This window comes from Ylistrum balloti, unplaced genomic scaffold, assembly GCF_031769215.1.
Source record: "Ylistrum balloti isolate Yb309-2 unplaced genomic scaffold, AGI_CSIRO_Ybal_v1 Utg370264, whole genome shotgun sequence".
NCBI classification, from domain to species: Eukaryota; Metazoa; Mollusca; class Bivalvia; order Pectinida; family Pectinidae; genus Ylistrum; species Ylistrum balloti.
In genome coordinates, this window is record NW_026782207.1 from 444,316 (window position 1) to 505,000 (window position 60,685).

General features: G+C 34.7%; 5 protein-coding genes across 5 annotated transcripts in view; 4 read left to right on the top strand and 1 right to left on the bottom strand.

The window, feature by feature from the left end:
* LOC132552655 (O-methyltransferase MdmC-like) overlaps positions 1-2,865 on the bottom strand; it is a 3,835-nt gene extending 970 nt beyond the window's left edge. Inside the window, exons 1-4 of the mRNA XM_060216843.1 lie at positions 2,728-2,865; positions 2,269-2,425; positions 1,697-1,906; positions 1,318-1,418 (exon numbers count right to left, since the gene is read on the bottom strand). Coding sequence (XP_060072826.1) covers positions 1,318-1,418; positions 1,697-1,906; positions 2,269-2,425; positions 2,728-2,865 — 606 coding nt within the window. The remainder of the gene's footprint in view (positions 1-1,317; positions 1,419-1,696; positions 1,907-2,268; positions 2,426-2,727) is intronic.
* Positions 2,866-15,971: 13,106 nt separating this feature from the next.
* Positions 15,972-20,399, top strand: LOC132552656 (uncharacterized). The gene is made up of 2 exons (XM_060216844.1): positions 15,972-16,474; positions 19,976-20,399. Exons 1-2 carry the CDS (start codon positions 15,972-15,974, stop codon positions 20,397-20,399), a joined length of 927 nt encoding a protein of 308 aa, XP_060072827.1.
* Positions 20,400-25,974: 5,575 nt separating this feature from the next.
* On the top strand, positions 25,975-28,805 carry LOC132552657 (uncharacterized). The gene is made up of 2 exons (XM_060216845.1): positions 25,975-26,471; positions 28,364-28,805. Exons 1-2 carry the CDS (start codon positions 25,975-25,977, stop codon positions 28,803-28,805), a joined length of 939 nt encoding a protein of 312 aa, XP_060072828.1.
* A 3,887-nt stretch (positions 28,806-32,692) lies between these two features.
* On the top strand, positions 32,693-39,637 carry LOC132552658 (uncharacterized). The gene is made up of 3 exons (XM_060216846.1): positions 32,693-33,189; positions 37,214-37,583; positions 39,602-39,637. Exons 1-3 carry the CDS (start codon positions 32,693-32,695, stop codon positions 39,635-39,637), a joined length of 903 nt encoding a protein of 300 aa, XP_060072829.1.
* A 19,552-nt stretch (positions 39,638-59,189) lies between these two features.
* The window catches only part of LOC132552622 (actin, cytoplasmic), a 2,928-nt gene continuing 1,432 nt past the window's right edge, over positions 59,190-60,685 (top strand). Inside the window, exon 1 of the mRNA XM_060216811.1 lies at positions 59,190-59,396. Coding sequence (XP_060072794.1) covers positions 59,271-59,396 — 126 coding nt within the window. The 5' untranslated portion in view covers positions 59,190-59,270. The remainder of the gene's footprint in view (positions 59,397-60,685) is intronic.

Consider the following 60,685-nt stretch of genomic DNA (forward strand, 5'->3'; position numbering starts at 1 on the left):
TAATAAATGCAATCTTACACCACAGGACATTCAGAAATACAGACGTGTATCAGCTCAATGAGCTTATTGTGTTCGCTCCGTATGATGTTTTGCCATTTCCCCATGTGCCACTTAGAGGACGTTTCATTACTTTGATCTGTGTCTGATCGACACTGATCAAGGAAAAAACATTGACTTTTTCCACGGCTTCCCGTGTAAACCTTTTTTGTTCATTTTTATCAAAGTTTTTTCAAACGTGAGTTTTGGTTTTTAACTTCAACATCGATTCTTTTATCAAAATTGTCACGTACTCATTTTTCATTTTAGTCATAAAATTATTTTCAAAAAGCACGACACACTTCGGAAGAATTACTACTAGAGACAAGAGACTGTTTAAAATAATGTTATGTTCTACATCCCGACCACAGATTATCATTACTACTTACGACACATCAATTAACTTACTGCTGGAACATGAAATTAACTTCAGAGATAATCTCACTGGTGATCTGAACAGGAGATTAAAATAGGGTGAAACTTCAGGTCGCTCTAATTAACTTCACTACTGTCGACAACATTCATAATCACTAAATAACATGATATTCATTTCTAAATTAAGTTATTCTTCCTGTGAGTTAAAACGAAATGCAGAAAAAATGTGAATAGGGATAACATGACTGAGGATTCCCATGTTAACTTCTGTCCAAGTGTATGATGTCCAAATTCATTCTCTTTTCACTATAATAGCTTATTTTATGCCCCAGATCAGTTTTTATTGACAGTTACAGAAGAAAAATATTTCTTTTTTAAATTTTATTATTTAGATTTATTCAGGAACCATTAGCATTCCGACAGTGGCTAATGGTTTCTAATGTAAGATACCAGCAATGACAAATTAAGAAAGGAAAGAACAAGTAGGCAAAGAATAAAATCCTTGGCATTACTGGTAATTTTACCACAAATATTTCTCTAGTTAGTCCAATATGTAGGGGGTAAATGTATGAATCATTATCTATATATATATATATTATAACTAGTTTAATTTGCTGCTAATGTCGTACATTCTGGCAGTACCCATCTTATATAAAGGCTCTTGCATGGGTTCCAATTTGCTATTTGACCGCTCCATTGTCCCCATGTTTACGTCACTATGTTACAGTATTTGTGAATGCGTGGCGTAATTTCATCACCTAAAGTGCAAGTTATATTGCACATGTGTAACACGTAAATGTATGACTTTGGAATATTCAATGAATAATGAGGAAATTAATATGATAAAAGTCAATGGGTACAGTCCGTCATGATATCAGCAAAGACACTATCTCGTGATGTACATACCTTATAGTAGTCGGTATAACCTTCCTTGTTTGCGTCAATGAAAATAATGTCAAACTGATGTCGTTCTTTAGCCAGTTGTTGAAGACTCTCTGTAGCAGGACCTGTATAGTTAGAGAAAATGACGAAACAAATTTAGATTGATTGAAGTATCAAAATTATTCATTATGCTATATACTATGAATTAACGTTCTTCCGAGATTTCATAACTCAGATTCAATGTTACAAATGCTGTTGATTATCCTATGCAAATATATAGTAAAACCCTTGCCAAAGAAAGCTGATTTACAGCCATCACCTTTTCAGCCATATTTCTTGACACCCTTGCATTTTTTTATATAAACAAAACTCTGTCGCGTGTATTGCGATCCGAAGAACTCACCTATCATTATATCGATCTTCTTTCCGTGTTGTGATTGGTCAATCAATTTCCTGGCAACGTCTGCAACATACTCCTCTATCTCACATGTGATAACTTTTCCATCAGCCGGAAGTGCCTCTGCCATGGCAAGTGCGCCACATCCGGTAAAGAGACCGACTTCGAGGACTCGTTTGGCATTTGACATGCCTGTTAGCATCTTTAGGAAGGAACCTGAAATTCAGTTAAGAACAGGAAAATATGTAATTTAAATAAAAGTAACATAATTAAATTTGTTTCCATTCAACTTTTGGCGTGCGATGGGGCTATTCAGGCGAATTAGATGGCTTGAATGCGTAAGCATATAAGTGTAATAACGCAAATTTTAGATTCATGTGGAGTATTGCAGAACAATGATGGTAATAAATGGTATTGTAAACTTAAATGTATCAAAAATAGCATGCGTTTCGTAAAACGATAGAAGGACGTTACAAGCAGCCATTTAAAGATAAAATCGGGAATTTTTGCGTTAGTATGTTGTTCTTTGGAACATTTACCATGAACAAGACTCGAATCGATACTATTGCATCATTTACCTTCCAGTGCTCCGGAAAGCATCATAGGCGATACTTGGTACTGTATCTTGCCGCCGTTGTATGCCTGCTGCCAGGGATGGTTTTTAGTCTCTTCGATGAGGATACCCATAGCCTCACTTGCGGGACTAGATATATCTTCACAATAGTCATCTCGTGCCTGTTAACATAACATAGGAAAAACAATCTTTTCAGAACCATATATTTAAATATTGTCAAAGTTTCAATAAGGAGCTTATTTCATAACAGTAACTAAGTTTTTGGAAGTTTTCAAATTATCATGACGCTGAGTTCAGGCGGGTTTTTTTCAAATGACTTAATTGCTTGTCATTATCCTTAACACTAGTAGTTGATTGGTTCATTCTTTAGATATGAAGTAACTATCGTAGATGAAAATAAAAAAGAAATCAATGGCATGCAAACCAGTTTATCATTACACTGAGTACACGTATTAATACTTACAATAATACAGTCGATACAAGTTTGTATTTGTGTCTGAATGTCCTCCGGAACCCCTTTGACCTTCGCCGACTCTTGTAAGTTTAGAAGGTAACGCAGAACAGGATGGCTCAAACTATAGTTTGTAACGGAAGATGTCATCTTTAGTTTGTATCACTTCACCTGAAACATGTTTCAAAACAACATTATCCACGGAAGATACATCGACTAAAATATATAATAGTTGTGCATGCTTATTCATCGTAAATTATTCCAGATGGCTACCAGTAGCTGAAATATTCATTTAAGTACGTTGTTTGCTTATTACAGTCAATCAATTCTGACATTTAAAGCTGCCAATATCAAGATTATGGTGATCAGACCAAGTGTCTCAAACAAAGATGTATATTTACGAAAAGGATTTTTTTCGACACAAAACAAATAATATCAAAACTTAAAATTTGATATTTCAATGAGGCATTACATCTTTAATAGTAGTACAATATTGGACACTGTGTAGATATCAAAACTGTTATTGTATTATTTGTCTGTTAGTCTTGGTAAACTATAAGGGACTGTCTTGCAACATTTCACTCAACATCTCGCGAATATACACCTTCAAAAGACTGTACACATGAAATGTACACATGACCTTGGATTTTTCGTAATACAAAATTAAAACAAAATGAAATAATTGAATCACTGATGGACAATATCTCAAATAGATGATCAATTTAAAAAAAAATGCATGCCAAGCTCTAATTTAGCCGATTTGTTATTAATCATGTCCATCGAATATATCCTCCAGATTTTCAAATCTAGGATACAACATACCCTTCTGCATGGTTTTTTTTAAATAAATCCTTCTTGTGCGATATGAAGTTATAAATGTTCTATAGCCGTTAGCATGACATCCGGTTGTGTCGTTTTAACTTAGCTCTGACACTGTGACTTTGTTTGGATTGGCACGCATTCATTTGGCGAGTTTCAGCGATGAAGCAGAATTCACTTACTTTTCCGGAAAACCTGGCCTTATCCCCTTGTGCTATTAAGTGTCTTCCACGTGTTCAACCAATTTTACGGTCGTGTTGGGATTTCGATTTCGTTCTGTTTCTTCTGTAACAGCAATCGTGATTCGTCACCAGAATAAACAGAAGATAAAAGAATACCAAATGGGGAATTTAGGAAGCAATGGAAAAACACCCAAAGGATTTAGAAACTTTTTAAAACTGTTACTTTGGCACGCACCTGAGCAAATTCAATGCAAGGATATCAAAGAATGATTGCAGACCTTTGAGAAGATCTTTGTTCAGCTAATTGAGAAATGCATAAACATTATTGTGGATAGCCGCGAGGAGATCTGCCTTTGTTTCAATTTTCATTGTGAAGTTGTAGCTTATTTACAGCGAAAATGATTAAGCATGATAAAGACTCCAGTCCAATAACTTTTAATCAGAAACGAGAAACATAGTGTGTGATACTGTGTGATTAAACATGACAGAACTCGCCTGTGTAGTATGGATTTTTATTTATCACATAAAAGTTGAGACACATCAGAGAAACAAACCTTTACACCAGCTTTGTATCCATGAAGACCTGGCGCCATCTTGTGAAATCATTAAAAAATCTAATTTTAGGTAGAACAGCCTTTGAAAAGATGGATATATTAACTTGCTGAATACTTATATCAGGTATACACAGCGCAGAATAATTGCAATACTATGTTAAGATGAAGACTTTTAAAGGCTTGTTTCGATTTTCCTAACAGGCCATCATACTTTTGTATGGCAACTAAATCCTTGCTCATACTACATCCATATTCAATGACACAGATAGTTTCAATAGGAGTGAAATGATAGCCGTGAATTTTTTTCCCAATAGCGAGATTTAATGCCTGCCTTTGAAGACCATGCAATGTTTGTTTTATCAAATCGATTTTGTTGGCTTCCATTATATGCTCATCTTATGTCATCACATGTCCATATAAAATAAGGATTTACGATAACAATACTATTTTAACAAAGTCCTAATATAACCGCTGATTAAATGATAGATAAAAGCTCTAAACTGGTTTCCCATCCATAACGTATGTGTTAGAACATTGAATAAAATATTGTTTAAACTAAATCCTAGTATAAATGTAGCAAGATCGATTATGCTTGATACTTAAACGTGGATGTTGAATTGGTAAACATTAACAAATGCATTGAACAATGAATATTTACTTAAGAAAAACAATAGTTTCAAGTATGTAAGCCTCCATGCTGGTTAATAAATCCGTGCCTGTTCAATAGAAGCAACATTTCGCTGGTTTCCCTATTATGACATTTCTGATAAAAATCGCATTTAGTGATTTTCGTGAATAAAGAATGTACTTTTCCAGATATGCATTTGTAAAATGTAATCTGTTGATTGTTGACGGGGGCCGTATTTCAAAACAATTAGAATGAACTTCATCCATGTTAACATTACTCTCTAGCACATAATAGAGTGTTTTAATTTTGATTAATTAATCGCATCTCGTGTACTTATTGAATAAATTTAAGTCTAATTAAACTTCATTATATAGGGACCACATCTGACATTGAATTACGCCAATTAATCGGTTGACTTTGGTTTTTTTTTTAAATATCGTATGGTGTTATATACAATTGTACTCTGATAATGTTATTTACATTGATCACGAGTGTCTCTTATGTGGCGGTTAACTTACATGCTCGTTTGATCTGTTTAGACTGCACTTTTGTAATATTACATCCTTATTTCTTAATTACACGTACTAGGTAATACTTTGTGTTTACCTTAGTTCTTTCGTAACTATAAACATCAAACAAAAATGCTGTTTTATGGAAGGTGACAACTTATCGCTCCAGTGGATGTGTCGTATGTGGTATTAATAACGAAAATTAAATCTAATACCTTACACATTGGCGGTAACATGGATCAGAAATGAATTTTTACCAGTGAACATATAAGCAATGCCATCATACATTAATAAGGGATAAAAAATACTAGCCCCATTATAAAACATAATCATAGAACAAAATTCAACACAATGTCACTCAGCAATTTAAGCAATTCATCCTTTAATCTTAAGGAGACTACATGACACTGAATTAAGGTACATATAAAATACAAATCGATATTTCGATCACATCAAACTAGGATATACTAGTGATACAGCACGAACAGCAGGATGCAGCCGGTGAAGATTGTGATGAAAGTTAGGATAGAGAAAATAGATTAAAAAAACTTTAACGACAGAAAAGCAAAATATTTCAAGCAGAGAAAAATCAACAAAATGAAAAATACCGATCACACAACTACAGTTTCGTTACATAACTTGATCATTCGAACCAAACTAACATTCAAGTCTACTAAACTATCTTTTTGATTTGGCTTTTACGTTTGTGGTATCTCTACCTAGGCACAACATTCTTATCTTATAACTCAAGTACATTCACGCCTGAACTGAGCAAACACGACAATTTGTTTTACATATCTTCAGTGACAGACATAATTGATTTTGTGTCTGTATGACTATTGCTTTTTGCTATGGATTAAAGTTCCGCGTAAAACTCATACTAACCAAGCAAAGTATAATCTTGTTAACGAAATATTTATGATAATGACATAAAAACTGCTTTTCAAGACGTTGCACCTACATAGAGTAACAGACGAAGCGGAAACTTTAGCATTACTTCACTAATAATCTATATAAAAATCTCTTAATATATTTCGATCTGATGGAAACATTTCAGACATTCAAAATGCACTTTTAAATCGCAAATCGTACATATTGATGCCGTCTATGGAATTTTGATGAAACGTTTTCTCCACATGCACACTTAGCATTCAGTATATACCTACTGTACAAATGATATGTACATCTACAATGAGTATGTGTTAGATATATCCAAACGATTTACCGTAGTGTACCAGTATATCCTGAATAAACAAACATTTTTCTTAGATTTATGTATATTTTTAACAATCGACATATGATTAATTTTGGATAATTTTTTGCCATTATTTTAACTTCAGAAAGAAATAACACTTGCAAATGTTATGAAAATGTGGATTATTATGCTTTATGTTAATTCCGTTACCGTTGATTCACATTAGTAGTGCTCCTTATTCTTTTGTATAATGAATAATTCTATTCTGCTCAACGCATACTCTCTGATACCACTGATTCCCTTTGGCGTATAGTTGAGTAAACCTTTAGTAAAACAGCCTCATTTCAGTCGTACAAAATCTTTGATAATTAGGGACATGATGATTTTTATAAAATAACATATAAATGGGAAGGTTAGGTTGCTTATATTTAAAGAAATTTCTTATATCTGAAGAAGCTAATGCATTTGTGCATATTCTTAAGCTTGCCGTAATTGACTTAAAACGTCATTCGACATTCTGCAAAAAAAATAAAAAAAAAAAAATGAAAAAAAGTCAATAACTTTTCAAAAGGGTTTCAAGAGATTATTTGTAGTTTAAGATGCCATTTTGAGTCATTGTTTGATAAATACAATATATTGTAGTTCATGAACGTAAAGACCATCGAGGATGTATGAATGCCTATCGGTATGTTTTAGTTAACTCGCCCATGAGAACAACAGACATTAAGCATTTGGTAGATCAAAATCATTTCAAATTCTAATGATAAATGTTGCTGCTTACACATGTCTTTGCTAATGCAATTTATATATATAGTTTAGCCTGTTCGTACATGTATGTCACTGTATACGATTACTTCAGATATAAAGAAGAACTTTACATACCTTCTGTTTGTCCTTGATATGACGTTTTGTTTCCTCTAAGATGATAATGTTTGATCTTGTGTATGCTCCTATAAATTGTTGACGTTCCGTCCAAAAAAGAGACCCATGGAATTTAAGAATGTACGGTGTAAAACTTTCAACGTGTAAACTATAGTCACCTATATATACTCGATTTAAAAAGACGACGATTGCTTGGTTTTAAACGTACCGTAGGTATCTGATCCTCTGTTATGCTGTTTATTATATCATGCATAACATTATGCAATGACGCGTACATTAGATCCGTCAAAACCATGTAAACAAATGATGTAAAAACAGTGAGCTATATTTGTCTTAGTCATTTCTGTTAAAACGACCGTAAACGTGTAGTGTTACGGAGATGCTTTCATATATCTTAGATAAGTTTCGTATTTAAGGGCGAAAGAAAATAATCCCGGATATTGTCGCGAATAATAACATATCAATTTAAGACAGTCTTTGCGAGACGGGAAGGTAATTTAAGAAGACAGGTAATGTGTTGAAATTTTGTTGACATGTCAGCATTATATTCTTTTACATTTAACCACTTTCATTACAGTTTTTCGCCAGTGAAATATAGATACATATGCAATCTATAAAAGTTTGTTCCCTGCTAAGAAAAACTACGCTTGCAGATTTGTATCAATAAGAACAATGAACACAGCTCTTTTCATGAAATTAATCAATGAGAAAGCATGTTACGTGCTACAGGTATGAATGTCTTCCTAATAAATCACCAAACTCTAGGCAGATATCGGAAATGCACCTTCCTGTTTAGATTTAGACTTTTGTTTCGGTCACTTTGGATTTTCATCAGTCGCCTCCTAGGCTTCAAAATTTAGACCTATAGCTTCACTGGAAGGATGAGACAGCTATATGGTGCAGTTTATTGCATTGATTGGCTCTACTGTATTTAACTCTTTGCCTTTTGTGCAAACTTCTTTAATGACAGACTCTTACCTATTATTAACGGTTGTCTCACGTATCTCACCAAATGATTTGTCTCCTTTAAGGGCAGACACTAAAGAAAAGAATTTATTTCATTTGGTATATAGGCAATAGATCTAAGAATTATCCGCCATTGCTGGTTATAGTTAGTTTCCGATGATGCTTAGAAACCAGCTCCGGTTTTTAAATGTTACCAGATTTTGTTACAGCCGGTAAACGCTCGGAGCCACTCTGAAACTAGTACTGGAACTCTCAGAACATCATGCATTTATTTATTTATTTTAGGATATTAGGTAAAGCAGGATAATCTTTGGAATTATAGCAAGTAACCAGAAACCTACAAAGTAATTAAAGACATTAGGAAATTGTTCTTTCTGCAGGAGAATGTGCGTCGTATGTTAAGGTGACTTTACTTACTGCGTCGTGTCTTACTCATGCTAAAAGTCTATAAAGATCGTGGTTGCATTTTATAAAACTTGGTACATGCTTTCACAAGCAATGGTGGTAATTATAAAAAAAGATATTTAGAAAATACCAACATGGCAACATAACAGAATTCAAACTCAAATTACATAACACTTGGGCAAAATATGAACAAAAGAAAGATTTACACGGAGACTCATGAAGAAAAACAATGAAAATAAAATCAGGTGTTCCGGAAGAGTAAGCGTCTTCTGCTTCATCGACTACAACCGCCATGTAAACCTTGGTCAATCCGAAGAAGTAATGTCACGTTCTCAAATGGGAACAATGTATATAACAACGGAACCAACAAGCAAACTTACGAGCATCAAATACGTTCAGCTTCCTGTCGCACAAAGAAATGGAATATTTTTCAATGATATCACTATAACGACCATCAAACTTCCCATAATTTCCATCAACCTACATCTTTTGAATCTTTATGTTACGAGTTTGTGAGTCATTTGACGACTTCGATATGGTGGGAACAGGCCCTTGAATATCGAATCAACTGTGACATGTAAATACTAGAGGTTGAAGATGCAGGGTTATAGCTATCCAGAAATGGAAATCATCACGTTTATTATACAACTTAATTGAAAGCTGTCCATGTCAGTTTCATTGTAGGAAAAAATCGAGATAAGCAGCTTATATGGAACAGTCTGTCGTATCTTTGATTTCCAGTTTTTGTGGATATATACGATGAACGTAGTCAATTTATTTCTTGTTATTTAAAAACAAGACGTCATTAATGTATCTGAAGGTGAAATTAAACGACTTTGCAATGTCTTTATGACCTGTTTTGATAAGCTCTTCAATAAATCTAGCCTCTTATGAAAACAAAAACAAATCAGACAACAGAGGGGTGCAGTTGGTTCCAATAAGTATGCCAATAGTCAGTTGGAAGATCTTACCACCAAACTCTAAGAAAATGTTATCAGCCAAAAACTCGATCATTTTTATGATTTTGTCCTCTGTATATGTTTTGTACATTTGGTTGTAGAATGATTTCCCGATTTTTGAACACATCTTAGCCATCCTTCACAAGTTGGTGACTTCCTGGGTTATGGAATTCATAATCAATACCTTTTCATCGATGAGAACTAACAGTGAAGGTAGTCAGGATCTAATATATTGTGAAGCTTACAGAAAATACAGGGTTTGATTTTTCCAAGTCTAAACTTGAAAGCCGCTCACTCAGATTCAAAAATATACTCTCTTAAAATCAGCTACAAAAAAGGATATAATTCTAGTCTTGTAGCTTCTTCGAACTGAACAATTGTCAAGGTATTTGATAGACCAGCAGCACAGCCAACCACGATAAAGTGGCCAACCCTAGAGTGTTACCTATAAACAACATATTGTCAGGGTTTGTCATCTGATGGACGTATTCGCACTAATTAGCGTTCTCTATGAAAGGTACTCCAGAGTGTCAATGAGTAAATAATTACTACTCAAGGAAATAGCAAATAGTAACTATTACATTATAATTGTGCTTTTCACATGAATGTTCTGACAGTCTAGAAGAATACTATTTCTACTAGAATCGTGTATGTAGTATATAAACAACTAACTTTTTTTCCGTTGTCGAAAGAAAAGTTCTTACTAACTGATACATCACATTTGTTTGTTTGTTTATTATTTTTTTTCTTAAATTTTATTGTTTTCCGCATTATTTTGTTGAACCCTGAAAAGACCTGATATCCTGTATTATTAAATACGAACTGTTAGAGTAATTATCAATGTGTGATTAATTGATTCGAGAAAAGCTGCTTCTGTTACCATTATAGTACAGCATGCCAATATCTTGAATGTAATACGTGGAGTGTTTACATTGATGTATACCTGTCATATAATGATATATAGCTGTCTATACGTGTTTCTGTAACCATCAACATTTAATTACTTCAGCTGTTTGATTTACGAAAGAATAACGAGGACCATATATCATAGTTAGATATTGCTAGAAATCCAATCGATTGACGCTCCTGTACATGACCTATCATCGCAACAGTCGGGGAATTCTTACAAAAGAATCGAATTTCCGATGCATAAAAGACGTAGCTTCAATTAACACATTATGTAACTAATACCACATTCGTGATAACTATGTCCTTATTAATGCGATGCGTTTGTACATCTTGGACTTTTAGTAAATGAGGTTTCATTTGAACCAAGACCTGCATCTTAAAAATCAATATAGTTTTCTAATCTTGTGCATATTGTGTCAATATTAAGTGTAAAGATTGTTGATGGTTCATGAAAAACCGATGGTTAAGTTACAAAACCAATGATTAAGCAATCTTATAATGACGAAAACCTTTGTTCTTACGGTCAAACCTTTCTATTAGGAAGCTCTGATTAAATTTGGTATTTATCAACGTAAAAGGAAAGACAACAAACGAAAATACCAATCAAGAACATTGCATCTGCTACTTTTAGTAAAATTACTGATAGCTTTTTTTACATCAATGGACGTTAATGCGAATGTTTCGATAGTGTCCTGCGATCAAACAGTGCTACGCAAAAATGTTTTTTCTATTGAATATATACTCAACAAAAAAAGAAAGGTTAACATGTTTCCTTGGCGAATACCTGTAAATGAGTGAAAGCAAAATGACGTTTGTGCAATATTAGAAAATGGTTATGTTTTACATTACAAAATCTAAGGGGGTTACCAAAATCATTCAAGCGTGAAAGTCTGTATTAGCGAAAGAGCTACACGAGGTTTTCTGCGACTAACTTGAATTTCATAAATATTCAAACTGACAACTGTTCCTTAGATCCTTAGGATTTAGAAATCACCGAATCTTGCTATCTATCAACTTTATCATTATGCCCCGGCTGTCACAAGTACAGAGAGAAAGGGCTGTAGGCATGATCCAGGCTTGGGAGTCTCGACGTCGAGTTGCACGGCATTTTGGTTGCAGTGTTAAGACAATTTGCCAGTTGGTAAGTCGTTTAAACCAAACTGGGTCAACATCCTATCGTCCCCGAAGCGACCGACCCCGTAAAACGACCGCCAGAGATAACCGTCGTATACGATTGATACACTTGCGCAATCGATTCGTAACCGCAGTAGAGACTACAATGACATTGTTTGAGCGTCGTGTGTCTCCCAAAACAGTCCGCAACAGGTTGAGGGCCTACCAATTGAAAGCGCGGCGTCCCTACACTGGACCCAATTTGTTGCGACGCCACCGTAATAATCGGCGTAACTGGGCCCGTGTTCACCGTTGTTGGGCCTTACGACAATGGACCAATGTTCTGTTTTCAGATGAGTCCAGGTTTTGTCTGCAACACGGTGACGGAAGGTTCAGAGTGTGGAGGCGACGAGGGGAGCGTTTTGCGAACTGCTGCGTCGCAGAACGGGACCGCTTTGGCAGCGGAAGTGTAATGGTTTGGGGTGGTATTTATGGGGGGACTCGTACCAGGTTTGTTGTGTGAAATGGCAATTTAACCGGCATTCGATATCTGGACGAAATTTTAAGACCAGTGGTTCTGCCATTCTTAAGACGCCATGGCGTTGGTGCCATTTTTCAACAGGATAACGCACCAGCGCACACCAGTCGCGCCAGCAGAACTTTCTTGCAGCAGAATAACGTACAGGTGTTAGATTGGCCATCTAAATCACCTGATTTGTCACCGATTGAGCATGTCTGGGACGTTCTTGGGCGACGCGTGAGAGAACGTCAAAATCAGGTGTCAAACTTGCAGGAGCTGGCCCAAGCCTTGATCGCTGAATGGAACAACATCTCTCCTCGAATTATCCGCCGGTTCCATGCGACCATGCTGTTTACTTCGCAAACGGTGGCCATACCCGTTACTAATGCTGTTACCTTTGAAATTGACCCCAACGTCCTTTACAGTCGAATAAAATCAACTGAACGCAAAGTTTTATAATGAACCATGACTGCAGTTTTATCAGAATTGATCAATTACTTTATTCGTACATGATTGGTAAGGATTTATGAAGGGGTTAATTAATTAATCACAGAATAAAGTAGTGTTACCTTTCTTTTTTTGTTTAGTATATAATTATAGGGGTATAGCATAACAATAGCAATAAATAATAGACGCAAAGAAATACAACGTGATTTCCATGGGTACAAACAGAGCAAAAGGAGTTTTTAAAGTGTCAAAAGACTACAGCGGTGTTAAATGTAATGTTCCAGACATGAAGCAAATGTGTAAAGCAACGTCAAAGTGGTGAAAACTTCTTCATTATTAATCAATGTGATCAATAACTGCAAATCTCTAAAACGACCGATCTATTGAATTTATGCTTCTTTTCACTCAGACGATGTTCATATGTAAGAACAATTCAATGCCTTATTCAGGTGTGAAAGGAGAATATATACTGAGCTACAACATCAGTATTAACTAATATCAGCATTCTAGTAATAAGGTTTTATAAGAAGATAACAAAAATTGACCATTAACGTAATATTGTTAATACCCATTGTCGGTTTTACTTTTATTGGGTGTTTACACTGCGTAAAACTGTCGGTGTCCCATCGTTGACTTTTCACATCTTCCGAACGAAATTTTTTGAAACTTAACTCCTTCAGAAACTGTTAAAAAAATTATTATTTTATGAACCAAAAGGTAATTATATTTACCGATGCAAATATATCAACGTCGTAATCTAAAGAACGATTTACAATCAAACAAATGCACTGTTGTTCATGGCGTTTCAAGAAAATGTGCCAAAACTCATCATCGCCTATCCTTTTCATGTTCATGATTTCGACTATTTAAACAATCTTCTTCATTCACAAAATTAACGTCACCATAGAAAAAACACAAGTACTTGATCGTTCTCGTTCAATCATGGATTCGAATTTTCAGGTGAGGCGACTCTAGTGTGAATTTTAATTAACGGACGTCAAGTTATTTATAGTGAGTGTTGATCTGGCATTATCAGTTGGTTTACAATCTCAATTTTAACTAAGTAATTATCTCGACAAGTTTTATAAATGTAAAACTACGAACTAAGCCACTAGCTTATATTTTATTTTATCTTTTCAGGTAATAACTTTTACGGTAATAGGAGCCCGGATGTTAGGGTATTTCAAAAATCTATTTTTAACGGCGCCTGAAATCAACCGGTTTTCTTATATTAGCTTGTTTTCTTATATTTCTCTGGTAACTGTGGAAATATCCATTCGATATCACAATTTAACGAAAGTCACGTGTAAGGGTTCATCCAATAGCAGAAGGCATACAGCCACATTATAAAACAACATGAGTAAGAGTCCTATACAACATCACCAATAGCTGCATAGACAGAGTGGTAAACGTTTTATTGATGTTCTGAACACAAACACGGATTTATATCTTATCTGCGGTGAATTATACAACGAGATAACAACATTACACATAAATAACTACTATATAAATCTGAAACCTTCTGATCAACGTATGTTACTGTAGAACTACTAACTTTTATACTCGTGCCCTGTTCGGTTCTCGAACTGATGATCTACATTTTGTGATGCTTGTCAGTGTTTGGTGATTATGTTGTCTTGCATAGGGGAACGTGACATTATTTGCATTGATTGACATAGATTTACATAGCGGATGTCGTCAATAAAGCAGAAGACGCTTGCTCTTCTGGAACAGGATTCAGTTGACTGTTTTGTTGTTGTTTTAACTACTAATTAGAGTTTTTTTATCATGATGCACTTCTGATTTTCATCTAATGTTTTGTATTGGTGAAACTTAATCGATCTGGCAAAAAAACCCCAAAAGTACTTATTACCTGATGTCAGGTTTTCATTAGTACAGATAATAAAGTACCTGCATTATTAATAGAAATTACCATTTTGAAGGTAATTGATATATGTAGGGAAGCAGTATGGGCTATGATGATCGACCTTAGGGACAATGGTTGTCGGAACACGCTGAGCAACTTCATTGATTATTCTGTTTAACTTTTAACTTATGTAATTAAAAATCCTTTAAGCATATCATATTTACAGTAATGCCATATTTGAAAAATATATTGCGTGCCATTCCATCATATCAACCAGTTTAAAAAGCTTCATTTTAAAATACGCTGTTAGCAAGTCATGATAGAATAGCATCCAGGTAATGATTATAGATAATACTCTATATCTGTACTATATCCGGATTATTTAAAATTCAAAATTGAAAAAATGAAATATTGTTCAGATGACATGAAAAGCCTTTTTCTGACGCTTCCTACTAAACAATTATGCGACAGATGTATGTATATATTTAATTGATCACTAAATGGACTGCAGGAATATTTGCATTTGAATAGTAATTTAGTAACAGGCTTCATGTCAGGTAAGTATTAAGTGGTTCGGGAAGGAGAAGGGATTTTAACCAACTGTTGCATTATGGATCATGTAAAATTAATGGTATTGAGTAAGTCGTGTGCATCTTGCTATGTAGTACATGATGCTTAGTTATTTTTTGCCCTAATGAGTTGGTTTTGACGAAATCTTCGTGATGTCTCTGGTCAAGAAATTCCTTCTAGGACTCAGTGATGCTCTCGACCTTAACAGGCGATTGCTGAGACCAAGGAGACGATCAAACAAAAATGAAAAAAATTGTCAATGTTTAAAAATTACACAATCAAACTTCTGTGCTGTCGCCGTTTTCTGTGGCATAATTATGGCCATTTCGTGATACGAGTTATGTCATTTACAGTCTGATACATGTCACTTCTATCTATACATTTCAGACGTCAGTAAAAGTGAATCTCCTAGTTGAGGTTGTCCGTTTTATTTAATAATATCTTAAATTTCGAACAAAATTATAATCTTATATCTTATAAAAAACAGATGATGACGTTGAAGTTGTGTATAAAATATAATAAATGAAATCAATGAATGGAGTTCGGTAACAAGATCAGGGGGATCTCGCCGCCTTGCTGATTGGCTAAACTGCATAATGATACAATTTGAAATTATTGATGATTGTGAGCCCATCCGTTCGATCTATTCCAGGCTCTCTGTCAGTCAGCGCCACAAGCGTTACCGAATCGTTCCCGGACAACAGAAACATCCATAGTTGTGTCCAACAAGTATGACTTACGGTAACGGTTACGACGTCCCCGTCTACGGACTGGACAATGGTGGATTTCATCTTCTCCACATTCTGGCGATATGCTTTATATTCTTAAGCTTTATATCAGCCGTTACAGTAGTTATATTTTCATTTAAACAAAACGGCGTTAAAAGTTTCTTCACCTGGACAAAAAGCGAACGACTTGTGGTGTATTTGGCTTTGTGTGACGGATGCTTCAATATTTCTCATTCCCTTGACCATTTCAACATACTGTTGACCAAGGATCATGTTCGGCCATTGGCGCTTTGCCAGTTTTATAGTTTTGTTAATCTGGAGTTTATTTTCGCGCAGACCCTGATGGTTAATGTTATCGCCATTAATGCATTTCTCATGATATACTTCGGAAAGAACCTAGACTTTGGTCGGAAGGATTGGAGACTTTTGGTTTGGGGATTTATCACGCCTCTCATAGTGGCCATTGTCTGTGTGGCCACTGGACAATTCGGACCAACTGGAGCATAGTAAGTAAACCGTCTTCATAAACTACAATGTACCATTATTTTAACATTTTGACATTCATAGATAGCAATTTCTTTTAAATGAATTCAATATTATCAACATCATAATTGACCGTTTTCTACTTTCATAATCGATACGTATATTGTTAAATAAGAAGGACGTAAAATTCTGCAGTATTTTGACTTTTTTGGTTTTATATCAAATCAATATTAGATGATATCTCTAGAAATAACAAATACAAGTACTAATTGTGATATGTTCAAACATAATTTACTTCTGCTGGCACAAATTGAAGGAGCTATTTCCATGCTGCAAATCCTTCATAATAACATAGTTCGAGACCCCTTTGATAACAGTTTGTGGTGAGATAATGACATGTATCGAGATATTCTGAGTGATAAAGGTCTACTTAATCACATAGTGTTGTTTTGTGAGGTGGAAATAATTGTTGGCTCCCTCAAACTGCGTAATTCTCTGATCGAACGTGAAAGATGTAGGTTTATTGCTCATCGCGAAGATTCCCGTGGCAATTGTAGGAAGAAAAAATGTTGAATTATGTCAATCACTTTATATCTGTTAAAAGTCGTCTTGATACAAAAACGATTAAATGCGGAATATACAAAATTTCATTGAAATATATAATTGTAAAGCCAAATTTTTCAGGAAGTTGATAATTTTCAAAAATTGATCGTGGGTCGTTAATGAAACCATGAAAAATGTAATTTCCAATCTGTATTTATGACAAATGAAATTTAAGACTACTGGAATTACCCACTGTACGCTACATCAAATCGACGTACAGACTGCTGGTAAAAACAAGCACTGTGTCTGTCTAGGGAGTTGAGTGTCAGTACATCTTGACGATATCTGCTGTCATAGCATTAAAATGCATCCATCATTAGAAATAAAGTGGTTGAGTCTTCGGTAACGTCTAGAGCAAAAACGTTTGAAGTTGGATTTCTCATGATCACTGGAGCCTCTTTGTAATTTATAGCTCCTTTGATTAGCTTTAAATACGCATTTTTACTATCATAATCATTTTACGAATCGCTAAAACGATTGTAATCGTGTAAATTTTGTTTTAGGCATTTCACACTGATTGTACAAAGTGTCCGAAACGAAAATAAACGCACTGTACATCGGGTAAAACGATCGTGAAAAAGCTTTAAATGCTGGAGCTAATTCTACATCAAGTAGAAAAGAACCGAATAGAATTGTTAATGGCAAAGAAAAAAAAAGACAATTAAAAAGAGAATTCAAAATTTCAATAAAACAGTAATGCGAATCCCAAATGAATGAGTCTTGGAAAATACAAAGAGACGAACAAAAGAAAGATCAAAACCCCAAAAATATTAAAACTGCAATACAATCAGGGTTAATATCTTGATTTATATGTGACATTAATAAAGTTAATGAAATAATTAATCAAAGTTTTGTCAGGTCCTCAATGTGAGAGACGGGGAAGTAACAACGAAACTACAGACTGAACATTAACGACAGAAAGTTACATTTCAAAACATCACACTAAGATGTCTTTGTATCATCGTTATTTTTCCATGTACTCTCTTACATAAATATCGCCAAAAACCTGTTGTGTTGCGATAGACCACTGTAAAGAAATCACATATTTGATTGAAGGACCATTTTCGAGCTGGGGATGTATATTTGTGACCAAAAATTCACACATTTTACCGGTAACCCGTAGTTAGCCTGGTTAGTAGGTACTTTGGGGAAAAGGAGATATTCTCGTTTTTCCTTGTTTACAAATAATATATCCCTTTTTTAATCTAAAATTTTACAAAATACATGTACTTTGGTTACAGTTTACATAATCCATGAAGAGATGGATGGTTTTCCATCAATATTTCGTTTAAATGAATAATACGCTCAGTGGATTGATAAGGGAACTTGATATGTGCATATGTTAGTGTCGAAAGTGACATATTTACATCAGCACGGAAACCGCGAGGGAGGCGTTCTTAAGACTTGTAAAGATGATTTATGTTGTAAAATGGGAAGGATGGGCCGCTGTTGATTGCTTCCTATTACAACCCTTGAAAAGAAAACGAATCAACGAACATGTCCAGGTAACAACCCTATGTTGCTGTTTAACGGTTGACAGAATCCTACCATGGCAGTTTTCCATACCGTATAATCAGTCACTATTAGATTTTGCATCACAAACACATTTCAATTGATTTAAGTAGGGATTGATGAGATCAGTTGATCAATTGATAACTGGTATTGTCTTAAATCGGAAGAGCGAGCTAATAAGTGCAGTTTAATTCAATTGTAAAATACAATAAGACAGATAAAACAAATAGTGCTTGGCAACCATATTTAAAAGTATTTTGTGAGACCAAAAACAACAATACTTAATATTAATACCTAGAATAGAATAAAACAAGGGGATTTATCAGGAAAAGACGAACTTCAAAGCCAATTCGACATTTGCATGTGATCTATGTATGAGATTAAAGTGAATCTAAAAGAGGATAACCATGTTTGCAGTGTGTGACACCCTTCAGCGTAGTGGAACCATGAAATGAGCTTAATAGCCACTGTTAGGAACACTCCAAATACAATGAAGAGTTACTGCCTACAAATGTTGGCTCTTCATAATTGTTCATCTGGAATAGAAGTGAAATACAGCTTATACAGAAGAGCATCGTTAGAAATAGGTCCATTATTCAAAAGTTAACGCATTCTTCGTAATCATATTCTGTGATGAAAAACATCGATTTCCTTCTAGTCTGGATGTAGGGACGGACTGATATAAATGATGTTAATATCTCCAGATTATGGCAGTATTATCAAATATTGGAATTAGATTCCACTGGGCTCGTCATTGAAGCATAGACATGTGATTCGCATTACACGGTAATATTGAAGTAGTTTTATTTCCATTCAAATCACTTCAATAACAAATTGTCAATCATTGATTTCTAGCATTGTGTGCTGTATGCACGTTAAGGACATCAGCTTTTACTTTTTAATTTACACCGGAGTGAATATTAAAATAGCAACACAATCATACGACAGGAAGAAGGTGAACAATGCACAGGTGTTTGTAATAACGTTGAAGGGGTATACTTGTGAAGTAAAGTATCAAATTAGGTTGAAAACCAATTGTCGTCCAAGCTCCAAGCAATAAAACCTACATACAAATCATAATTAAATGAGAAAATGCCAAGATTACTAATAACATCAATTACAATCAAATGAGACAACCTCACTTTTGATTGCGATCAACTTATTGGATATTCAATTATTATCCAAGAGTCATATCATGGTTGAATTTTACGTGTTGTTATGGTATGTATGTAGTATGGTATGTAATACATTCATTATTGTACAAAAATGACAACGGGTTCTCTCTGACCAGCTGACAAGTATTAAATGATATTAACCTTTGGTGTTCGCATTTGATGATTAACTTTTTCATTGTAGATTTTATTACTTCAGTTCATCATAATATTAATTGTCAACTACATTTCTTACAGTTGTTTCTTTGATGCAGTCAACGCAAAGATCAGCAACATGTTTCTCACAACCATTGCGATGAGCCTTATTCTGGTAGCTAATGCAGTTCTGTACGGCCTGATATTCTGCCGAATCCAGTCCGAAGCCAAACGTTTGCAACACTCACTTGGAGCTTCTAGCAGTGCCTCACGAGCGTCACATCGTGCAGCCCGAAACATGATCCTATTCCTTCTAGCGTTTTTCGTGCAATGGTGGGCTGCTACAGCATTTGGGATATGGCTTTTGTTTCAGGAGCCACCGATGTTCTTATCTCAAATGGTGACCACATTTTCAAATATTGGTGGAGTATTAAATGGTGTAACATACGCCATTATCAGACGCAGACAGATTGCAGTAAAACCTGAAGACAAAGGCACTTCTCATCAAGCCAGATCTACTGCCTAGCGCTTGGTAACTGGTGCGGTTGTGATACTGTCGTATTTTAAGATTGTTAACTAAATTGAATGTCATGGTAAATGTTGCAAACACGGCATCGTTAACGGTCTTGAACTTGAAGGACTGTACGAATTGAAAATAAGGATCAAAGAAAATACTGCAGCATTCAGCCATTTTGTCCATCTAGAATTCATAAGTAATGCTAGTGGCCATTGTGGTGCTTACAGAAAACTGGTTGTTTGTGCTTGTCTTCTGTTACATTGATCATTGTCTAGTAAAACTTATACCAATAGTTCATGCTAGTGGCGGTTTCATATGTTATCAAATGTGAAATTAGGGAACACTTTATTATAGTAGGTAATCATCATTATGGTAGTGGATTTAGTGGTGACCTCAATCCGACAAAACGATGAATTAAAATAACAACAATAAACACTTATTCATTTCTGCATGGTTAATATCTTTCATGATCACTTCATATCCTGGGTTGGAAATGACACTCCCTGTTATAAATGCTGACGATACTGTCTTTAAAATCTGTAACTATTATTGCAGTTTATGAAAGACAAATGTTTTGCTATATCTGATTAATCAAAACAAATAATTTAAAATGTCTAACACATATAACTACGCAGTATTGATTATTATCTTATGAAGAAAGGATAACTATTATGTTTTGGCAAGTAAACCCGTTCTTCCTTTATCTGATAGCCAAGCATTTCTAAAGATTATTGTTATGAATTCTTGACTAAACATAGGAAGTATCTTATTGTAATTAGAAATCAAACTTCCATTTACATAAATTTACATAACTTCGTCGACAGGTAATACAACACAAGCAAGCGATATTAATTATTGTACAAGAAATTATCTTGAGATGGAAGATCGATATGAAAGTCGAAACGGAGAGCATTTTAAAGGTATGTTGTCCAATTTAATTAAAAATTTTGATTAAATAGGGGATTAAAACGAAGATCAATTCCACCCACTTTCATGGTGGTTTTCTTATTTTCATACCAAAATGCTAGACTGTAACATGCCGGTAACATTAATGATGTTATAACCACGGCTTATTCAATATCACCGGCTTCACAGATTATTTGTCCCAAGACTTGCACGTTTCATACATCCTTATTAACATCGCATTACGTGTAGTGTAAAGTGAAGATATGTTTTTAAATCAATATCGATATCATTGTTCATTGTGATATTTCTTTAGAGACGTGTAAGATAACTTTTCTCACTTCTTCCGAAACGATATCTAATCTGTGTTGAACCTATCGGTGAAATAAAGCAAATAAGTCGAAAAATGTATTTGAAAGTTGTATGATATTTGGACTCTCAAATGAGTCCTCTTTTCCGATACAGAAAGACAAAATCCAAATCACCAAAGGTGGAACGGAGAGGTCACAGTTTCTGATTTTGAAATGACAAATAATGTACTGTACATGTAAATGCTATTTCTGCAATTAATGTTGGTTTATATACATACACCGGTTAAACGTAAAGATTTTTAAAATGACACACAAGTGAATAACACCATTTAATACAAATTTAGAGTTAAAAACTGTTGAGTCAAAAACTGAATTAATTCAAAAACTGCCTTTTGCAGCTGTTTTTAACTTCTAGGACTCGTCAGTGATGCTAAAGGCCTAAATTTTGAATCCTAGAAGGCGACTGGGGAAAATCCAAAGTGATCGAATAAAAAGCCAAAATCTAGACGGTGAGGTGCATTAGTCCCAGCATTAAATACATTTCGCAACGGTTCCACTATTAAAACGAATTATTTTTAAAAAGCTAAAACAGATCATAATCTATATTAAACTGTTCCTTTTACTGCTTTGGTTTTCATGTTGATAACAACCTGCACTAACACTAACGATTTGGCATTTTACTCAGAAATTAAACCCATGCATCGCCTGAAAGAAAGAATGACATTTTTTTAATTGAGTCACTCTACGGCCATATCTAATTTATTGCAATATTTAAAGATTAAAACGTTCTACTTGACAAAGTCTTATTTATTTGTTTAAAAAAAGCAGTTTCTGATATAATTTTCATTTTACATCCATAGTCTCCATCCCACATTTTTGTTACCAAAGTTTCTGTGAGTACGGAAATCCTTGCATTTGAATATGAACACCTCATGAGCATACCTGGAACAACAAAATTCGAGACTTTATAACAAGCACCCCACTTCCCGGTCGCCGGTTCGAGTCATTATCGCCAGCCCTCCAATTCTGGATCGCGAGTTCGAGTCATTATCGCCAGCCCTCCAATTCTGGATCGCGGGTTCGAGTTATTATTGCCAACCCTCCAACTCTGGATCGCGGGTTCGAGTCATTATCGCCAACCCCCCAATTCTGGATCGCGGGTTCGAGTCATTATCGCCAACCCTCCAATTCTGGATCGCGAATTCGAGTCATTATCGCCAACCCTCCAATTCTAGATCGCGAGTTCGAGTCATTATCGCCAACCCTCCATTCTGGATCGCGAGTTCGAGTCATTATCGCCAGCCCTCCAATTCTGGATCGCGAGTTCGAGTCATTATCGCCAGCCCTCCAATTCTGGATCGCGGTTCGAGACTTTATCACCGGCAGACGTTTTACCTCAGACTTTGGACACCAACAAACAAGAAGCATTGATTATATCATACCAGGATGTGATGATATAGGTCAAATAGAAATGTTTTTCTTATTAAATTTTCCTTATTGGTACCCCTGAGTGGAGTGCGGACATAGAGGTAACAGGAGTGACGCGAAGGGTAGGGTCACACCGTGCCCTGACCGCAGCAAATAAATTTGACTGAACTTGCCCTCTGCTATTTTCATTTTTTTTCTAGTTTTCTACTGAGTTTAGAAATGTGTTATAAGTTTGTACATACACTATACAATTTTTTTTTGTAATTTGAACTATATGACGAACTAATGTGGTGAACATTGTATAGTATCCGTCGTTTTGATATTTATATCTTTGTACATAGTTATTGTATTCTTTCTACGTACAGATCTAGATCTACAACATTAAACCGCAGCTTAGATTCTCAATTATTGAAAGATAAAACCAGTAGTTATTATTGTGACGTTAATTTTGAAATAAGGTAATCAATGTACTTTACTTTTGCCGAATTATATCAAATTATGTTGGCACTCTTTGCCCTGACCACAGCAAATAAACGCCGACTGAGCTTGACCTCTGCTGTTCTTCTTCAATACAGGTTGCTTTCCTAATCATCACTACCCATACCGTGCGTTCACAAGTGTGATCGGAAACACTGACAGGCACAATTCGGTTATAAAAATTCTGAGAAGTTTCTGATTCAAGGGAAATAACTCTCCAATACTGCACGTTGTCTGGAATAAGTATCTAAACAAAATTAATTTGAATATTCATGTATTATCAAGTGTATTTGGTGAGCGATGACGTAATATTGGTTCCGACACACCAAGCAAGGATAAAAATTGTCACAGTAGATCAGATCACCATCTTCAAATTATAGTGCAGAGGGTACATAAATGTGATGTAAGGACAAAGAAACTTGAGAGGAGAAAACAGACCATTTCATGAATTCCTTTTTACTCAACAAGTTTTGTAATCAACAAAAAACAAATTAACACTTGGAACACAATGAAACATTTATTCGTACATAAAATTTGGTTGTAATTAGAAGTAAACTGAAAGGAGAATATATATAGATGTAAACGCACTCATTAAATGGTTCGCCCAGGTACGATCTCAGAATATTCCACCATCTGGGGAAGTAGTAAAACTTAAAGCAAAAGAGTTTGCTACCAAATTAGGCCTATCTGACTTTGAATCATCTACAGGCTGGTTAGACCGCTTTAAAGAAAGAAATAATCTTTCATTTAAGAAAGTCTGTGGGGAATCAAAATCTGTTGACTCCCAATCCAATCAAATGCTTGATTGGCAGACTAAATTGAAGTCTATTCTTCAAGAATATCAGCCCTGTGATATTTACAATGCCGATGAAATACGGACCCCTATTACGTGGACCAGCTATTTGACTGAACTATTTTTGTATCGAAGTCCCGATGTATCGATATTTTTATGACGGTCCCTTGAATATCGAATTATCGAAGTTTGACTGTATATCACGTTTCCACCTGCTTGTGATCGTGAATTCACTATCACTCTTTAGGCCTTTGTGTTCATATCCTTTGCACCACAACACGATCCCATTACAGACAACCAACTACACACAAAAATCTGTTTAGGGTTTAGGTGTAACAACCTCTACCTGTGTTACACTATAAACCACATCGAAGATGTGCTCCAATTTGAATGGACTAGGAGTTCCAACTAACTAAATATTTTTCAACGGTAACTATGGGAGAGTAGACGGCTTCAGCTTTAGTAATAATCAAATCGGAATTAATTAATAATTGGAAAACATCCACAGGCGACAAAGTTTCATTGGCGTATTGTTACAATCAGAAAGTATTCACATGGTTCCGGCAATTTCCCTGGGTTTTTTTAGCATCGGAATAATCCAGGTTTTGGTGTGATGCTCATTAGATAAGGACATTTCTCTCCTTCAGAACGTAAGTCTAAGACACAAAGTATTATACTGTTAAGGATGCCGTCTTGATTTCAAGGATACCGTAAGTCCACGAAGTGATGAACAGTTAAACTTGGCATGAATGTAATTACTAGTGTTAGTACTGTTTCTGTAGGAAATGGTAACGAAAAGTAGGATTTTTTAAATAGCAATCAATTTGCTTGTTATTGATGGAGAACACAACATCAATACATCACTGGACAAAGAAAGGTTTCATTATAAGAGAATTCCTTTCAGTTACACACAGATCTTGTTAGTGAAACGAGTCAAAGAGTCGCCTTCACGTGTTCCTTTGTGAATTGTTGCTGCAATGTGCCTTTTATTCAACTTGGTATACTGTTGATTACATAGCACCAAAACGTGGCTGAACGTTTCGAGGTAATGTCGATCAACATGCCAAAATAATTGCTAACACTTTTATTCATGTTTTTTTTCTATAGTTTGAGAATGATACAGTTAGCTTTTAATAAAATTGTTGTCATGGAAATACAAAAAATTATATGATATTTCATTTGTTTTAATGAAACTGTCAAAAGTATTTATAACATGGTAGACTCATACATCCTTTATCGGAGCATTTTGTAAATACAGTGAATCTCATTGATTGAATAAGCAGAAAACATCATTTGTAACGATAACGAGCTGGGAGCATACGTCAGTCTCCTATGTGATAACGAGGTCTAAGCGAGCTGATAATTGGGATAAGGGCACATTGATATTGAACTAAATGCTTATTGTGATGTTCAGACATAAATGAAATAGTTCCGTTTGATTGTTTGGACCATATTATTTAACACACGTTTTTCTATACAGGTGAAGGATGATCAATACGTGACTAGGGGTTTGCATTGTTACAACGATTGTATGTGAAACAATCCCTATGTATCTCTATTTGTCCTTTATTTGTCATTACCGTTGATATATGTCGATGTATGATTTCTTTATTTCTTCCATATAGTGTCTAGTAACCTTTTATCGAAGATTTGCATTGTTGATGACGCCAAAATGAGCAGTGGCTATGATGAACTACCACTTGGAGTGGACAGCGGTCAATTCTATGCCATCCATGTGATCTCTCTTGTGGCTATGGGTGCAAGCTTCACATGTGCCACGATTATTATGGGACTTTCCATAAGGCAACAAAACACTAAGAAGTTCTACGACCGGTCTAAAACTGAGCGACTGATAGTTTATGCTGCTGCTTGTGACGCTACGTTCAACGTCATCCATTCCACTGAACACATTCAAATGTTGATAACGAAAAACTTCGTTTTACCAAAAGAACTTTGCAAATTCCATGGCATTATGACACTCGAACTTGGATTCGCTCAAGTCTTTCTCGTTTTGATCGTCGCTGTTAACATATTCTGCATGATGTTTTTGCATAAAGATATTTCATTTGGAAGATATGACTGGAGGTTAATTAGCTCTGTTATTCTCGGTCCTTTCCTAATTGGTATCAGTTCCTTGGCAGCCGACAAAATTGGTCCAAACGGGGCTTTGTAAGTACAAATAATTTTAATGTGTTTTTTACATCGATATATTTCACTAATATTCGCAAAAAAAATCACTTTTCATTTACATCTTTAAAACTATTATCACGCGAAAGTTTAAACCATAAGAAAAAAACATTTTACATTACTTCGTATGAAGCTGTACCAAGAGCATCAAAGAGAAATAAAAATGATAATTAATATTATCTTAACCGGAAGTTAACCGGTATCTTGTCAATAGACAACATTAAAACAATAATGTGACTCTCTCTGATGTAGTACGAGTAAAAAGGATCCTATAAAAACGGGCCTTGTTATGAGACTTTTTTTAATCTTTTAGGCTAAGATTGTATGTGTGTTTACGTAATACAGTTTAAGTATGCCTAACGTGATATTAGATATACTGTATTTAGTTGTCGATATTCTTACGTGTATCAATACTCTGTTGGGGTGGGGGATGAGAAGGTTATTGATTCAAAATAAAAAAATATTTTGAAGCAAATGTTTGTGATTTGTCACAAACGATACATTTTTTTTTTTACTGAAAAATTGGAACTTGTTTTATTTTGGTCGAGACATTAGATACATGTATGACACGGAGAAGGTAATTAGAGCCCATAGATTGATAGAAGAATTCAGAAACGATATTATCGAGCAAATGAAAAAGAAACAACCATACTTCAATACTTTACTTAATGTCTTATGTAGCAACACAATTACACTTTTCAACCATCACACTAAAAGTGATTTATTACAAAGAAAGATGTTCTCAATCTAGTCTACCTATATGCGTCTCTCTACCCGAAGGTCCGTACAATTAATCGGCGTTAATATGATACATATCGTATCCGGCAGGGTGACAAATGCCGAGGATGATCGAATGGTGTTGTTACTGTATTCCTCTGTACCGAAGCACTCAAACTGAAAACCGAGTTTATGTTAACAGGTGTGTTTCAATAACACTGGTCTCAATGACACTTGGTTGCAATTGTGGTCATCTAGATTAAATTCCGTTCATGACATATTCCATATCCGGATTAGATAATATATATTCATTGCTTGTCATCCTTCACTATTCATGCTGTCGTTTATATAACCCATGGTCTAAATTATTCTATTGATATGTTAATCTATAAAATATTATTGATGCGTATCACTTTGGTGTTGTGATCATTAATGGGCGTTTAATCGAGGCTGATAGTGAGGTTCCGATGGATTCAACAGGCAAGTGAAACGGTAACATTTGAACGCAACAAGTCTGTAATGCACTTGTAAAAAGATCATCTTTCTCCAGTCAGTAAACTGTCGCTGTGCGTCTAATGTTTGCTGTTTAGGTATGGGGCCGAACTTGAAATTTGCAATGCCGTCTAAGGTGTATCATCTGTAATGGTGCTTTTGCCGAAATGGTTTCGTTATTTTTGAGGATGGGAAGAAATTGCAAACATATAATATATATTGAACGTAGAATCAAGCCCTTGAATCAGTCCTTCTGGATTTTTTCCCAAGAAAGTACAATCTGTTCATTCTTTAAACATTTGGTATAACCAGGATAATAAGCTTCTAACTGTTAATGTCGCTCAACATTTTCGTTATATTCCCTATATCTGTGTCTGTTAAGAGACTATGGTTTAAAAAAAAAGTGTTTGAGGTCCAAAAAAAAAAGTCATTCATTTCCTTTATCATTCAGTTGAATTTTTTACTGGTTGTGCCAATTTATAGAATTTTGAATTTATTGCATATAGATGAATAAGGAATGGTGTTATTCACTTGAACAATACTTTGACATTGGTTAAGTTTACAGCCTTATTGTATAGCTTACTCCGTGTATCTTTTTTGTAATTATAAGTAACAGCCAAACATCGATACATTATTATCAATGTCTTTGTTTCTTTTATTTTCAGTTGTTTCTTCGACAGCGTAACAGCTAGACATTTAAATCTCTACCTGACGACGATACCAATATGTCTGGTTCTGGTCAACAATGCTATTTTGTATGGACTCTCATGGTACAGGATAAGAACGGAAACAAGACGCCTCGCTCGAACGTTAGGTGGTGCGTCCTTAGCAACAAAACGGACACATATTGCTGCTAAAAACATGTTTTTGTTTCTCATTTCTTACTTTGTTCAGTGGTGGGCTTTGTCAGTGTACGGTGTATGGACAGCATTTGGCGAAGGCCCTATTTTACTCTATATAGTAAATATTTTCTTTTCAAACACTGGAGGAGTTTGGAATGGAATAGTTTATGTCATTATTCGCAGACGTCGGAGATTGGTTGATTCACAGCAAAATATGAACAAAAATAATCAGGTTGCTGCAGAAAGGAACAAAACCGGTTTTTAATATGACTTTCAAAATCATGTCATTAACATCGTGTTTTTAAACTTTGATTGGTGTTTTCTGACAAACGAATTGGCGTGAATATTGATCTTGCTAACTTTCAATGATTGCCATGGAAACATACAAAAAGTGAAGTTACTGTAAGTTCATGTAAACTAACACTATATAGCATCACTGCTATATAGTCATGGTGCTTCGATGAATTAGTATAAACACAATTATTTGTAGTGATCATAATGTATTTAATCCAATTTGATTTTATGTTTTCGTAACAGGTTTTAGTAATATTACATAGGAAGAAAAATGGCCATGATTTCAACCATTTGTCTCTAACCAATGTTTTCTGAGAACAGTTATTTTTGGAAGGGCATAACGCAATGTTAATTTAACTGCAGATCATATTGCAAAATTTCGTAGTATATTTGACATGGTTGTATGAAGTTGATTCACGAATAAACATAAGAGCTGTCATCTGTTTAAACCATGATTCATCACGTGTTTGTGGTTTTTGTAGTTAAGGCAACATGATTTCCTGGAATTGGGATTCAAGGACAAAAGAGCAATTGGCAATGAAACAGCATATTCGGAAATCTTCTTGAAGAATCGCGTCAATGGCTTTTAGTAAAGACACAAAGCACATTTTATGTAATTGCACACTAGGACAAGAAACGACACAACAATGAATATGAATGAAAAAGGCCACCCTTACAGAGAGGGTGACTTTGTATTTATTTATGAAATTAAAAACATATCTTACAGTTACATAAACCATAAAATGAACAAAAGATGATTTTTTAAGTAATTATAATAAAAAGCCAATGTGGGGTTAACAAAAAAAAACCGCCACAATTGCTGATAATAAATAACGTTACTATAAAACAGACAATAGGGTGGAAGTGGGTGGGTAAATTTTGCATGACAAATGCAAATCCACTCCACTAATTGAAATACGTATTGATACAATTAAAGATGGCTGCGTTATGAGAGGGGTCTCAGCATCCGCGCGAAAGTAACTGACCAATCAGATGACCGATGGCCCTCTAATTCAAGGGACATAACTCTTAGTTATTTTTGGAAAGAATATCAAGGGAAATAACTCGTATATCTATTGAACAAAACATTTGACAATAAAAATATTTTGTATAGTGTTTCCGATACATAGATTAAGCTAATGCCTTAGCTGCCTTTTAATGTAAATCTAGAATAGCATACTTAATCAAAACGAAACATCAACAAAATCTTTAATCAAACTAATGTGTAATGAAACTAGGACAAAATATAGATAAGCGATTTACACGAGGACGGCTGAAAAGGTACAAGAATCTAATATGAAGGTTGAAACAACAAAAGGTTGCGTTTCTATTCTTTAGTTCAACGAGTTAGTTTTCAGTGTATTTGTTCACAAATACCAGATACTTTTGTATGACACTCTTTTGTCGAAACAATAAATCATTCCTTGAAACGATGGAGTTTTGCGTTTGCTAAATAACACACGCTTGTATACGATTAAAGCATGTGTTTTAAATTTAAGTCCAGACGCGAGAAACCGTATAACACATTATGTGGAGCACTTTGTTAAATAACTATAAATAAGGCATGCAAACAAGAGTTTATTTGGAGTGATCTTCCAAAGACAAAAGCAATTCCAACTTGTGTGATTCAGTTACATTATTGATTTTTAAAAAGCCGATGACGGAAGTCACGCGTCCCTCCCAACCACTTAGTTTTTACACGTCAATTTATCTTAGTCTAGCACATTTTAACTATATAGATCTGTTCGCAGTGTTTTGTATTTTCTGTCACCGAGTTTATTATGAGGTTTTAATTCTAGAATCTTTCCTTGGCTTTACCTGATGAATAGCCAGGTACTTACATAGCTAGCAATGGTAGTCAAATTCAAAACTTATTCAGCAAGTGGCTCGATATAACATCCTGTCAATGAACACTCATCCGTTAAATCAATACAAATTTTTCTTTGCTTTCATTTTAATATAAAAACGTAGATATTCGAGAGGTTTCATCTCTATAACTTATCTTTACAACTGTTCAGTAACTATGTGATGTTTCATCACCTCATGTAATTGTACCATAGCGATTTACTAAATCTCTCTTAATGATCCAGGTGATGTGTCACATGATTTACTAAATCTCTCTAAATGTGACAGGTGATGTTTGACATGACTTACTAAATCTCTCTAAATGATCCAGGTGATGTGTAACATGATTATCTAAATCTCTCTAAATGTGACAGGTGATATGTCACATGATTTACTAAATCTCTCTAAATGATCCAGGTGATGTGTCACATGATTTACTTAATCTCTCTTAATGATCCAGGTGATATGTCACATGATTTACTAAATCTCTCTTAATGATCCAGGTGATGTTTGACATGATTTACTAAATCTCTCTTAATGATTCAGGTGATGTGTCACATGATTTACTAAATCTCTCTAAATGATCCAGGTGATGTTTAACATGATTTACCTAATCTCTCTTAATGATCCAGGTGATATGTCACATGATTTACTAAATCTCTCTAAATGTGACAGGTGATATGTCACATGATTTACTAAATCTCTCTAAATGATTCAGGTGATGTTTGACATGATTAACTAAATCTCTCTAAATGATCCAGGTGATATGTGACATGGTTTACGAAATCTCTCTTAATGATCCAGGTGATGTGTAACATGATTTACTTAATCTCTCTTAATGATCCAGGTGATATGTCACATGATTTACTAAATCTCTCTTAATGATCCAGGTGATGTTTGACATGATTAACTAAATCTCTCTAAATGATCCAGGTGATATGTGACATGGTTTACTAAATCTCTCTAAATGATTCAGGTGATATGTGACATGATTTACTAAATCTCTCTAAATGATCCAGGTGATGTTTGACATGCTTTACTTAATCTCTCTTAATGATCAAGGTGATGTGTGACATTATTTACTAAATCTCTCTGAATGATCCAGGTGATGTTTGACATGATTTACTAAATCTCTCTAAATGATCAAGGTGATATGTCACATGATTTACTAAATCTCTCTAAATGATCCAGGTGATGTGTGACATGATTTACTAAATCTCTCTAAATGATCCAGGTGATGTTTGACATGATTAACTAAATCTCTCTAAATGATCCAGGTGATGTTTGACATGATTAACTAAATCTCTCTAAATGATCCAGGTGATATGTCACATGATTTACTAAATCTCTCTAAATGATCCAGGTGATATGTGACATGGTTTACTAAATCTCTCTTAATGATCCAGGTGATGTTTAAAATGATTTACTAAATTTTACTCTTTATGATCTGGCTTGTTTACATTTTTTGGTACCAAATGTAACCCGATATGGATTGAAAGATCACTGATCGTCATCTTCTGGTCGCTGTTCTTTTCAATTTTTTCCATACTGAAACACATTCATCAATTTAATGGTTTCAGCGGCAAATCGATTGTATTAGATAACATCTACTTGATTACACGTATCGTCCATCAATATTTTTTAATAACTGTTAAGTCGTATATTATGTAATGTAAAAGCATACAATTCATTTTTTTGCCTTGCATGTGAACTAGTTTTGAACATTTCAAAAAGATGATATTCGTTGTTAATCATATTAAGCTGAACGACAAGACCAGAATGTTTACTTAAACCTCCCATGTCTACTGGCGATTATCATATATTAAAATGGTATCCTATTCGCGAGCTTGGATCGATATTTCATTAACGAGTACTTTTTAGCTCTAATGACACAGCATCTGTTCACAAGTGACCAGGACGTATCTAGATGTAGAAAAATTGTCTGCGAGGGACTAAAAATTCAACACTGTATGATATTCTGACGACATAAGCATATATTCTGAAAACTTGATGATGAAAAGTGGTTACGATGAACGTCCATTGGGACTAGACAGTGGTCAGTTTTATGTCATACATGTGACCGCTCTGATAGCAATAAGTGCTAGTTTCATATGCGCAATAATTGTCATTGTACTTTCCCTAAAACAACATAAATATAAAAACTTCTTCGATAGAACCAAAAGTGAGCGCCTCATCGTGTATACTGCAACGTGCGATGCTACATTCAACGTTATTCATTCTGCTGAACACATCCAGATGATAGTTACCACAAATTTTGTTTATCCAATAGAACTCTGTCGACTACACGGGTTTATGACGCTACAACTTGGATTTGCGCAAGTCATTCTCGTTCTATTTGTAGCCGTTAACATATTTTGCATGATGTTTTTACGGAAGAATATTTCTTTTGGCAAATATGACTGGAAGTTGTTTCTCACTGTTATTCTGTGTCCGTTTCTCGTCGGCGTTGGTTCTCTGATTGCAGGCGCTATTGGCCCAAATGGAGCTTAGTAAGTATGCTACAAAGCAAACAACGGTAATTCTTTATCAACAGTATTTACGATTCTTTTCATTTTAAATATCTTTTAAAGTTGAAGTATGCTTTGAAGCATTTACTTTCATACATTACTTTTAGAGGCGATTTAAACACATCTGTTAGTACAAATACAAAACAACCTTTCTTTGTCAAGTTCATTTTGATATAATTTTGCCAATCACTTAATTAGAAAAGATTTTTTTTTTTATATTTCTTTTAATTTTCAAAAAGATCATATAGAGCATGACATCATCATCATCATCATCATCATCATCATCATCGTCATCATCATCATCATCATCATCATCATCATCATCATCATCATCATCACCATCATCATCCATATTCAAACATCATCATCATCATCATCATCATCATCATCATCATCATCACCATCATCATCATCATCACCATCATCGCCATCGCCATCGTCATCGTCATCACCATCGTCATCATCATCATCATCATCATCATCATCATCATCATCATCACCATCACCATCATCACCATCACCATCATCATCATCATCATCATCATCATCATCATCATCATCATCATCATCATCATCCATATTCAAACATCATCATCAACCACAATCACCAGTCATCATCATCATCATCATCATCCATATTCAAACATCATCATCAACCACAATCACCAGTCATCATCATCATCATCATCATCATCATCATCATCATCATCATCATCATCATCATCATCATCATCATCATCAACCACAATCAACAATCATCATCATCATCATCATCATCATCATCATCATCATCATCATCATCATCATCCATATTCAAACATCATCATATCAAACATCATCATCAACCACAATCACCAGTCATCATCATCATCATCATCATCCATATTCAAACATCATCATCAACCACAATCACCAGTCATCATCATCATCATCATCATCATCATCATCATCATCATCATCATCATCATCATCATCATCATCATCATCGTCATCATCATCATCAACCACAATCAACAGTCATCATCATCATCACTGTCGTCGTCATCATCATTCATTCCGAAATCATCATCATCCAATATCATCAACAATCATCATCATCATCAACACCAACATCGTAGTCATCCATCATTCCATCATCATCATCATTATCAACATTATCGTCATCATCATTATCAATAGCATCATCATTAACAACATCATCATACTCTTCAATTTATACTTGTCAATCAATATAATCATAATTTTTCATCAATCATATCCTCACACATACATCTTTCACACCCTCACTTCCTCATACACTTTCTCAGCATTAATATTATCAACACAATCACCATATTAACAAAAAAACTGTAACAAACATACATTGTACATACATCCTCGCACACATCTTCATACTTTCCACAGAAGTGAAAAAAAATAAACACTGCAGAAAGAGGTATTCTTTATTAATACTAAGATAATGAAAGAAAAGATAGAGAGAGAGAGAGAGAGAGAGAGAGAGATAGGGGGGAGAGGAGTGGTTGGGCTAGGTATGCATTTAAACAGAAAATCAAAACATATATGCATATGGAAAAATAATTACCTTATCACTGATGTTTTCACACACAATTTAAATTAGTCTGCAAGGAGGAGTAAAATGTTAATAGATACTTGATAAGTAAAAGGCCTTCATAATCACAACCAAACTGATTAAAACAGTACAAATTACAACTTAATTCTCCCCAGATTCTAATAACCTTCTCCATTTCCTCCATTCATTTTCTAAAATCTGCCGTGGATGGTCACCTTGACTATTTGCAATATATTTTTGACAAATGTAATGCTCTTTACTTGAAAGATTTTAAAAGATTTTTGCTTTTACCTTAGAGTTCACTTGTTGATCCTGACAATCGTTAACACATATTGAATCTGATCTAGTATGTAGCATTACTAATTATTCCTCTTGTGAATTTTCTAGGTTTTTATCATGGTAATTCTGTCCCCACGTGTATAGTACTTATATGTTGCATGCCATTATTTGGGGATGTCAGCACTGACTCAGCAGAGCGATGTCTGTTAGGAAAAGTAGATGGGCCTTCTTTTTCTTCTGTAATTCTTTTTCTGTAATTTCAAGTTGCAATCGTAGCTATATTGACCTTGTATTTTCGGCTTGTTGGTGACTTTTAGAAAAAAAATTGTACAGGTTTACTACCATTCAATCTAGATGAAAATGAAGGTTTTAAAAGACTCAGTTGTGCCTTTCCTTTGGGATAGAAAAGGCGGATTCCACTTTGAGGAATGTACCTACAAGTTGCGAGAAAATTAGTTAAGGAGTTTTCGGTATATTTAGATGATCTTTTTTAACATACCACCTCTTAGAGTCAAATGATCGTAGCCTGCCAGAATATAGTTATTGTAAAATTCTTTTCTCAATACTCCGTGCAAAATACCAATCACCCGGACTCGATTTTAATTGACGATAGTCTTCAGTAAGGGTAATGTTAATTAATGGAAGAAGGAAGTAATTATTCTAGGAGAAAGAAACACGATACATCATCAATTCCTTAACATATGGAGATATAATGAGATAGATTGGTCATGTATTAAAATGTACCCCCGCCTGATGCTCTAATAAAATATTGCCTATAATCGTATGTTCGTGTGTGTATTCTGTTGAGATTTCGCCTATTAATATACCTGGCACAATACAAGACGAACTTTTTAAGGCATACCAATATTACAACTTCAATAAAATATTTTTTAAAAAGTGGGGAATTAATGTTGACTAGTTCATCACGAATCAATCATATTTGATCATAAAAGATAAAAAAAAATCAATATGACTTAACATGAAAAAGACTGGAATGCCACCACAGATGAAATTTTCTCGTTTTCTGTCAAAATGCAACATGGCGATATCAACGTGTCTCGTTTTGAAATCACAAATCAATCACACAGGTACATTTCTCATTCAATTAGTTCGTAAATTATTCACAATGATGAATTGTTTGTAATCATTTGTATTTTTTCTTGTTTATTATAACTTAAAAATCATGCAAATGCTTGTTTTTATAAAAGAAATACTTCATTGAAAAGCAAAAACTAATAACAAACAGGTGATATTGAATCAAATCTATAATACGTGACAACATATTTACTCCACGGATCAGTCCATTTCATTTGTTTTGTTTGCTTAACTTGTCAACGACATTCTCTTTGTTGCAGAACATGCAATCTTTAAATGAAATTTGCACCCCAATGACTCTACAATCCAAACACACAATGATTTGTTTGGTTCATAAACAAACATAGACGTGTTCTCATCGAACTCGTATACAAGTACACAGATACTGACCAAGAACAAATTCAGATGTTCACCGTTAATCCTGTATATTAAATTATGTGTTTTTAACGCTACATATAGTTGACAATCAGTAATATCCGGGTCCAGATTGATTATACAACTAAAAAGATCATGTAAATATGTATTATTTAAACAAAAACTGAAGGTTAAGATCGTCACATCACCCAACCTTTTTTAAAAGGATCGTATCGTGTGATTGGTCAGTTTTTCCCTCTGGAACCAATCAAATTACTTCTATTGTGCCTTCAATTTTGCCATGACGTTGATCGTAACCCTTGGAGTATAGACGATGCACGTCATCTGGTCGTATTCAGAATGATATATTTGCATTTTTCCCAACTGCAAAGTACCTTAGAATACAAATGTACTATCACTATCAATACTAATGTAGTGATGAAACCATCCTCTGCGAACATCTTGTGTCCAAAATTATCTTTCCAATTACAAAATCAGCGTTTTCATGATAAGAAATATAACTGTACAGAATAGTTCTAACAATGATAGTATTAGCGGAGAAAAAAAAGGCCTTAATTAATTTTTGTTTTTGAAATGTTGAAATTAGCTGTCACACTCCATTAACTTTCATGATTTTTAGAGTTACTTAAATGTATAGTACATATAACTATTTGTTAATTATTACGCAATTTCCTTTTTTACTTTCAGCTGTTTACTCGATAGTGTGACTGCAAGAAAGGTTAACTTCTACATAACTACGTTGCCGATTTGCCTCGTTTTGGGTAACAATGCTATTTTGTACGGATTGACATTGTACAAAATTAGAAGCGAGACAAATCGCCTTGCTAAATCACTAGGTGGATTCACAGGGTCTGTTACACGGACTCACGTAGCAGCTAAGAAAATGTTCCTTTTTATGATATCGTTCTGTGTACAGTGGTGGGCAATAGCAGTGTACGGTGTGTGGCTGATGTTTGCCAAAGGTCCCATTTCGCTCTATATCATTAGTACTTTCTTCGGAAACGCCGGAGGAGTTTGGAATGCTGTTGTGTATATCATGATTCGCAGAAAGCGTAGAATTATTTCTCCAGAGCAAAAGGCATACGCTAACAATGATGAAGGACAAAGTTAAGTATATACCCTACATTACACATCACTCTCGTTAATGAAGTCATGTTCCTGGAGGATCGTTAAAAATTGCGTTAAACTTTTAAACAAAGGAAAGCGGTATTTCAAAATTATATAGAATTCAAACATTGCCCCAAAAAGATATAAGACCTCAAACACAGCACCATACAAATATCAGACCTCTAACATAGCACCATACAAATATCAGACCTCAAACATAGCACCATACAAATATCAGACCTCAAACATAGCACCATACAAATATCAGACCTCAAACATAGCACCATACAAATAGAAGACCTCAAACATAGCACCATACAAATAGAAGACCTCAAACATAGCACCATACAAATAGAAAACCCCATGCATGATATGAAATATACACGCTAAACAATAGCAGAAAAAAAAACGCAAATATATTCAAATATTTCGCAACCCACTAATTGAGTCCACTATAAACTTGTAAACAAAACAAATGAAATAAAAAAAGCATGATGATACAAACGGGTAAATATCATTGCCATTTATGTTCAAATAGAAATGTATTGTGTTATGGCCTATGGGTACATGTTTTACTGGTCGGACATGTGCGTGTAAACGAATTGTACAGAGTAACCAGTCAAATACACCATACGCGTATGTAATCAGATATCTGGCCACGAACACATAACTTATTACGTGTGAAAATTTGAAACAGAATATTTACATCCTTCACACCTCGGCCATGAAAACACGCCAAACATCATACCGATCTACACTTAAATGTGTATTTACGGAAATCCTGTTAGAGATTATCACATCCGGTTTCGACCTTCAGCACGGATGTCTGAGATGGAAGATTAAGTCGAGGTACTCGAGGAACTTCCTGAAGGAAGACAAGGGTGACAGGGTGATGGTAGGCTTAAGTTCTGTATCAGCTTATACATAATAACTTATCATTAAACGCAATGCCTGCTAAGATACGCTGCACAATGTACGTGTGCATGTCTTACCGAGATATACCCGGTTGTACACGTGCATGTCTTACCGAGATATACCCTGTTGTACGTGTGCATTTCATACTAGGACTATACCTTTTTGTCTATGTTAATGTTAAACCGAGACAAAACGTGCATATCATCCCCGCAATGTAATGACGTCACGAACACTTAATGACCATCTGCATGACGTCATATCATTGTACCGGCTAATACACACAATGAATATGTACATCATCATGACATGATCTTAATATTTTTTATCTGGGCGTTTTCATAAATTTCAATGTAATTTAGTTCATAATACAGACATAAAATTATCACATAACTCCAGTAACATAATATTAATATTTTGAACACCATGAAGGAAGCAAATTTCACATCAAAATATGGATGTCCATCTGATGTAGATAAAACATTGAGTACCTGACCGTTCACAGTAACTCCGACAAAAACGATAACCATTTTTAATGTAATACTTGATATAGCTGTATTTGTTACTTCCTTTATATCTATATACAGACACACAAAACATCGCCAGGCAAATTATCATCACATCATCAAAACAAGGAAAAAAATACAATAATCACGGATATTCGTGTGAAATAGATTTTGCGGTCTTTCGTATATCAGGTCTATGAAGTGTGGGATGAATGGGCGATGAGTAAGGAATAGCGCACTTAGGGGAGGATCAGTGTGGATGGGTTAGGGGCTAAGGATTACTCATAATGATGTGTCACTCTGCAGCTGTTGTACGGACAAAGACAGAAATAACGACGCGAGACATCATTACACGGATTTTACAATTTTTAAAAAATTTTGTTCACTGATATTTGAGATTTTAATATCAATACAATACACAGAGAGTTCAAAATAACAAATGTTATAGTAGGAAGGATTCATTTGTAATATATTGTATAATAATTTAAAAAAACAATAGATAGATAAATTAATATATATATGCAGTGCCGGAGAACTTTAAAGATAAAACAAAATTCTTGCGATTTTTATGTACACTAATTATTGAACATCCAGTTTTAATATTTTAACATAAACTGTTGGAGAGATATCACCCACACAATATGACTTACAAACTACATAGAATTTCTGATTCATAGGGACCATTGTCCTTTAATCTCTGGTTCTAACCTTGACTGCGATCAAGAAATAAAGTATGCTTAACATAGTACACTTTTTGCTTCGACACTGAACCGTCTCGTTACGGTACTCTATCATTATTAATGGCATAGCTTTGCTGTCGAACATCATATGATGTGTTCATGGAGCTTTCTAAGCTCAAGTATAGTACACTCGCCTTCAATGCCATGTCATTTATAGTGGTCATAAATGCCACAAGTCAATTCAGTGCCAATGTAGAAAATTATATCATTTTAACTAAAACAATTTATTGACGGCGCGGGAGCCCTCGGCCGTTTCTTTAACAACACTAATAGTGTCGTAGCGATCAAGTGCTGAATGTCATTTATCATACCATAATTCATACTTCTTTATAGTTAGTTGATATCGAGATATTTAATATCATGCAAATCACATATTACTTTATCAATTTTCAATCGAACTTACTAGTATTCAATGTTTAAATTATACATCTTTATAGAAGCTAGATAAACCGGTATGATAAACAACTTGTCCAAATATTTATATAAAAGGAAGTACATGCACTTGTTTCCGGTTTACACATGTGTACTTGAAAAATAAAATTTCCTTATATGGAAATACAGCGTTGTTTGCATTGTAACACTTTATGTATTTGCATTTTAAAGGACGTCAGATAAAATACTTGTGTATTGAAGGATAATAAAGACGTTATTATCTTCCTATAGTGGTGGAGTAGTGTGGGTATGGCGTCCGGCTTGTTACCCTGAAAACCTGTAGTTTCATGTACAAACATGTCCGTGTAGTTTTTTATAACTTATAAAAGGAATGTTACATTTTGTGATAACCCATCAATCAAATAGAGAACACGTGGTCAATGTTTCAGACATATAAAGCTGTGTTTTGACGAGGCCAAGAAAGACAAAAATACCTGTTACAACACTTTATATGCTGCCCATCGTTAAATGAATCTACATTTAGTCATAACGGTTCAAGGAATTATATATCACAGTTGATTCGATAGTCAGGAGCTTGTTACCATTATCACGATTTTCGTGCAAAAAATCATCACGTGATGACAAACTCGTAATTCAGGGTTTCAAAAGATGTAGGTTGAGGAAAATTATAGGAAAGTTTTACGGTCGTCATGGTGATCTGAATAAGAAATATTCTATTTCTTTGCTTCAGAAGTTTGAGAATTGAAAATACTGTTACATAATTAAGTACTAGTATTGCACACGAACTCATATTTACTTATTATGGAACTTTTTTTGTTGATTTGTAAAACTTATATCGATTTTTGCAGGATTAAAACAGAAAGAACAAGTTTTACAAAAACGGTATATTTAAATATGGTCTACCATTCATCAGGTCCGGCAGGAGATGAATTCACTCTCAAACTTACATAAATATTCCAGAGTGAATGATTGGGGTCTAAATGTTAACATCATTATCTTTATCAAACACTTGTATAAATTGAAGGTCTGGCTACTTGTGATGTAGGTCTAGGTCCATTATTTCAAACAACAATAATATAAGAAGCGAGGAATTTCAACAATATTTTTGAAGTACATCTAGATCCCTAATACCCCGATAGTGTGTACCTGGTGGTCATCAATGTACATGCTTTGTAATAATACTGTGATTTTCTTCATTTCGAGTGTTTGTATTTTCACGTATTTTCGAGGATGAAATGAAACTAAATAGATAAACAACATTAAAAAGAAAAACTGTATTGTATAGAGAAGAAAAACTCTTTCATTTCATGACTTAAGTGATAAACACATCCGTTTTGATCAAGTTTTGGTTAAACCGTGAACATTTTACCCAACGAAAAAACAAAAATTGACAGTACGTCGTTATCTTAGGTTCGACTGCGTTTGATTAGAATCATAAGTCACCAGAACTGTCTGATTTTACCAGGCGTTGCTATTTTTGAAAAAATAATTTTGAAATATTATCTGTAAACCAAATTTAAAAGGTAAATTACCATGACAGACAAAATAAAATTAACATAATCACTTTAATCTCCTGATTCGATTAATTATATGGAAAGCGCGAAATTACATGTAAAAAGTTTAATCACATGTCCTTCAGTTACATGTCAACATGAACATCTCTGTATTTACCAGTAGATATACATATATATTTACAGGATTAAATGGTCTCAATTACTAACACAACACCACACTTATTTACGAAGAAATTCCTCATCAATATATAAAGGAACGATGAAAAAAAACAGAAAGAAAGAAAAAAAATCTATTCTATTCCTTAATCGCGAAAGCTGAAAAAGTACCATGAAGATTAAAAAAAAAGATGTCGCGAAAGCCAGTTCCGGTTTTATACAAAATGTCACGTTATCGATGTAAAAGCTGAGATAGTAATATCTAATCATCCATATTAACGAGCATTGAACTATGGACCCCAGCCCCAATGAGATATTAGTACCATACTTTCACAGACAAGACTATTTAACTTCCATACTCCATAACCCTGATAAGTCCTTTACATTAATTATATCTGTCTATATACAATGGTGCATATTCACCTCTGAATTCGTCAAAATTTCACCAGGCTGTAACGTGTAGGATATAGGGAGATGTTCTGTATCACGAATAGTGGTAAATCTAGTTCACATGACTCTGAAATGTATTTATAGGAATTCGATCTGATACACATTGTTCAGAGATATACGTGTGTACCTCTCCATTCGTTCGTGACATACACAAAAAGTTCAGTTTAAGGCTTCAGTCTAGATCATGTTTACTCAATTGTTGGAATGATATGCTGAAGAGGGATGGCTTGTTGAAGTAGTATGCTACATACATGTTTGCTCTACATTATAACTCTGTATATACTCAATACACACGCCCACCAGTAAAACCAAATCCACTGACGATATCCGTTATCCGATCCTCATCGACCGCTGCCCTTTTCTTCTGATATGAAACAATGTCATATTCATATATCGTCGATAGTCATGCTGGAGTTGCGTCTCCTGTCATAAATTACACGAACGTTTAAAATGTAGCAAGAGTAGCGTCCCTTCTTAAAGCTCTGGTAATTCTGAATTTTTATCGTCATGCTGTACCAAATTAAAATTTTTTTTAAAGAAGTGTATTTTTAAATACATATTATTTAACACAGGTGCGTGTACTGTTACTTTCCTGACATATGTGTCTGACATGGCGTTTCAAAACGTTTAATTTGAAGTGCAAGCGTTTGAACCCTATCGAAGATTGCTTTATTTTCCGCTCCTAGCCAAAATGTATGGTGTCTATTTATTAATTTAGAAAATAATATTCTCTCTGTGCACAGAGTGTAAATCTTAAGAGAACAAAAGAGTTATGAAAAGAAAAACACACATCTGTCCATACATCCAAACACATATTTGTCAGTCCATCAGAGTTTTGTTACTGGTGTAATACCGGCTGATGTTTAGATATTTGTCCAGTCTTTTGCGTTATCCTTGAACACTTTTTTCTATATATTTTCTATGTTTAGATTAAAGTGGTATAACAACAGAGTATTATTAACCTGCCGAGACATATGATGTACAACAGATCTGAAGTTGACTGATGTAGACATACCTCCCAACACAGTGTTAAGGACGGAAGGACCAATGTTACAAATTCAGTTTTTCAGCATGTGAAAACTTGGATAGAAATTTAATCTCCTATTCCTGAAATGTGTCGAAAGAGTGTTCTTTCTGAAATTATCGCGACAAAATTAGCAAAGGAGTTTTTTCACGGAAATGGAAATCTCATTCCTGGATGTTACAATATAAATCATATTACATGTGTTTTTAAAGTTTATAGTGAGTTGTCCTTTAAAGCGCCTTTTGATTACATTTGGTAAGTTTAATCTGTTGTGTTTAGACTTACACTTACAGTATGTCACCTGAAGCCCTGAAAAGTTCTCCCATAGAATGATTCACCTGTGTAGAACTTCACCTTGCCCTTTGGAATTCTTTCAACTATTCCACGGTTCTAGGTATCCTACACACCGTATGTCACAGATGAAAATATTAACACACCCGAAAACACACCTGGTTTACTTTTAACTCTCGATCAACAATCACTGTACTTTGTGCCAAATATATGAACTTTTCGAAAGGTAACATTTCTACAATATACGTCATCCACCAGGGGAGGTCATGCTTGTCGCCTTTACCGACATTCACTCTCATACAGGTATTCCTTCCTTTGACATTTTAAGGTTGACGTGACAACGGACATTTTTATCCATGTTCATAGTTTCATTAAAACATAATAAAATTATAATGCAACAATATCACATATTTTATCTAACGTTAAATTTTCCACCTGTTTCGAATGTAACATTTAGGGTTTATGAACCTAGCAGCGAATTTAGATTGAATTTTTCAATTTATATTTGCTTAAAATGTCACAGAGTGTCAACATCAGTCGTTATTTCAAGAAATTGTCAAAAGTATTTGTATGTTCATATAACCTGCTATAAAAAAAAACTCAGGAGGGGGCGGGGGACAAAATTACAAAATTACAAGCACAGATACTATTATATACACGCATATAACTATTTTTCACGGGATGACAAATTAGTAAGATGATCATTTATAAAATCGTTCCGATGTCATATCCCCTTCCTGCCTAAAGGACCTACCTCCGTGCAACTCTGGTATGCTAGCCCTCGATAAGTCCGTCCAATGATATTAAATCAATATTATATGAGGTTCATTTTTCATCGTTGATCTCAAAATAAGAGTATGTGATTTCATTTTCGCCTTACGTCATCGATCTCTATAACTTTACAAACGTGTTGATGATTCATCACAAGAAAGTATTAAAATTATTGGAATAGCGACACCCACGGCAATCCTGCGTAAAATTTAAAATGGTGCACTAATAAATCTTATCGGTGCAGCTGACATTAGCCACGTGATTTCGGGGGAAATGTCGTTGTTAGATATTTCTCTGTGTGTCTGAGGAAAAGAAGACAAAAACCAAAACATTTTGCCTTGGTCTTTATCTTTCTCAAAGAAATCCTCATGATCTGGGCCAAATAGGTGTCCCACAGTTTGGAAACATATATATCAGTAGAAGTATAATGAAACCATTTTCGATAGGGTTCAAACTATAGGATTATTTAAGTGTGAACTATAGTTAGGTGGTTGGGTGGCACAGTGGTAACACACTTGCCTTTCGTCTTGCCGTCTTGGGTTCGATTCTTGGAACGGATGTGAAAAGGTAAGGGTTTTTCCCTAGATATTCTGCTTTCTTTCCAAAATAAGACCCCTCGCGTGCTTACATCCCGGTCAACAAGAGTGATTAGTATAAGTTAAAATAACTTGTTTCTCAGTCGTTGTAAAGTAAATAAAATTTATATTTAACTATATTTAGCCTGCTTTATTTGATTGTTTGCTGTCAGATTTACTTTATGTATTTTGACATCATCGCCTTCGAATGCCAGACTAGAACTGTTGTACTTGTCAATGTCGTAAACTCATCCTTGTATTTGTACAAATTAAACATTTTGAAACACTGCTGCCATGCAGGCACTTCAGATGTGTTACCCAATGTCCGGAGGGTCAAAGTACACATACACCTGTATATTATGATAAATAGAAAATTGCATTTACATAACAATAAATTGAATAACTACCACGGATATAGGAAGGGACGCTACTCTTGCTACGTTTAATCGTTCGTGTAATTTATGACAAGGGACGCAACTCCAGCATGATTATGAGCGATAAATGAATTCGACAGTATTTAACGTCAATACTAATACTAACAGTTAAAATAAAGACCTCAAGAGCAGACACCGATGAGGATCCATGGGTAGGGTAACCGTCAGTGGAATTGACTTTATTGGTGGACGTGTGTGTATTAAGTGTGAACAGAGTTATAATGTAGTATAACCTTGTACAAATCATACTTACATGATTCTAAGAAAAACAAGATATAACAGCATGCCATCCTACCACAGCATATCATTCCAACAATTGATTAAACAAGGTTTAGACTGTAATTTTAAACTGAAATTTTCGTGAATGACACGAAGTTATGGAGAAGTACACATGCATATCTCTGAACAGTGTGTTTCAGACCGAATTCCTATAAATATATCTCAGAGTCATGTGACCTAACATAGATTTACCACTATTCTGGATACAGAACATCTCCCAATATATCTATCTGTCTACAAGAAAGTATATCCTACACGTTACAGCCTGGTGAATTTTTGACGAATTCAGAGATGAATCTTTACCTCTGTATATAGACAGATATAATTAATCTAAAGGACTTATCAGGGTTATGGAGTATGCAAGTTAAAGAGTCTTGTCTGTGAAAGTATGGTACTAATATCTCACTGAGGCTGGGGTCCATAGTTCAATGCATGTTAATATGGATGATTAGATATTACTATCTCAGCTCTTATTTCGACAACATGACATTTTGATTTAAACCGGATATGGATTTCAGTGCGGATCATAGCTTTCGCGTCATCTTTTTTTCATTCTCATGGTACTTTCTTAGCTTTTGCAATTAAGGACTACAATAATAGTATTTTTAGCATTCCACAACGCTGTTTTTTCTGTCATTCTTTTATTTTCTTTCTTTCTGTTTTTTTTTTTTTTTTTTTTTTGTCTTTCCTTTTACCATTCCATTCTATATTGTTGAGACATATCTTTGTTGTGTTAGTAAATGAGACCATTTAATCCTGTAAATATATATATGTATATCTACTGGTAAATACAGAGATGTTCATGTTGACATGTAACTGAAGGACATGTGATAAAACTTTTTACATTCCATATAATTAATCGAATCAGGAGATTGACATGATTCTGTTAAGTTTCTTTTGTCTGTTATGGTAATTTAACTTTTGAAAAAGCATTTTTAAAATCATTTTTAAAAATTGTAACGCCTGGTAAAATTAGACAGCTTTGGTGACTTATGATTCTAATAAAACGCAGTCGAACCTAAAATAACGACGTACTGTCAATTTTTGTTTTTCGTTTGTTCAAACATTCGCGGTTTGAATAAAACCTTGAAGCAAAGCGGGTGTATTTATCACTTAGGTCATGAAATGAAAGAGTTTTTCTTCTCTATACAATACAGTTTTTCTTTTTAATTTTGTTTATCTATTTAGTTTAATTCCGTCTTCGAAAAAGGTGAAAATACGAACACTCGAAAATAAAGAAAACCACAGTATTAGTACAAAGCATGTACGTTGATGTTCTCTCGGAACACACTACCGGTGTATTAGGGATCTTTTTGTACTTCAAAAATATTGTTGAAATTCCTCGCTTCTTATAATATTGTTGTTTGAAATAATGGACCTGGACCTACATCACATGTAGCCAGACCTTCAGTTTATACAAGTGTTTGATAAAGATAATGATGTTAACATTTAGACCCCAATCATTCACTCTGGAATATTGATGTAAGTTTGAGAGTGAATTCATCTCCTGCCGGACCTGATGAATGGTAGACCATATTTAAATGTACCGTTTTTGTAAAACTTGTTCTTTCTGTTTTAATCCTGCAAAAATCGATATAAGTTTTACAAATCAACAAAAAAAGTTATATATTAGTAAACATTATTTCGTATGAATTACTAGTACTTAATTATGTAACAGTATTTTCAATTCCCAATCTTCTGAAGCAAAGAAACAGAATATTTCTTATTCAGATCACCATGACGACCGTAAAACTTTCCTATAATTTTCATCAGCCTACATCTTTTGAAACCCTGAATTACGAATTTGTCCGTCACGTGACGACTTCTTGCACGAAAATCGTGATAATGGTAACAAGCTCTTGACTATCGAATCAACTGTGATATATAATTCCTTGAACCGTTATGACTACATTTAGATATTCATTAACGATGTGCAGCATATAAAGTGTTGTAACAGGTACTTTTGTCTTTCTTGGCCTCGCCTAAACACAACTTTATATGTCTTAAGACACTCACCATGTATTCTCTATTTCACTGTATTTGTTATCACAAAATGTAACATTTTTTTATAAGTTATAAAAAATCTATACGGACATGTTTGTGCATGAAACTACAGGTTTTCAGGGTAACAAGCCGGACGCCATACCCACACTACTCCACCACTATAGGAAGATAATAACGTCTTTATTATCTTTGAATACACAAGTATTTTATCTGACGTCCTTTAAAATGCAAATACATAAAATGTTACAATGCAAACAACGCTGTATTTCCATATAAGGAAATTTTATTTTTCAAGTACACATGTGTAAACCGGAAACAAGTGCATGTACTTCCTTTTATATAAGCATTTGGACAAGTTGTTTATCATACCGGTTTATCTAGTGTAACACCATACAGGCGTAATTTGAATAAAGTTCCAACCCAGGTTCTTTTGGTTATAACGTAAAGTTTTATTTACACATCGACGTTAAATTACACAACAGGCATCATCCCAGGAAGTATACACAGGTGAGGCGAAAAGTTCGAAAAGTGAAATAATCCTACGGACTTAAACAATTTTAGTTTTCAGGGCCGAATAGTGAGAATTGAGGAGAGAAAGTGTATAGAGGTGCTGACGGTCCAATCGCTCTCCCCAAAACTCTCTGAGTAACAAACTACACCTCGATTTATAGATTCTGGTCACACTGCCCATACGGATTTAACCTTTGACACGAAACTGATAAGAAATGTGACCATATTTGGGCATAAGTTGTGTATTTCTTGATCATGTGACCACTCCATCCCCCCGATACTTCACCATCCTCTCCCCAATTTTGACCTACCAATTCTAATGGTCAATTTATGTGATTTTGGCCAGGTACTAACACTTGAGAACAAAGCTTGAAGATACATACTATACTATTTAGGCGGTCCTGGTCAGGATTTCAATTTCGTAACGAAGTTTGACATCCCAATTCTAATAGTCAATATCAAAGGCCTCAATAGCCATTTCTGTAATTACCCTCACGTTACACATGTACATTCCCCTATAATGAGTTAACCAGTCCACCTGCGATCTCAGGTGCGTCGTTATGGGATACACCGACTGACCTGTGTGTACTTTCCTGTATATAAGATACATACGTATATAATGAATATATGTTTGTATATATTACGTAATTGACCCTTATTTTGTTACACTAGCTTCTATAAAGATGTATAATTTAAACATTGAATACTAGTAAGTTCGATTGAAAATTGATAAAGTAATATGTGATTTGCATGATATTAAATATCTCGATATCAACTAACCATAAAGAAGTATGAATTATGGTATGATAAATGACATTCAGCACTTGATCGCTACGACACTATTAGTGTTGGTAAAGAAACGCCCGGGGGCTCCCGCGCCGTCAATAAATTGTTTTAGTTAAAATGATATAATTTTCTACATTGGCATTAAATTGACTTATGACCACTATAAATGACATGGCATTGAAGGCGAGTGTACTATACTTGAGCTTAGAAAGCTCCATGAACACATCATATGATGTTCGACAGCAAAGCTATGCCATTAATAATGATAGAGTACCGTAACGAGACAGCCCAGTGTCGAAGCAAAAAGTGTACTATGTTAAGCATACCTTATTTCTTGATCGCAGTCAAGGTTAGAACCAGAGATTGAAGGACAATGGTCTCTATGAATCAGAAATTCTATGTAGTTTGTAAGTCATATTGTGTGGGTGATATCTCTCCAACAGTCTTTGTTAAAATATTAAAAACCGGATTTTCAATAATTCTGCACATAATACTCGCAAGAGCGTCATTCTTTAACACAAGATATATAATTTAACACCTATATCCGGAACACAATATCAAAGGCCAGTTTTTTTTCAGCTTGTTTCTAAGAAAGATACTTAGGAAATAAATAAATGAAATTGAAACTTGACATTTTGCGTATTTAACTCCGGAGTACTACATACGTGCTTTTATATAACTACGTCACGGCTTGGGTGGTATCATATTTTTTAGCGGAAATGAATTATGATTATTGCTTTTTCAAAAAACAAGAAGAATTATCGAGTAGAAGTTGTGAACATATTCATAGCATACAGGACAAATCTCCAAAAATATCTAATTCATTTCTACTGATTTCATTACTACAACACCATGGTGTTTTTCATCTGTTTATTTACCATAATATTTATTTATTTATTTATTTATTTATTTATTCATTTTTATTTTTGCTTTTGTGCTGTGTATTTTTAAGTTGGTCGGTATTATTATTAATATTGTTTTTTTGTTTTTTGGTTTTTTTTTATTATTATTTTTCATTCATTATACAATGCATAACAAAAGTATTTTTTCCTATTATTGCATCCGTGACTTCAGATATCCAAATACAGTAATACATGGATATCCCATTTTCGGTATTGATATATAAATCTTGATAAACACGTTCTGTGATTCGTTTGTAGTGACGTTTCCTCCTACGAGCACCTGTCAGTGAATGGAAACCCATAAATCAGTTACTAATAAGGGACCTGATGTCGATAGATCAACATTGTATAATTTACTTTCACCCACCCGAATGTTTGACTGATAAACACTGAAACTGTACCTGTGTCAATGATTTTAAAGTCACTTATTACTCCTGTACCACAAAAACTTATTTAGTGAACGTATCCGAGCAAAATTACTTGTCGTCCAGCAGAAAAGAGCTTTTGTTTTTTTTTTTTTTATTTCTTTCGTTTTTTTATTGTTTTGATACCCAATCGTGAACTATAATCGATTTTAGTGTCTAATCTTTCCTTTCTTTATTTCTACAAAAATGCGTTCTTTATTAAAAAAAAAAAAAACAAACACGAGGATTGAAATATTAAATGTGAAAATACCAAACATATTAATATTTATTTCTATCGCTGATGAGCGTCGGACCCTTTGATTTTGCAAGATATAACCTCTGACCTCTGAGTCACTGGTGATGTTATCAGCCCGATTGTGGACAACTCCGTAATGTACTCGTTAATTTCAATATAATTATTCCACAGATGTGTCACCAATTCTGGCTGATGAGACATTTATTGAACCGGCGTTAAAATTCACAACTTTATATATATATATCATACGTAATAAGTAATATTAACACAGCAGTTTTTCGTCTATCCTCATACTCGTTTAACTCCAATAATTTCGGTGATGAAAAAAAAAAATTGTAAAATCCGTGTAATGATGTCTCGCGTCGTTATTTCTGTCTTTGTCCGTACAACAGCTGCAGAGTGACACATCATTATGAGTAATCCTTAGCCCCTAACCCATCCACACTGATCCTCCTCCAAGTGCGCTCTTCCTTACTCAGCGTCCATTCATCACAGACTCCATAGACCTGATATACAAAAGACCGAAAAATCTATTTCACACGAATATCCGTGATTATTGTATTTTTTTCCTTGTTTTGATGATGTGATGATAATTTGCCTGGCGATGTTTTGTGTGTCTGTATATAGATATAAAGGAAGTAACAAATACAGCTATATCAAGTATTACATTAAAAATGGTTATCGTTTTTGTCGGAGTTACTGTGAACGGTCAGGTACTCAACGTTTTATCTACATCAGATGGACATCCATATTTTGATATAAAATTTGCTTTCTTCATGGTGTTCAAAATATTAATATTATGTTACTGGAGTTATGTGATAATTTCATGTCTGTATTATGAACTAAATTACATTGAAATTTATGAAAACGCTCAGATGAAAAATATTAAGATCATGTCATGATGATGTACATATTCATTGTGTATTAGCCGGTACAATGATATGACGTCATACAAATGGTCATTATGTGTTAGTGGCGTCAGTACATTGTAAGGATGACATACATGTTTTGTCTCGGTTTGCACACGTACAAAAAGATGTAGTCCTAGTATAAAATACACACGAATAACAGGGTATATCTTGGCAAGACATGCACGTGTACAACCGGTATATCTCGGTAAGACATGCAGTGTACAAGCGGGTATATCCCGGTATGACATGCACGTGTACAAGCGGGTATACTCTTGGTAAGACGTGCACGTGTACAACCGGGTATACTCTTGGTAAGACGTGCACATGTACAACTGGGTATACTCTCGGTTTAACATTACCATGTACAAAAAGGTGTAGTCCTGGTATGAAATACACATGTACAACCGGGTTTATTTCGGTAAGACATGCACGTGTACAACCGGGTATATCTCGGTAAGACATGCACGTTGTACAACCGGGTATATCTCGGTAAGACATGCACGTGTACAACCGGGTATATCTCGATAAGACATGCACGTGTACAACAGGGTAAATCTTGGTATGACATGCACACGTGCAAAAGGGTATATCTCAGTATGTCATGTACACGTACATTGTGCAGCGTATCTTAGCAGGCATTGTGTTTAATGATATGTTATTATGTATAAGCTGATACAGAACTTAAGCTTACCACTACCCTGTCACTCTTGTCTTCCTTCAGGAAGTTCCTCGAGTACCTCGACCTAATCTTCCATCTCAGACATCCGTGCTGAAGGTCGAAACCGGATGTGATAATCTCTAACAAGATTTCCGTAAATACACGTTTAAGTGTAGATCGGTGTGATGTTTGGCGTGTTTTCATGACCGAAGTATGAAGGATGTAAATATTCTGTCTCAAATTTTCACAAGTAATAAATTATATGTTGGTGGCCAAATATCTTATTACATACGTGTATGGTGTATTTGACTGGTTACTCTGTACAATTCAATTACACGCACATGTCCGACCAGTAAAAACATGTAAAACAATTCATTTTATTTGAACATAAATGTCAATGATATTAACCCGTTTGTATCTAGATTTTTGTTTGTGTTTACAAGTTTTTCGCTGACTCATTTAGCGATGTACGGAATATTTAAACATATTTACGGTTTTTGTCTGCTATTGTTTAGCGTGTATATTTCATATCGTGCCTGAGGGATAATATCGTTATGGTGCTATCGTTGGAGGACTTTCATTGATATAGGGCTGTGTTTTAGGACAAACATTGAATGGTGCTGTGTGTTTGAGAGCTTTTATTTGTACGGCGGTGTATATTATGGGGGGGGGGGAGGGGGGTTGGGTTATATAGGTACGGTGCTGTGGTTGATGGTTATTTTGATGGGGTGTTATGTCTTAGAGCTTATATTGATATGGTGCAATGTTGAAGGTTTTGCATTTAATGGCACTGTGTTTGAGGACTTTTATTGGTAAAGTGTAAGGAATTTATTGTTATAGTGCGTGTTTCGAAGTTTGTTTGATGTCGTGCTTTAGACAGTATGTTGACATGGTGCCATGTTTTGAATGCTTGCATTGGAATGGTGCTGTGGTCGAGAACTTATTTCTGCATGGTTGTACATTTGTGTATGTGTGAGGACTTAAATCGGTATGGTGTTGTGTTGGAGAAATTTAATTGGTATGGTGCTGTGTAGGAGAAATTTAATTGGTATGGTGTTGTGTTGGAGAAATTTAATTGATATGGTGCTGTATAGGAGAAATTCAATTGGTAAGGTGCTGTGTAGGAGAAATTTAATTGGTATGGTGTTGTGTTGGAGAAATTTAATTGGTACGGTGTTGTGTTGGAGAAATTTAATTGCTATGGTGCTGTATAGGAGAAATTTGATTGGTAAGGTGCTGTGTAGGAGAAATTTAATTGGTATGGTGCTGTGTTGGAGAAATTTTTTTGATATGGTGCTGTGTAGGAGAAATTTAATTGGTATGGTGTTGTGTTGGAGAAATTTAATTGATATGGTGCCGTGTTGGAGAAATTTGGTTGGTATGGTGTTGTGTTGGAAAAATTTAATTGATATGGTGTTGTGTTTCGAAGTTTATGTTAGAATGGTGTTGTGTTTTAGAATTTGTATTTAGCATTGTACTTAAGGCCTCATATTGTTAGGATGCTATGTATGAAGGCTTATATTGGTATGTCGCTGTGTGTGAGATTTTACATTAAATGGTGATGTGTCTGAGGTCTCATATTAAATGATGCTGTGTTTCAGGGCTTTTATTGGAATGATGATGTGTTTCAGAACTTTTGGGGCTATGTTTGAGGTTTTTATTTTTGTATGGGCCTATGTTTGATATCTTATAATTGTATGTGGCTATGTTTAAGGTCTAATATTTGTATAGTGCTATGCTTGAGGTCTGATATTTGTATGGTGCTATGTTTGAGGTCTGATATTTGTATGGTGCTATGTTTGAGGTCTTCTTTTTGTATGTGGCTATGTTTGAGGTCTAATATTTGTATGAGGTTATGTTTGATGTCTTCTTTTTGTATGTGGCTATGTTTGAGGGATCACTTTGGTATACCAATGGGATGACGGTTTATATTGGTAGGATGCTGTGTGAGAAGGGTTTTATTGGTAAGGTGCTGTGTTTGAGGATTTTTACTGGTAGTTGGCTTTGTTTCATTGGCATGTGACTGTGGTTTAGGGCTCAGATTGGTATGTGACTGTGTGTGAGAGCTTATCTTGGTGAATTATAATCATTCTACTGCTGTGTCTAAATATTACAGGTTAATTTTGGTACGCTACATGTGTAATGTTTTGGCGTTTGGATACTAAGTTTCTTTTATCCGGATAATGGCGTAAACGTTTAATTCTGTTTTGAGATCATGTATTGGTTTGGTGCAATTCGTATGTTGTATATTATTTTCGGGGGAATCTGTCGAAGTTCGCGGGTCGATACATTGACAGACAGGCTATTGTCATTTTGTCACAAAGCTGTTGAGGCAAAATAGACGATATCTGATCTATTCGGGAGTGTATCACTCTGATCTTGTCTGCGGGCATGTATCAGTGAATCATTATTCTCTTTATTTCCCCCAAATTGAAGATTTTATAGACAGAACAATATATTTTACACACAAGATTTTGATAATCATTTCAAGTTTCAAACACTAAAGTTGATTCTCTTTGGTCCACAGTATGTCTTACTATTAGCAATGTCTCCCAAACATACTCACATGTAAGTAATTGATAATTTTTCGGACTTTGAAGAAATCTAATTTATTCGAAAGGTTGGAGACATGATAATGGTCATGACGATAAAGAAATGAAATAGTTTTTCACTACAAAGCAGTTTCACAACTTCACTGTTCGGGCTGCACCGGAGTAACCTCCCTTGGCGTTACTGCGCCCCATCAAAAATATATGATGTAAAATGCATATAGTTATAGCCATAAACATGATGTTATAAGTTAAATATTAACTATCGTTCTAGTATTTCTGCCTTGTGTAGAAGAGTAACATTATGTTAGGTGAAACATTAAGGAAGTGCCATATATGATGAATAGTTTCAATAACTTTTCAATATTTCAGCGTATATATGTATACATTGTACAAAGTGCATCCGATGTAGTCATAGACAAACTATAATGTCACCGACCAAGCATGTTTAACATGATGAGCTTCTACCACATGTAGAAAGGTTACACTCTGCCGTTATGACGTATTTCGCTGATATTTACGCGAGGTCAAAAATAAACGACCCATGAAGAACAGGATACATGATAATATTGATTCAAACATACTTTATTGCCATAATCATTAGCAACAGGATTGGGTCCACGTTATTACAACATTATTTAAGCCCTTTCCCAAAACAAAAAACAAGTTAAACTTAGTGTAATTTAAAATTTATCACTAGATTTAATGACATTGTACACATTTCGGAATATCATTTCATGATTATAGTCAGAATATATCAGTCAATGTATGTGTATAGATATTTTGCTGATATTTATCCGATGTCAAAAATATGAAAAATATTCAATCAAATTAAATTAAGATATACCGAAATCAATAACAGATATCAATTGATGGAGTTATCTTCCTTCACAATACCACAGCCCTTTATAGTTTAGGCACAGGGAGAATTAGTATAATGTATGATTTACTTTACACAACGTGTCGTTATACTACCACATTCCTTAATGTAATGATGATATTAACCGGATGACAACGAAATCCGACTCACTCGGTGCATATATGACATATATCCTTCAATTAGGATATGGAAAGGATCGTTATCAGACAATGAGCGTAAATACTTGCTAAATGTTATGTGTCACTTATAACGTCATTACATAGACTGTCTCGTAAAAACTGTCAGTACGTTCACACTGCACGACAATAATATTATGAACAGCAACATCGTTATACATAAAACCACATTTATCACATAAATCTTCTACTCTTCCAAAATGAAATAGTTGAATTTTTACTTCTTTTTTTTCATTTTAGGGACAATAATCTTATTTTGTATGTACCTTGCCTCGAAAACATTAATCGCACGAGTGAATGAATAGGCGTAGAACTGAGAAGATTACTACAATCTAGGCCTTTAGCGTATTTTAATCCCCATCCAAGCATGTATATTCATGTACATATTTGTTTCGAATTTAATTTAAAAATGAAATTGTTTACAGTCACAAATGATAAAATTATTGCAGACGGTACAATTTCTGTTGTAATTATCATTTATGTATTCAAACCTGATCACCACAACCACAGGGATTTACGATTTACAGTTATTTACAATCGAGGGATGGTTGAGGGCGGGGCAGGACTGACAGTCATACGATAGTCACGTTGGGCGCCTCACGGTACGGGGAAGGGGAAGGGACCAGGGAGATGGAATAGAATAGATCGGTACAGAGTAAAGCAGAGGGTGGGGTAGTGTTTCATATACACAAGTATTCAAATGTGTAGTTGTGTATTCGGAGGTAATTACAATACCACAATACACATAATTTAAAGCACCACATACATGTACGTACGTAATTCCATAAATTTTTCATCACTCCCGGGAACCATGTGATCGCGTCATATTCCGACCCACTTAAGATAGCTTCATATTTTATATTGTTTGGAGTGGTGGGTCCAAGGTCACCTTAGTTGAGATTTGGTCGCGGTAATTGTATTCTGGTTTTGTGAGGCAGACTCTGAGGGTGACACAGAATATATTACAGAAAACTAGACGGGATGGGTCCTATTATGTAGATATACCTGGACTTTTACTTTGTGATGTGCTCTTTATAACTATTTAGTATATTATACGTTTATAATACTGTTTGTTTATTTATTTATTTCATGGGTGTTACGTGAACTAATACGGCCTTTCGACCTTTCATGCAAACATAAACTATAAAGGTCACCACAGGGGTTTGTCTGGATGAGATAACTACGGTTAAAATACGTATTTTTTATATCTAACTTCTGATCCCACCCCAGAAGCCCCAAACCCACCACACCCACTTCCCCACCCCAATAATTGATAATTAATTGAAGCTCGTAGCCTGAACATATTACCTTCTTCTAAATCAAAAAGCCGTCCTGTATTAGTTTTAACTTAGCTTGGTAGTTGCCTGTGTAAAGCTAACATTGCTCCACACTCCACCACTGACATTTTTTTGTAATGTGCTCACACAAACACAAACTGGTTGTATCAGCAGAAATACAGACAATTAAGTCGATTTCACCTTACGTGTATATTTCTCTACGACGGCGTGAAATGTAATTTACATCGTCATATTAGTGTACGAAAGAAAAATGTCATACACAATACAGAGAGTCACCTGATGTAGGTAATACATTCTACTATATACAATGCATATACCTAGACTTTTCTCCTGACACGTGATATTATATCAGAACTACAAACCGATAGAATATGATTGTACTTTGTTTATTAAAGAACGAAAACGTTAAAAAGAAAAATGAACCAGTAGTCGGAACGAGATCATAAATCATGGCGAGGATCCTACAAACAGGATGAATGTTGCAACGAGCATGCGTCATCGAACACATGGCGTGCGATTTCACCTGAGTGAGGTGGGTTTTCTGCTGATCAACTTCCCGATAAGACTATGTTTGTTTATTATCAAAATTATGACTATGACATTTAAATATCTAAACCAAATACGAGTTTTTTGTCTTTGTACAATGAAAGATTCCTAAAAGAAATAACGACTGTTAAAGGTGTAATAAAGATGTGTTAAAATTAGAACACATGGACGAGATATAAAAGACGACAATGCTTTTTATTCTGGTTAACTTACCTGTATCAATGTGTGTGTACATATAAGGTACTAGTATCTGGTGGTTGTGTCAGCACTGTGGGGCGGTGTACACTCCCAGAGCACAAACAATGTCATTTCTGTTCACGAGTTCAAACAAAACAAAAATCAAATTAACAAGGTATATCTTAACATTTATATTTTGTTTTAAAATATGCAGCGAAGAAAAGGAAGTGCTGTTGACGACGAACAACAATCGCATATATTGAATCCCGTACAGTAAGGAAGTATAATTTTGTGAATCATCACTTGGAATTTAAGTAGGGGAATTTTTAGTTATTTTTAAGATACGACTTGAAACGTTAAACCAGGAAGAATTCCAAATTACTTCCTGTTCGGCAAAAAAAAATAATGGTAAATAATTTTAGATACAAAACTTTCATGGAATGTATTAAACTACCGCACAATTTCAGTCATTTTGTCGTTACAAACTTATTATACCTATTCCGAGAAGCATAATATCACTATTGTACTTTTAAAAAAATATTTAATCCGGTGATTGTCCTTAAATTATGTTGATTACATTAACATATCACGGAATTGACCTCTATTTTGCTACCTCTGTTAATACAGTAGGTAAACATTTAAACACAGTTAATAAAGTTTTATTATTAATTCATATCTCAAATATGAAAATCAATACATAATCATTGACTTGCAGTGAATTTTCCCTTTCAGCAATACTGTCTGATGGATATTTAGTGTTAATGTATTGTCCCGTCTTTCACTCACTCCTATTTTACACACGTTAGTGATCGTGTCACCAATATAAGTAATCCCGGCCCGGATAAAAAATTGAAACCAAAATTTGAAAGATTATAAGTTACCATTGTTCTTTTCAAAAGGTATTTTTCCAAACATGAACGGTTCAGTTACCTCTAATTTGTCATTAAATGTTAAAATTTTAATACCAAGCCAAATCGCCTTGCACATTGTGCGATTTTGGTTATTGTATATTACGAGGCTGGTTTGTTGACTCATGTCTATTTTAAGTGGTTGTGTCCCGTGCGCTTTTCCGTTGTGTACAGCTCGTAGGTTTGGCATATTATCATTATATACCTTTATATGGTAATATATTATGATAATTCCCTAAATATCCAAATTTCCTAGTAGGTTATATACGGACATTGTACACACACATACGCTCTATACGTGGCCCTCGTTTTTACCTGGGTGAAAAACATGAAATTCTGGGCGGAGCTTATCGCCGAACTCTGCTACTCACCCATGTGTATCTAGGCGGTGAATGGTGTATAAAAATAGCCCAAACGCTTTCTAGTCGTATTGCCTTATAAGGATAACTACATCTCCTTTTATGGTATTGCCGAGATCGAGCGTGCCAACAGCTGAACATTCGAGTTCGAGTGCGTTTAAAACTGTGCATTCAGCCGGTATTCTGTCACTTTGCCGTTGACGGTCGAGAGGAACACACTGAATATTTCTTTTGGGTAGAATTTGGGGTAGACACCTAAACCATCAAAATGTGTGACGATGATGTTGCTGCTTTGGTTGTAGACAATGGGTCTGGAATGTGTAAAGCCGGTTTCGCTGGAGATGACGCTCCACGTGCCGTTTTCCCCTCCATCGTTGGAAGGCCCCGTCATCAGGTAAGAAAGTGGTTTTTTTAAATTAGTTGAAACTGGAGTTTTTGTAATTCAATATTGTATTTGAAGAAAAGATTTCCATTATGAAGTATACTGTGGTTATTAAAGCAACTTTCTGCTAAAGATTGTGTTCTGGTATGAAATATCTCGCTTTATGCTTGTATAATATTGGTTCATTTTGTCCGACGGAATTCCATATTTGAATTCATAATTTTAGGTTGAATGTTCAATTGCTTTTACTGATGAGCTGTAAAGTATTATTATACACCGTTTCAACTAAATTTATCCGCAAGCCTTCAATCAATGAATTGAAGAGCCCTAATGGTATGTACATGGGCGTTGCCCGACCCGGCATATTTAGTGTCGACATTGTAAAGGAAGTACAGATATTCTAGAGTATCTTTATCTATATATCATTTGGTATATACACAACAAGAATTCTGGTCACAGCGAGATTAAATTGTGACAAAAATTGCCTTTAAATTTTGCAATGGTGAATTGGCTGCGGCCTCCAGACTCGTTTGGCCACGCCCTACCGATTTGAATGAACGTTCTCGTTCTTGGCATAACTACTCGTTTATTTGCATAATTGTCTTTAATATTTAACTAGTGAATGAAGTTTTCAACATTTGAAAACCGAACTATTAAAATTGTCCTGAATATTAGTCATATTTGTGTAGTGATCGTTTGCTATTTTTAGGCTTGGTCGCTAACGTCATAGTATGCCGGCGCGCTGTCGTTGATGGCCTAGATTTTGATTTCGCGCATGGTTAGTTGGATATGGGCAATCCCAAAGTAGATTCATATCCTGTTGTCTGATTTTTAACAAAGTATTTTTTATATTCCAACGAACTAAAATACAAACTGCATGTCTTTTGATGCACGCATGTGATCAGGTTGTCGATATAGGGCGAACGGTGACTTCATTGTTAGGTGTGCCGGCTACTCGACCCGATCGATAAAGCTGCGTGCGTGTCGTGTCTTTGAATACTTTGCATATGTGTAGCCCACGGTATTAAGCCGGCCGGCATGTTAGCGACAGATGGGAAAGGTGTCGACATAAAGACTGGAGATAACAAAATTCGAAATAGTTTCTAGAAAGATATTGAAAACTGGAATTTCCTGGTCGACATCCATACCTACGTATAAAAATGTTTCCCGATTAGGATTTCAGTTTAGAAATCCTTTAACTTGGGAGAAAAAGAAAAAAAATTCCTTTCCATCGGCAATAAATTGTATGTAAAAAGAATTAATTGTCTCTCAATATATATACGGACAAAATGAATACTGTT

Coding starts and splice junctions, on each gene's coding strand:
- LOC132552656 (XM_060216844.1), top strand. CDS start 15,972: ATGACTTACGGTAACGGTTACGACGTCCCCGTCTACGGACTGGACAAT. Junction 16,475..19,975: donor TTCGGACCAACTGGAGCATA/GTAAGTAAACCG, acceptor CATTTCTTACAG/TTGTTTCTTTGATGCAGTCA.
- LOC132552657 (XM_060216845.1), top strand. CDS start 25,975: ATGAGCAGTGGCTATGATGAACTACCACTTGGAGTGGACAGCGGTCAA. Junction 26,472..28,363: donor ATTGGTCCAAACGGGGCTTT/GTAAGTACAAAT, acceptor TTTTATTTTCAG/TTGTTTCTTCGACAGCGTAA.
- LOC132552658 (XM_060216846.1), top strand. CDS start 32,693: ATGAAAAGTGGTTACGATGAACGTCCATTGGGACTAGACAGTGGTCAG. Junction 33,190..37,213: donor ATTGGCCCAAATGGAGCTTA/GTAAGTATGCTA, acceptor TTTTACTTTCAG/CTGTTTACTCGATAGTGTGA. Junction 37,584..39,601: donor TGATTCGCAGAAAGCGTAGA/ATTATTTCTCCA, acceptor TAAAGATAAAAC/AAAATTCTTGCGATTTTTAT.